A 72,089-nucleotide genomic window follows, 5' to 3' on the forward strand; every position below is an offset into this window, starting at 1 on the left:
GTCTTGTTAAAGTACATGCATGTCTTTTACAACAATCTCCCCTAATTTGTGAGAAAATTGCTTCACATAAATTCATTCATGTTAACAAGACTATCCCAAGTTTAAAATTGATGGAAGATAGAATTAAAACATAAAGCTTGATAGAATTACAGCTTGTACAACATAAGATTCACCAGGTTCCAAGATTACAAGAATCAGGTAACGACAGTTTTTACATCTGCTTCTTCTCTAAGTTTATCCTTCAAGTGATCAAGAATTTCAAGTTCTTCTATGATGAGTGTTCCACTTAGAGCTTCCACAAGTTTTTGCCTTGCTGCCTTAGGGTAACCCTGATCCAGATACTCTAAGTTGAATCTTGAGAATCCATCAACTTTCATGTTTAGAAGTCTACCATCTTTATAAATTCTGCTCATTCCTTTTGCTTTTAACTCTTCTGATCTTTTTATAAACATATCTATTTCTTCATCATGTTTCCTTCTTCTTTCTTCATCTTCAGCCTTATCTCTTTTCTTTGTTTCCTCCCTTTCAATCAACCATTCAGCCAAAGATGATCTCCAAGTCCTTGTAATAGTGTCCTTGCCTTTAAACAAACATAACACTCTCTCAATTTCTGCAGGAGTCAAAGAATCCATTAAGTTTTTGTTTAGAAGAGTGAATGTACCATCCTTAAAATAGACTCTAACTTCTCTCAGGGATACAACCCGGATTTTAACAATTTCCTCAGCTGGATGTTGGAAATGGTCTTCATATGAGGTGCACCAATTTGGAGGTAGAAAGTTAGATTCTTTAAAGCAATTACAGATCGACCTTTCAGTGACTTCCACTTCCTTTACAGACTTGACTTTCTTAGGCTTCCTCCTAACAAATTTGAGCTTGAATTTTAGTGAAGGTTTGGCTAAAGGTAGGGTTGTTATTTTTCTGAGATTTGTGAGGCTTGAGGTGATGGGAATTTTTAGAAAGGAGTTGGCAGTTTGTCTGTACAGAAATTTTGGCTTAGATGTTTGGTAAGGTTTGATGTTAGAGATAGTTGATGTTGTGGGTTGAGCTAAGGTTTGAGATGGTTGTATTTGGATTTTTAGGGCTGTTTGAGTTCCTGAATCATCATGAGGTTTTCTGCTCTTCCTCTCCCCTTTTCTCTTCTTCTCATCATCTTTCTTGTCATCCTCCTTCTTCTTTTCTCCACCCTTGCTACCAGATGGCTTACTAGACTGACTCGGATTTGAGCCAGAAGGATTCTGATCACTCTTCTTGTTCTCATCATCATCCAAGTCATCATTGTTAAACTGAGTTTTGGGCAAGTTGACTTCGGCATTGTCCAGATATCTCCTTAGTAGCTTTATCATTTCCAAATCATCATGGTTCTTGTTTTTCTTAGCTTTTAAGCTAGTTCCTAGGATCATGATAAGCTTCTCATTGGTCCTGACACATTGTTTGGGGATATTGAAAAATCTGAATTGTGTAGTGATTAGACAGATATATGCTATACCCTTGTTTGGCTGAAGATATGCTTCAGGAAAGGCAGCTATATGAGCATCTTTCAGTGCAGTTAGTAGCTTGGTATCTTCATGAGTTATAACTCTAACTTTGCTGATAAAGATATCTAACTCAGATGCCCTCCTTGAGACAAGGCAATTGAGGGACACCTGCATTTTTCTATCTGTCCCCGAGTCATTTGCATTAACCATTATCCTGTCTTCCAGAAAGTTGCCCTTGTTGAATTTAATCACTCTTATGAAATTGATTGTATTTTCTAGAGGCCTTTTTATATGTGAAGTGATTGTTGTTGAGAGAAGCTTTTAAGGCATTGAGTAGTTCTTCAAACTCTCTGCTCAAACTTGGTCCTTCAGCAGACCTAATAAGTCTCTCTTTGTCAAGATAAACTTCTTTAGTTTTCTTTCCAGCACCCTGAACTTGATGTTGAGATGATCTTGATTGTGCCAACCTAGCCTCTATCTCCCCCCTTAGTCTAGTTGACAGGGATGAGAAGGGGAGTTGGGATTTCAGGCCTTACTTGTTCAGGCAAAGAAGGGAGTGATATGTTGAGTCTACCCATGATGGCTCCTAAAGCTATAGAATTTTGTATTTGAAGATGCTTATGGGAATCCACCAGAGTTTGGATATCTGTTTGTTGGCTTTTGACAAGAGATGTCAAAGCCTCAACTTGTGCAGTGAGAGAGGAGTTGGAGTTTTGTAATGCTGTGACTTGACCCTGTAGAGACTGAATTTGCAGATTTGTTGAAGTGGATCCAGGATGATAAGAGCTGTTAGATGTGCCAAAGTGTTCTTCTATAGCCTCTTTTATCCCTTCCATTAGCAGAGCTAAGGGCTTAAATCTGCTCTAGTAAAGTTGATCCAGCTCAACCTTGGTCTCATTTGAGTGAGTAGTTTGGTTCTGGATCATTCCATGGAGATTAGTGAATGATTGTTTGAGATTTTTGACTTCCTTCTCAATGGAGGCAAGATCCATCCTAGTCATTCGCTCAGAAAAATGTTTGAATTTAGAAGAGACCTGCTCTTGAGATGGTATGATCTTGTCCATTTTCTCATTCACCAGTTTCCTGATGTCTTCATGGCCAGTAAGTTTGATTTCAAGAACCTTCCCAAACAGATGAAATGCTTTGAGCTGAGCTTTGTATACACCTATAATGGAATCATAGACAGCTTCTAGATTCAAGTCTCTTGCATTGCTGCTCAGAATAATAACATATTCTTCTCGAAATATGGCCTAACTTGATTCATCTCTAAGGCAAAGTCATCATACAACCATGCATCCACATTCCCATCTGGTTTATCATCATTGACAATTTTCTCTTTTTGCTCCTCAACCTCTTCATTATAAGCAAGCATGATATCTTGATAGTCTTGGTTGCTCATGTTTGAAGTTAGAAGATGCTGTGAGATGTTGGTCAGTCCAGAGATCTGCTCTACTAGTAGATCATCTACAGAGGTTGGTTAAGATGCAGATTCTTGTAGCCACTGAGAGAGTATATGAGGTTGTTGAGGTTGAGAAGTGGATGGTTCATCAAAAACTCCTGTGACTGAGATCACAGTTTAACTCACAGATTACTCTGTGGTTTTGACAGTGTGTTGTCCTCTACTTGTAGTGGGAACCTCCAATTGAATTGAAGGGAATTTGACTGGGTTACTTTCATGTGCACCAGCCTCAAACCCTTGTGTATCTTGCAACACACTGGCATTTGAATGTGCTATGCTTGCCTCCCCCATGACAGGATCATGGACAAGTGTACTCCTAGCTTCAACTGCAGAGGCAATTTCTGCTAGGGTTATAAGGGGAGTTGTTCCTTCATAAGGAACCTCCAATTGAATTGGAGAGGATTTGGATAGCTCCCCCTCAGGAGTACTACCCTCAAACCTTTCAGTCTGTGAAGACTATTTTGCAAATGAAGGTGCATTAGAGGTATCCATTGGGTCTTCAGTAAAGACTGATGAATCCCCCATGTTTGTGATGGTGTCATCAAGGTCTACCCCAGCATGTAGCCTCTCACCATCTAAATGAGGTGTCTGGGTGGTGAGTAGAGCTTCTTGAGCTAAGTCACTTGATTTTTGGTGCACTTGAGAAATTGATTCAAGTGAAATTGGAATAGAAGAAATATTAGACAGAAGAGATTGTTGCTCAGTTGTGAGTGTTGACAGCTCCCTCTGAATAAATGAGGGAGTTTCAACATATGTGCTCTCACAATGTGTGCCTTCCTTATTTCTCCAACCATACACTTGAATTGCTTCTTGTGCAGGCTGTGCAGACTCACTCCTGGTTGTTTTTACAACTGCATCCTGTTGAGAGGATGTAGAGGATGGTAGAGGGGTCAGCTCAGTTTGTTTGCTCCTTTTGGATCTTTTGACCAGAGGTGGTTCTTTTTCAGCTCTCTCCTCACCACTCTCAGTTATCACAGCTAGGCTTATCCCCTTTCTCTTCCTTTTACTGACCTCGCCTTTTTGGGAGGATGAGGTATTTGGTTTACTAGCTTCTAAAGGGTATGAAAAAATGGTTGCAATATGGGAAGATCCCTGTTGGTAATCCTGTGTTTGTACTTCCACAGGTTCAAGAATCATAGCTTTACTAGATTGTGCATTGGATCTCATGTCATGCATAGGATAAGGATAAGTCCTAAATCTCTACAACATGAATGGAGTGATTTTCAGACTTACATTCACCTTATTCTTTATAGTAAGTGAGCTAAATATTATTTTGGAAACTTGCTTACATTTGCCTATTTTAGTACTATCTATACCATTCAGTAGGTGTATGTCAGCTACTTTATTATTTAAAGTGGACATAATAAATCTAGGAAATAAGATTTCCTTACCTCTAGCTGTTAGAGGCATAACCAGCCTGGTTGCAAGTTCTTCCAGGATCAGCAGACCAACATTCAGGTGTCTGTTGTGGGCAATTGAATACACCATCTTTTGCATAACACTTGAGATATTGTCATATCCTGTTTTTCTGTAAGTAAAGGCCCTTACTACAGAGTCAAAGATGAATGACCACTCTTTCCTTAGATTGGTTTTGTTTAAGCTTGATAGATTGATTCTCCCACCATAATTGATGAAGTCCATGAACTCAGTCAGCTCATCAGGAGTTGGTACCTCCACCAGATTCTCAGTTGGCAGCCCCAAGGCTCTGTTCACATCTTGGTCATTGAATTCTATTTGTTGGCCTCCAATTATGCATGTCACCACCAAATAAAGAGAGTTTGTAACACCCCCAAATCCGGGGTCGGGGATCCGGGTTGTCACGAGTTCTATTTCCCTTAATAATACCCAATCTTAATAAATAATCAACTACTCTGTACTGTGACCCCACAATAAACACACACACCACAAGTTATAGTCTCAGAGATGAATATCCAAAAGTAACACGAGTCATTTTATTCCAAAATTATATGCCATTACACCTAAAAAGGGTTTCTGAATAGATTTACATTTCTTTGCCATTATTACAATTGATAAAGATACATAAGTCTGGTATATCAAAAGTTGAAAGCCTAGCCTATTGGTAGTTCCTACCTCAGCTACAGCGACATCAACACCTATAGGAAACTGCGGAACGTTTCCTATCCGCTCGCGAATTGGGAGCTTGGTCCTGTTCATCTTTTATATCTGTTGTTGTGTGATGAAAGAAGAAAGCAAGGGTGAGCAGCAAGCCCACCAAAATTATATGTATAATGATTAACAATATATGAGCATTCTCATAGTACTCATGAAAGTCTTGGTCAAGAAGAAATGAACCAAGCTGATATCTTAACGCGATGAAGTCGCAAAATATTCAGTATATATACATATATACTTTTCAAAATCTTGGAAGTCCTCTTCCATGCATAATATACATAGAGTTCCAGTTTATAACTGTATAAAACTATCGTTGCAAGGTGATCTCATATATCTAACCTTGTCTCAACATTTTTCTGAAAATCTTTGACATGCATATGATAATCATTTGCTAGATATAAGTTTAAAAGATGAAGTTACAAGATACTCCAATATACTTATATCTTTTCCAAATACTACTTGAACTACCACCGTTCAAGTTATAATTAGTTTCAAAAGTTCATCACATAGATGAGACTACAAGACAAGATTTGAATAGATTCAATCTTTGAACATCATTATAAATAATGAAGTTACAAGATACTTCATTAAGTCCCGATATATATATACACCTATATATATATACATTTCAGACACTCCTTGAAAACCTCTGTTATGAAAATTATAAACACAGTTGCAATATCCAATGAATTTGGAAAGGAGAAAACCTTGGCATTAACCTGATATCTTGCTGATCAGGCAAAGATACCAATAAGTAACCTTTTCTACTAGTAGATGGCTGAATCCCTCACCGCTCATCACCCTGGCCACATAAGGACCTTGTGCTGGACCGCCACCCGGCCTCTTACGCGTTGATGGACTACCACCCAGCCACTTACACTTTGATAGACCGTACCCCGGCCTGTCGCTTATGCCGACTCAATTAGAGGGACTTACTTCCCGAACGTTGGGCAAGTAATCAAATTGTTTTCTCAAAACAGCAACCACTTTGCGAATGTAAAATACACCACAGAGCCGGATCCCCCAGGTTTTGAGCGAGTATTTAAATCCCCTTCGAAAGGAGGATCTTAAATATAAAAGAATGAGTGTTGGGATCCGCCCTAACTTTTAGAAATCATTTTGAAGACTCGAAAACATTGTTAAGAATGTTTGGAGTACTGCTGATTTATTAAAATAAATCAGTCCCGATATATTAGAAATATCTGAATATTATTATTTAAATAATATTCTCATAAAGATAATCCTTATAAAAATATTCGAAGTAGAAGTTTTAAAACTCATACTTGAAATGGATATTAAATAACCAAAGATATACTTATATGAAAGTACTACCTTTATTTGAATAATCAAAAATAAGTTTGGTTATCGAAACATTATTCTTTAATAAAATAAAGAATATTATTAAATAATAAGCGGAGTCATAATACCTCGAATGAATATTATAAATAATATTCATTAAATAAAATAAACGGAGTCATACATCCTCAAATGAATATCCAATTAATACTCATTAAATAGAATAAACAGAGTCATAAGTCCTCGAATGAATATTCGTATAATATTCATTAAATAAAATAAAGTTATCGAATAAACCTTATTCGATCAATAGTTTTGAAAACTACATCCATATATATATAAATATATATATATATATATATATAATATACTCGGGAACATCGACTCCCGGTTTAGAAATATGTTCACCTTTTGATCCCCTATACTAAGGGTAAACTCAAATACCGCTTATCTCTAGCATAGGTATTATGCAACTGAATCAACAGATATATGTATCAAGATTACGAACCAAGCATGCATATATACCATATCACATGCTACAATATATCGCAAGAATTTGCTAATTAACCAACATGCATTTATCACAAGACAATGAATATACATATATACATCACAACAACAGTATAGCGGATAGAAAACTTGCCTGAGTGCTCCTGAATAGACTTAAGCTTAGAGTGGGTTCGATAACCTATGAACAACAACATAAGTCGTAATTAAACCCCGGTCGCTTAAGAAACTAGACTTTAACCATTTAGAGTCCTAACGTTCGCTTTCGCGCTTAACGATTCACTTAAGTCGCTCGAGTACCCTCGGCTCCACCATTTTTAATAAATTAACTATTAAGGGTTTTAAGGCGATTCTTTCGCGAGTACCTTACCAACTGCCTAATCCACTTTACATAAATGTTTCATACCCCGATTAGTCATTTAAGGTCCTTAACCAAGGTTTCAAAGTAAGGCGAGGGGTAATGGTTCGGTCGCAAAACGCCGTTACTTAAAACGGTCGTTTCTCCTAAACTGTACATCGGATTCAAACGAATCACATATCAAAACGAAGCTCGTAACATGAACTATCTAATCATGGCAATGGTCAAAACCTAATAGGGAGTTCTCGGGTCCTGATGTTAAGAGCAAAAACAGTCTAAAGTAAATCGGACATTACGACGGCTATGTTTACGCGATTTCCCAAATTTTTACCATTCCAAATCATATCAATCCAACTACCAATCAACAACAACTCAAGATACACATCAATTCTACTGATTTCAGTCATAATAAGCTCAAGGATCTCAATCCAATCATATATTATAACATCTACTTAACAATTAAGCTCGAATCATGCTTATCATTCAAATTACTACTCATCCATCCAAACCATCTCCAAACTTCAACATTCAAACTTATTACTAAAGGGTGTGAAGATTTATACATTTCTTGGAGGGTGGAAAGTTACTAGGAAGCCTTATGGATCCTCCTACAAGCTTGATCTTTCCAAAGAAATCAAGAACACAAAGTAAGGCTTTAAAGTTTCTAAAAGTCCGATTTAAAGAACTGTAAAAATGAGGGTCTTACCATGCTTATTTGGACGAGACTTTAGAACAAGATTTGTAGGCCATCTCAATACCTTTCCAACGGGCTATAGAACATAACATTTGAGTGAGTATTGAAGGAGATATGGCAGTTTGAAGTTGCTGTGTTTATTTTGGCCGAGAGCTTGATGAAGAAAAGGGAAGAGCTTTTGTGTTTTTTGTGATTTGTTTTGATTTGACTTGGTTGGTTGACTTTCGTTTTGTTTTAATCATTTTTAACCATGAAAAATTGTGTGGTTATAAATCAACCACACTTCTTTCCCTTATGTCATGCTTTGGTCATCATGTGATGTCACCCTCCACACTTGTCCTCTTCTTGTTGGTTTGATGACATCATCATCCCTAACCTCCTTGATTAACTCTTAATTGCTTGCCTAATGACCGCTGATCTGTTATACGGTTCGCTTAACTTTTCGTTTTCGTTTATCGTTTGAGGGATCATACCCGGGATCTTATTACTTAGGTTTCTTTAACATTTCTCAATACATTATATTCCATTTATGATTCTCTCTTTTAATCCTTGAATTTAAATCATTTTTATTCTGTTACCTTATACTCAATTCTTTCTGTATCTGGTAGATTTTCGGGAAAAATCAAAGTGTTCGAATTTGGATTCTGACGATCTTTACATACACTTATTTATCATATAGAGTATTAATAATATCCCAGAAGATCAATAAAAGAGCCCCTACATAGTGTGGCATGAAAAGTTTTCTTATTCAGCATAATCAGCAAAACACTATTCATAAGGGTTTCAAAAATTCCAAAAATTGGGGTTATTACAGTTTCCCCTCCTTAAAAGGATTCCGTCCCGGAATCAGATAGAAAATGAATAGGGATACTTTCTTAGCATTGCACTTTCTAATTCTCAAGTAAATTTTCCCACATTGTGGTTCTCCCATCAAACTCTAAATAGTTTGATAACCCTTCTCCTAAGCACTTGTTCCTTTTTCAATCTATAACCCTTCCTGGTTGCTCCATATAGGTTACGTCGTGTTGCATGTCTATGCGCTCATATGCCCTTATTTGTCTGGCATCCGAATTATACTTCCTTAATATTGATACGTGGAACAAGTTATGAACTTGCTACATGTTCGGGGGTAGGGCTAGCTCATATGCTAACTTCCCAGTACGTCTTAATACCTCAAAGGGTTCAATAATTCGTGGGCTTAGCTTTCTTTTCTTTCCGAACCTCATCCATCCTTTCCAAGGGAATACCTATAACAGCACTAGGTCCCCTACTTCCTATTCCTTGTCCTTTCATATCAAATCAACATACTTCGTGTCCCCATCTTGGGCTACTACCAGCCGTCCTCTAATTAAATCTATTATATCCTTGGTCCTTTGGACCACTGCTAGTCTAAGCATCTTGCGCTCTGCAACATTATCATATCATAAGGGAGATCGACATTGTCTTCCCTCAAGGATCTTATAAGGCGACATCTCGATAATGACATATGATCTATTTTCATAAGAAAACTCAATCCGCGTTAAGTGATCATTCTAAATTCATTCAAGTCTATTGCACAGACTCTCATCATAGCTTCTAGCACTATGGCTTTTGCTTCTCAATACCCATTCTTTTCCAGTTTGTAGTCATTACTATCTTCCGTACATAATACTATACTGGTTACACTTTTGCTCGTTAGCGTTCTATAACCTTTTAATAACCACGTCAACCTTAGTATCACGAACGCGTTAGAATCGGAATACCACCGTACTGATACTACTTCCTTTAGCTGCTTCCATCTTCGAAAGCTTGGTCCTTCATATAGAAGTAAAAGAATTTATTGAGAGATCACTATGATCATGAACACTTGTTATATCACATAGTTAGTACAGAAGGTGGCCAGCCTTTAGTACTTGACAAGCAATTAAACAATAGATGGTATCCTACTAGGCTTCTATCACACAGATAGATAGTCATTCGGCAATACCTCCCCTTCTGGAAGGGTTGTTCTTCTCAGCTTACATGAAATGAAAAGAAGAGAAAAGAACGAACTGAAGAGAATTGTATATTCGTAAAAAAAAATATTTATTGCCATAAAATATCTGGCTTGAAATCTACCTCTAAACTATAGAGGTTTATCATAGGAGAACAAAACATACATGTATTTATATCAACATTAAGTATTATAGCATCGTATTTCACATGCCTAAATATTTTTGCTATTCCGTCCATCATTCTATGGACCCATGCTCTTCCTCGAGCTTATACACAATCACCTTTGAAACTTCCTCGATATCGAAAATCGAATCTGGGATCTCATTCTAGACATCATTGTTACTAGAATTCTATGTTTGCACCGCAACCTTCCTCATATAGTAACACGACTCTCTTTTCATAAGAGGGAATAAATATTAAATAGGTAGATACTCCACTTAATTAGTCTATCAATGATAACTTATGCACTACCACGACCCGATTAGTGGTACTCAATCTCAACATCCATTCCAATACAACTATCACGGTTGTAATCAACTCATTACTCGCAGAATCATTGCTGCATTACTATGGTCCACCACTGACCTACTGTCGTCATTCACTTTCCATGAAATCTTAATATCTAACCATACGGAGTCCATACATGTCGTATAGAATACTTCTAAGGAGTTAACATAATCACCAATCATAATTCATGAAGAACACTCCAAACTCTGACGTACTTTCATGACATGAAGTAGATAAAATTGCAGAAGAGTTTCAATCAAAGCAACGATAGCAGGTTAATACCCTTCTTAATCATATGCCTTCAATAGAAGACTTAACTCAAAGGTTCGTTTAGTCCTTCTTGAAACATGGTCCTGGCTTATCTCAAGATAGTACCTTCTAAGATAGATAGCCCGCTCATGGCGATTACACGAATTAAACCTTTACCCAACTACTATTACGGTTGAGTATTGCACAGTCATCAGAAGGAATGTCAATCTTCCGAACCGTAATACAACCTTCCCGGTTTCAACCATCATCACTGTATTCCTCTGGTACGAGCGCCTATAATTATCCTCTTACATTTAAAGTGTCGGCCACCTCTTTGGCCTTTCCTGATAGTAAAATTTCCTTACAATCAATGTCATTTTAACCACCTCCAACTAAATTTTCTACCTCATTTCAATCACTGCTTATGTGAAAATGTTTTTCTTAAATCCTAGTGAGAGAAAAAAAAATTACCATTTTTCCATAAGTTATTGCCTTAGTCTTTAGAGGTTAATCACTGTCACGACTGACTCTCAATCATACTTAGAACATCTTTTATCTTAGGTCCTAATTGCCCTGAAAAATTTCGACCTTTACTGGTTCGATCCATACTTTCTCGTGGTTTAACACGTGCCCCACTTGGCATCATTATAATTACATCACATTTCCTTTATCAAAATTTCTATTCTTGAGAATTTTGAATATTACCTTTCTCCTTGTAAAACCTCTAAGGTTATCCTTGAATCGTTCCTCCTGTATTCCCTAGATACAGGGCATATCGAAATACCCTTTACTAATACTAGAACCATTGTCTATGTACTTCTGAAAAATTTCTTTACTGATCTTTAAAGGTTGTTGCTACCTTGATCCTTTCCAATTCATACTGTCAAAACTCATGTTGTCCCTATTAAGGGTGAAATGCCAACCTTTATGCATTCCCCTAGGATTCATTTTAAGTTACCGATGTTCTATCTTTAATGCCACCTTTAAAAAGGTACATGCATCCTTCCATGGATAAATCAAGTCATATATCCCTGATAAGGGTATCTTATTCAATCATTTCCACCTCGATAGTATATGCCTAATTTCACAATAACATCTGTATTCAAAATGAGGTCAATCAATATGGCCTCCAAAAGATAACTACGGTTATCTACTTTTCTTGCTTGATTTGGTAACGATAACAAGGATGTTCTGGAAGATATTGGTTGTGTTCAACGTGAACTTCTTCTTAATAATTCCGTATTTACTTTTGTTGTTTATCTCAACAGTCATCTCAATGTTGGGATATCTCTCATACCTGGCGTCTCCCTTCCTGGGTATCAAGCCACCGGTCTTACACTTCACATTCTTGAAGGTCACTTCCTTCATCCAATTTTTCTAATTTCTTACTTCCTTGTCTTCTCAGTCTATCCGCGTCTCAATATTTATCCTTTGAACTATCTCAAGGTTTCCTCAAATCCTCCCAACTTACAGGGGATAAAATATATGTATCTCTTATGCCTTCAACCATCAATTTTAACTCATGGTGAATCACCCTCATCCAGATGATTACATACTTTTCTATTTCTATTGGTACGAGTCTTTAGGGTTTCCTCATACCCAACTCCCTTATCATTCCTCAAACTCTACTGCCTTTATATTCCTTTCCACTTCAGTTTCTTTTTATTTTCCTTTCTCTTATCATTATTTCATGAACCAACACAACATAAGCATTGATTTCAAACATCCCGTCATTCTGGATTCGTGTCCTCAGAACGAATCTTGACAACTTTTACAACTTAGATTCATAATTCATCATACTCGTGTGCCTTTATTCTGGCTCTAAAGCTTTTACACTATCTCCATAACCTTGGGAAGTACTGTCCTGAAAACAATTGACTGAACTTAAATCAGTTTATTATAATCTCTTGCTCCGTGCCTTCCTTGGCCTTTCACCAGCGGGTGGCCTCTCTCTTAGGAGGGTAAGTGACAAAAATAGTCTTTTGTGATTCTTCAATCATTTAGAATCTCAAATGATTCATATATTTCCTTTAGCCAGGCTCTTGCCCCGACTGGGTCAACCTGTTCCTTGGAACTCTGAAAGCTTAGCGATTTAAAGGTCATGAAAGAATTTCCTACCGCATTGTTTCCTCAAGGTGGTGGTTGGGGATAATAGTCTAAGTTCTTTTTAGACAGGTCCATGAATTGTCGTATAGGAGTACCGTCTTGGGTCTCCTTTCCTTACTCGACTTTCTGTTTCCTTAGTATGAAATGTTTCATCCTTCTCCCATACTTGGGGTTATCTTATACGTTAAGATCCTCATTTTCCACTCCATTATGTTATGGGCTCCTTCTATCTTGATGGCGACCTCCCTGACTATCACGTTCAGGGTTTGCTCTAAATCTTATTCCTCAAACTAGCTTTCATCTAAGATTTCATCTTTAGGCTCTTGAGCATTTGGAACCCAAATTCTGTAGGAATACCTCATTATTCCCTTATCATTTTTCTCGGTATTAATCTTTTATCTAATTGTTGGCTCTCTGCCTTCATTCATCACTTTTTCTGGCACAATATGTTCTTTTCCGATAATTCGGACTGTATTGCAATCTCAACAGCTTTTCGGTACCGGCTCCAGTTACCTTCACTTCTATTTCCATTTTCTCAAAATCTCTTATAAACTCTCCCAAAGACATTATTATCTTGAGTCTCTCCGTTTTACTAAGGGCATCAGCCACCACATGGGCTTTCCCCGAATGATAAAGAATCTCCCAATCATAATTCTTGATTAGCTCTAACCGCCTCCTCTGGTGTATATTGAGCTCTTTCTGCTTGAAAATGCACTAGAGCACTTATGGCTTAGGTAAATCTCGCACTTCTCTCCATACAAGTAGTGCCTCCAATATTTAGGGCAAAACTATTACCACGAGCCGAAGCTCATGGGTGGGGATATCAAATTTTATATTCCCTTAGTTGTCTTGATGCGTACGTGATTACCTTATTGTGCTGTATAAGAAGCACCCTAATTCCTTATGCGAAGCGTCACTACACCTCACAAAATCCCCTTTTCCATCCGGCAACGCCATCATAGGGGCCGTCACCAACCTCTGCTTCAGTTATTGAAAGCCGTTCTCGTATTTCTCTGTCCATTCGAACTTCTGAGTCTTATGAGTAAGTCGCGTTAAAGGGGCTACTATCTTTACGAACTTGAACGAACCTCCGGTAGTGACCGACCAATCCTACCTCTGGCAGTTTCCCTAACCATGGTTATCAATTCCACGGTGGTCCTTTATTCATTCTTGTCAGGATCTTCCACATGATCCTCCTCAGCAACAATCCCATCTAGGACAACATCCTCAACCACTACATCCTCAATATCAACATCATCTGATCCCGCGTTAGGACGCTCTATCGGATCCATAATCTGATCTCCAATAAGTAATAAAACATCATCGCGTTGTTGCTCCTCAACCTCAGGGTTCGGAGTCCCGCTACCATATATGATAACGAACTACGCTTCTATCACGATATTTATAAGGGTTCCCATAAGGGTTTTAACTGTCAGTACTACGTTAGGTAGCCCGACTATGAACTTGGCAAGAGTTCTTATTATCTTAGTGAACTTATTATCTTAACGTCGCATCATCTCTGAGGTTTATAACGCTTAGCTCTGATACCATTTCTGTAACACCCCCAAATCCGGGGTCGGGGATCCGGGTTGTCACGAGTTCTATTTCCCTTAATAACACCCAATCTTAATAAACAATCAACTACTCTGTACTGTGACCCCACAATAAACACACACACCACAAGTTATAGTCTCAGAGATGAATATCCAAAAGTAACACGAGTCATTTTATTCCAAAATTATATACCATTACACCTAAAAAGGGTTTCTGAATAGATTTATATTTCTTTGCCATTATTACAATTGATAAAGATACATAAGTCTGGTACATCAAAAGTTGAAAGCCTAGCCTATTGGTAGTTCCTACCTCAGCTACAGCGACATCAACACCTATAGGAAACTGCGGAATGTTTCCTATCCGCTTGTGAATTGGGAGCTTGGTCCTGTTCATCTTTTATATCTGTTATTATGTGATAAAAGAAGAAAGCAAGGGTGAGCAGCAAGCCCACCAAAATAATATGTATAATGATTAACAATATATGAGCATTCTCATAGTACTCATGAAAGTCTTGGTCAAGAAGAAATGAACCAAGCTGATATCTTAACGCGATGAAGTCGCAAAATATTCAGTATATATACATATATACTTTTTAAAATCTTGGAAGTCCTCTTCCATGCATAATATACATAGAGTTCCAGTTTATAACTGTATAAAACTATCGTTGCAAGGTGATCTCATATATCTAACCTTGTCTCAACGTTTTTCTGAAAATCTTTGACATGCATAAGATAATCATTTGCTAGATATAAGTTTAAAAGATGAAGTTACAAGATACTCCAATATACTTATATCTTTTCCAAATACTACTTGAACTACCACCGTTCAAGTTATAATTAGTTTCAAAAGTTCATCACATAGATGAGACTACAAGACAAGATTTGAATAGATTCAATCTTTGAACATCATTATAAATAATAAAGTTACGAGATACTTCATTAAGTCCCGATATATATATACACCTATATATATATACATTTCATACACTCCTTGAAAACCTCTGTTATGAAAATTATAAACAGAGTTGCAATATCCAATGAATTTGGAAAGGAGAAAACCTTGGCATAAACCTGATATCTTGCTAATCAGGCAAAGATACCAATAAGTAACCTTTTCTACTAGTAGATGGATGAATCCCCCACCGGTCATCACCCTGGCCACATAAGGACCTTGTGCTGGACCGCCACCCGGCCTCTTACGCGTTGATGGACTGCCACCCAGCCACTTACACTTTGATAGACCGTACCCCGGCCTGTCGCTTATGCCGACTCAATTAGAGGGACTTACTTCCCGAATGTTGGGCAAGTAATCAAATTGTTTTCTCAAAACAGCAACCACGTTGCGAATGTAAAATACACCACAGAGCCGGATCCCCCAGGTTTTGAGCGAGTATTTAAATCCCCTTCGAAAGGAGGATCTTAAATATAAAAGAATGATTTTTGGGATCCGCCTAACTTTTAGAAATCATTTTGAAGACTCGAAAATATTGTTAAGAATGTTTGGAGTACTGCTGATTTATTAAAATAAATCAGTCCCGATATATTAGAAATATCTGAATATTATTATTTAAATAATATTCTCATAAAGATAATCCTTATAAAAATATTCGAAGTAGAAGTTTTAAAACTCATACTTGAAATGGATATTAAATAACCAAAGATATACTTATATGAAAGTACTATCTTTATTTGAATAATCGAAAATAAGTTTGGTTATCGAAACATTATTCTTTAATAAAATAAAGAATATTATTAAATAATAAGCGGAGTCATAATACCTCGAATGAATATTATAAATAATATTCATTAAATAAAATAAACGGAGTCATACATCCTCAAATGAATATCCATTTAATACTCATTAAATAGAATAAACAGAGTCATAAGTCCTCGAATGAATATTCAAATAATATTCATTAAATAAAATAAAGTTATCGAATAAACCTTATTCGATCAATAGTTTTGAAAACTACATCCATATATATATAAATATATATATATATATATATAATATACTCGGGAACATCGACTCCCGGTTTAGAAATATGTTCACCTTTTGATCCCCTATACTAAGGGTAAACTCAAATACCGCTTATCTCTAGCATAGGTATTATGCAACTGAATCAACAGATATATGTATCAAGATTATGAACCAAGCATGCATATATACCATATCACATGCTACAATATATCGCAAGAATTTGCTAATTAACCAACATGCATTTATTACAAGACAATGCATATACATATATACATCACAACAACAGTATAGCGGGTAAAAAACTTGCCTGAGTGCTCCCGAATAGACTTAAGCTTAGAGTGGGTCCGATAACCTATGAACAACAATATAAGTCGGAATTAAACCCCGGTCGCTTAAGAAACTAGACTTTAACCATTTAGAGTCCTAACGTTCGCTTTCGCGCTTAACGATTCACTTAAGTCGCTCGAGTACCCTCGGCTCCACCATTTTTAATAAATTAACAATTAAGGATTTTAAGGCGATTCTTTCGCGAGTACCTTACCAACTGCCTAATCCACTTTACATAAATGTTTCATACCCCAGTTAATCATTTAAGGTCCTTAACCAAGGTTTCAAAGTAAGGCGAGGGGTAATGGTTCGGTCATGAAATGCCGTTACTTAAAACGGTCGTTTCTCCTAAACCGTACATCGGATTCAAACGAACCACATATCAAAACGAAGCTCGTAACATGAACTATATAATCATGGCAATGGTCAAAATATAACAGGGAGTTCTCGGGTCCTGATGTTAAGAGCAAAAACAGTTTAAAGTATATCGGACATTACGACGGCTATGTTTACGCGATTTCCCAAAATTTTACCATTCCAAATCATATCAATCCAACTACCAATCAACAACAACTCAAGATACATATCAATGCTACTGATTTCAGTCATAATAAGCTCAAGGATCTCAATCCAATCATATATTATAACATCTACTTAACAATTAAGCTCGAATCATGCTTATCATTCAAATTACTACTCATCCATCCAAACCATCTCCAAACTTCAACATTCAAACTTATTACTAAAGGGTGTGAAGATTTATACCTTTCTTGGAGGGTGGAAAGTTACTAGGAAGCCTTATGGAGCCTCCTACAAGCTTGATCTTTCCAAAGAAATCAAGAACATAAAGTAAGGCTTTAAAGTTTCTAAAAGTCCGATTTAAAGAACTATAAAAATGAGGGTCTTACCATGCTTATTTGGACGATACTTGTGAACAAGATTTGTAGGCCATCTCAATACCTTTCCAACGATCCATAAAACACAACATTTGAGTGAGTATTGAAGGAGATATGGCAGTTTGAAGTTGCTGTGTTTATTTTGGCCGAGAGCTTGATGAAGAAAAGGGAAGAGCTTTTGTATTTTTTGTGATTTGTTTTGATTTGCCTTGGTTGGTTGACTTTTGTTTTGTTTTAATCATTTTTAACCATGAAAAATTGTGTGGTTATAAATCAACCACACTTCTTTCCCTTATGTCATGCTTTGGTCATCATGTGATGTCACCCTCCACACTTGTCCTCTTCTTGTTGGTTTGATGATATCATCATCCCTAGCCTCCTTGATTAACTCTTAATTGCTTGCCTAATGACCGCTGATCTGTTATACGGTTCGCTTAATTTTCATTTTCGTTTATCGTTTGAGGGATCATAACCGGGATCTTATTACTTAGGTTTCTTTAACCTTTCTCAATACATTATATTCCTTTTATGATCCTCTCTTTTAATCCTTGAATTTAAATCATTTTTATTCTGTTACCTTATACTCAATTCTTTCTGTATCTGGTAGATTTTCGGGAAAAATCAAAGTGTTCGAATTTGGATTCTGACGATCTTTACATACACTTATTTATCATATAGAGTATTAATAATATCCCAGAAGATCAATAAAAGAGCCCCTACATAGTGTGGCATGAAAAGTTTTCTTATTCAGCATAATCAGCAAAACACTATTCATAAGGGTTTCAAAAATTCCAAAAATTGGGGTTATTACAGAGTTATTGTTAAAATCAGTTCTTACTACCGTTGTGGTCCAAAATTCATGCAGCACGTCTAGATACAGTACTGGATTTGCAGTCAAAGCACCTGCAAGATAGGATTCAGACAGCAGTTTCACAAACCCCTTGAAACTATCAAGAGGTTGGTTTGCATCAGTAAAAGCAAGATAGTTGGTTCCTTTCTCTGGGATAAATGTCCTAGCAATATTTTGGGCCATTGTTGATTGATAGAATGAATGGGTAAGAGAAATTTCTGAGAAGGAATGAAAAACGAGAGAGAAAACAGTTTTGGATTGAAAGCTAGGTCACTTTAGATCTCGAAAACTGTGAGTAATAGTATGTATCGAGAAGTCTGGGTATTTATAGTAAAAGAAGATGACTTGCCGAGAACTCAAAAATAGACATTTGGAGTTTGTCTATCGAGAAGTCATTGAGAGAAGTGAAGTACATGTCGAGAAGTCATTTTAAATTACTCTTAGAGAGAACTCAAACTTGACTTATCGAAATGTCAAATAAATACCCAGTTTGTCCAAAGATTGGACTGAACTAATTCTAACTTTTACTTGAATAAATTCAAAATAAAATTAGAATAAATTTTCCAAAAGTATTTTACCAAAATAATTTATTAGTTTAAATTATCTCAGTTCTGAGTTTTTAATAAGTCAAGGATTGTACTTGTAGAGAACTATGTGAATGAACACTATTAGAGAAGTCTACAAGGACTTATCGATAAGTCATTTTAAACTTGTCGAGAAGTCACTCGAGAATTCAGTATGTTGACTTATCGAGGACTCACTCGAGAAGTCCTAAAATGACTTGTCGAGAAGTCAATTTATACTTATCGAGAACCCAGTTCTCTAAATACTTTTGGTTATAGTAATTTTGCCTTGAGTTGATTTTACATATTAAGGATGTAATTTAACAACTAAGTTATTTACTCAGAATTTGAAAAATTCAAAGTTAATTGAATTTGAAAAACAAATATGCAGAGATTTCTGAAATATTTATAATTCATATTTCAGTTAATTTCTAATTTAATCAAATTAATTTTGATTTACTGGAGATTAATCTGCTGCAAACCATTAGCTGAGTTCTTGCATTAGGATGAAGAATTGAGCATTCCAATTTTACTTACAAGTATAGTGAAAGTTGCTTCATCCAAAGGTTTAGTAAAAAATGTCAGCTAGTTGTTTTTCTGTTGGTATAAAAATGAGCTTAATGCAATATCAGGATACAAGTCTTTGAAAGACAAAGTTGACACCTTCCACTGGAACTCTTTTTGGCAACCTTTCATCCAGCAAAATCTGTATTTGTGAGTCCAACAACTCCATAACTAATTCCCTTGGGATACCATGATCCCATGTTGAGCTTCCTTCCAGTATCTGAAGATCCTCTTACTCCCCTTGAGGTTGTGCAATCAAACTCAGGTGTATGAGATGAGCTACTATTTCCATGATTCTCTTATTGAGTAGTTTCTTCATTTTCTTAGTCTGGCAGACCTCACAACCTTCAACTTGAGCAAGCTTCATCTTAGGCATGTCTCTTACCAACTCCTTTTTGACAATGTGTTAATTTTCTTGAAATTCAAGTGAGACAGATTTTTAAGTCAGAGCTTGTTTATTTCTCCTGATACCTTGGTGTATAAGCAACAAATACCATCCTTATTTGTTGAGTCAAAATCTTCAACAAACAAGCTTACTTTCTTTTCTCCCTTTAGAGCAACTTCACTGGTTTTTATGCTGATAACAGTGCATTCTTCTTGTTGAATATGACTTGAGACTATTGTCTACAATATGCTAATTCTGAAAAGATTCACTTCAAGATCAGCTACCAGTGCTACATCAATTTGAGACAACATTTTCAGAATAATCTTGCCATATCACATTTTGAATCCTTTGTTGTTGTCTCCAAAGGTCACCAATGGGCCAACCTTCTCCTCAAACTGTGATAGCAGGGCTCTACCACCAGTCATATGCCTGGAACATCCACTGTCTATGATCCAGGTGACTTTTTTCAATTACCCTGGACACAATGAGTCTTAAGTGTGTTTGGAAACCCAAGCAGTGTTGGGTAGCTTCTTCTTGGTAACTTGTTCAGTAGAGGTAGAATGAGTAATTCTAGACGAAACAGAATTCAGTGATTGTTGTGCACATTTTCCTTCTGATGTAGACTCATTTCATAATTCTTTAAGGTCTACACTCAGTTTGTGGCAACTCTTCATTACCTTCATGTTGCAAGGAATGCAGTCAAACTTGTCACAGAATGAATATGATCATTAGAATTTGCTTCATTGTATTTGCAAGTTCCTTCAGCTGGCTTGCTAACAACCTTTTTACAAAGGTGAGTTAGATGATTTGAAGAGCCACATTTTTCATATTTTTTTCTAGGAGCATTTGCAACATAAGCAAAATTATTGCTTTTGTTTATCCTTATTTTCCCATTTCTATTTTTCTTTCTCTTTCTTGCATCTTCAGTTTTGGTTTCTTGAACAGGAGTCTTGGGACTTTGCTTGTTCATGAGTTTCTCTTCAGTATTGGAACACTGAACTGATTCTTCAGTTTTCTTCTCTTTATCTTTATTAGCAATTTCTTGCTTGATACTCAATTCTTCTTCACTAAAGTTGACTACACATGCTTTGAATATAGGTGCATTAACCTCTTTCAAAAAGGTTGGAGCATTCTCAGTCTGCTTGGCTTTCCCTTTGTCACCTACAATTTTCTTTTTGCCATTCATGTCATCATAGTCAAGGCCAATAGCAATGTTTGCACATGGCTTATTCTTCTCATGATACTGTTCGACCAGTTCAGATGCATTAATGAAAGATTTCATCTTTTCTTCATTTTTTTCTAGTGTAACGCCCCCAAATCCGGGGTCTGGAATCTGGGTCGTCACGCCATCCTTCACTCATGTGTAACCTGGTATTGATTCAATAATCCAACAGACCCCAATCTCATACTCGCACACACAAGTTATAGCCTTAGAAACGACATACAAAATGTAATCTTCTTTTATTACACTCAAATGTACTTTACAGGATCTCAAACAATTATTTATAACCTCTACATGAAGTTATAATAATTATGACTGATATCTTATATCTATCTGATACTCTAGCACACCCGAGACAAAGCTGCCAGAGATCCTCCCCATGACTGCAAGCGACTAAGTCCCACACCGGCATACTGGTTATCTGTTGTGTTGTGTCATTTAAAAGAAAGCAAGAGTGAGCTATAATTTCCAGCATAATAATGTACGGTATGAAAATGACTGTATGATAAACTCGCATAAAATATCATATTTGATAGTTACCTTTTATTCAAAAATAGTTTCCCTTGGTGATACACACCTTTTACGAAAATAATCCTTTGGTGGATTTTATTAACTTGTGAATACCTTAATAGTAAACCCAGCACCTAAGCTTAGGTTACGGTATTGCATCACAATTCTAATTGGAAGAATTTGGACATTCATTGGAGCCACCGCATACGATGATCAATCATACTACGATAAAATTAACCTTTTCTACTAGTAGAGGGACGACACCTTCACATCTTGGTAATCACCCTTGCCGCATACGGGCTATGTGTCCTCATTTCGGGTATACACACACTTCGCAAGTCCATAGGTACATATTGTACCATCTCCTCCGGTACCAGTAGTCTATCCAATACACGAAGTACTTGGATCCTACCCCTCCCTTGTCCTTTAGGAAATCCTATCATATCTCGAGAACTCGAACCATATCGAAGTTCCTCCAAGCATTTTGCTTGTTGATAGGCATAGCTTTACTTTATATATATATGTACTTCCGAAAGTTTCGGAGGAAGTACTAAGGATGTGAGTTGACCGTTCTCAACAGATAATTAATTAAGGGGGAAAAGTTTCTCCTTGAAACTATATTCAAAATATTAAATAAGTCGGAGTAATATTCTTCGACGATCTGAAATTACTCGAATGATTTTCCGAAATCAGAAGTATGTTTTAAATCAGGATCTTATGATTTTTAAATCAAAAATAAACCCTTTAATAAATAATAAGTAATTAAATGAGAATCGATAAATAATTAACCTCGAATAAGTTTACTCTTGTAAAAGAATATTTAAAATAATATTCCCCAATTAGTTTATGTCTATGAAATTTATAATCTTTAATGATTAATCAGGTTTGAATAAATAAGCATTGGAGAATACTTCCCCTATAATAAATGATTAGTAGATAAATAATTCTTGTTCGAACGATAAAGAATAGTTGAGGGAATACGGTCTTTGGAAATCGTTTTAATAAAAGTTCGAGGTATTTTAATATTTCGTAAGTGAATGTTGAGTCCCTTTAAAACGTACTATTATGGACTTATACTATTATCCCTTTAAAAAGTTCGGGATGATTTCTGGGTTTATATTTTATAAAACAAAACTGACCGACTCTCGGTCTTACGAATTATACATCACGATCTACTATAGCGTTAATATTCTTAAATAAGCAACTCCGGAATACTTTCGGGTTTTCATCAATTTTTACTGACCGATCTTCGGTCTAAAATATATAAATGCCACGCTACTCGCTAGTGTTACGTTCTCAATTATAAACTCCTCCGGGATACCTCCAGCTTTATAAGATTACACCGACCGACTCTCGGTCTAAATATAATATTTTGAACTCGGTATGAACATATACTAGAAATTATCAACAATTGAGTAATGTAATACATCTCAAACTTCGTAAAATAGTTTAAAGCAATTTCATGCATATATCACAATTTTGTAAAATATTCACAACACAATAGTTCTTAAAAGGTAGGTTTTGAAAACTTTCCTGGGTATCTCGAGGTGGAGGATGCTCTAGGTTCCGCTCAAAAATCTATAACCATAAACACAATTCATTTCGTTAGGTCTCGTTCTAATTTACAGCGACTCGCACTCATGCGCTACTTATTAGGAACCCTCTCAACTTATACTACCCTTATTGTTCCTTTAAGTCCTTATTCAAATCATGGTCGCTTCATTTTTCTAAGTATCTTAGGTTCATTTTCATTTACGCTGTCGGCTCCGCTTATGGATTCTACGGTTTCTAATCGCGCGGTCTCGGCTCCGATATTTTTATAAAACTGAAAAGTCATTTTTTTTACTTGAGATTTTTATGTCAGTTAGGAAACTCTATATGTTACTCTCTGTAAAAATTTCATGATTTATGAATACTTTTAAGTCGATCCTTTATATTTTCAAAGTTCGTGATTTCTAGCAGTTTTTGTCGCGTAAATCACTTTTACTAAAATGACCATAACTTTTTATCCGTAAATCGGAATCAAGCGATTCAAGCACCTAAACGATCCTTATAACATTTCCTATCATAATCAAGGGTTGCTTTTCAAGAAAATATAGTTTAAAACTTCGGGACTTTCTGCAGAAACTTAAAGTTACGATTCGTTGGTTTTAACGGAGTTACGCTTACGATCGGGGTTTCGTTTACGCCCTAACTCTTAACACAACCATCAAGAATGATCATTTCATTATCAACACACAAAATCCTCTCAAGAACATCATATTATTGAGTCAATAACAATCAACCTTAAATCTACTTAACTTAAACTTCAAGATCTCAACAATACCACTTCTTAAACTAAGTTTACTACAATATATTAAATGGATCTTGAAAATGAATCTTAAATAAAGTTGGGCCAAAGATTTTTACCTTTCTTGAAAGCTTGAGATGTGTTCTTTAGGATGGTGGAGGCTTGGAAGTGCTTGGTATGAGTTTTAGAACTTAAAACCACCATTGCAATCAAGAAACCAAAGAGAGGTTACTATTCATACTATTCACTAGTGAGTGTCTTGATTTTATTTCACCCATCACACCTTGATAAAAAGAGATGAAATAATTTTCTTACCTTAGTTTAATTTCTAGGAGACTTGAGAATTAATGGGATGATTTTACCATGGCTAGAACTTGAGTTTTGAAATTGAATTTCTCTCTTTTTCTTCAAGGGGCCGAATGGAAGCTTGATGGGTGGGGGGTATTTATACTTGCTTCCCTTTGACACTATAGCTAGTATGTAGGTGCTTATTATAGAATAAGTTCACTGAACATGACTCACACAGCTGAACAACTGATGGAGTTCACTCACGCGTCAGCAGTTGTTCACATAGTGATAGTTGTACAAGTATCCTTAGACTTGAGGTCATCATAGTCATCTTGTGTACACTGAACTATGTTTTGGTTTAGTTCTTAGTATTCAGGGACAATTATAAGGCCTCTACTGGGTATATAAATTTGTACACCAAGATAGTGTATGATCAATAAAGGATCTACCCCTTCCAGTGAAGGAAGAGAATGTTCAATGCTGATCCACTTATGCTAGTTCAGGAATCTCTGGCCAGAGTGAATGAAATTAGAAAGGAGTTTCTAATTTACATTAAATAAAACTAAGCATAGTGAATGGGAAAGAAAATGATTAAATAAGATAGGTTTGACACAAGTTTCATGCCTTGTATTTAATCGTGACATTGCAGGGTAGAAGGAATTGATTGTACGGTAACTACTCACTGAATATGTTCTTGGTATTCTAAGCAGTGAATTCATATTATCTGGATAGTCGCGATATGTTGAGAAGTATCCCTCACGATGTAGAATAAATATGATTAATTTATTAATTAATCATATTTAATGAATTAGAGAATTTATATAAATAATGATAAAATAGTTTTATTATTATTTATTTCTACTACCGGCTTAATATTGAACCTACAGGGTCACACCATAAAAGAGAATGATTTAATGGTGGAGGAATTAATTAATAATGACTGGTAATTATTTATTTATGAAATAAATAATTAATTAACAAATTTAATAATTGATTAAATGAGATTTAATTAATTCTTAATATTATTAATTAAGAATTTAATTTTGGAAATTAAATTAAGTGAGAGAATTATTTTTCTAAAAAGTGTTTAGAAAAGGGATTAATGATTAAAAGGTATTTTAATTATTAGTTAATTGGTTAATAAGAATAATCAATTAAAGGGTTAATAATAATAATATTTTATGGAAAATTTTCAGCTGAAAATATTGCCTATAAATATACTATTATAAACCCTATTTGCCTCAACCCAAATAATTAACCATAATTCTAAAGTAGAACAAGAGGGAGACAACTAATTCTCTCAACCTCTTCCTCCTCCATCACATTGTACTCTTGGTGGATATCGGTGGAGTGCTTCACACTTGAGGAGCAGCTGCTAGGGATTTCTGTTCATCGTTCTTGGATCACTATTAAAGACCTCCATCTTTCCATTAACGTAAAGCTTCTTAAGGTAAACATACTGAACTACGAATTAAATATTATTTTTCGCATGGATCCTGCGGAGGGTTTCGTTGCGTTTATGTGCTAAAAACCCTTCAATGGCATCAGAGCTACTTGCGAAAAGTTTTTAATTCATTTATGTGTTTAACTGTTTTCGATATATGAGCATGTACGTGATTCGCCATGATTTGATGTTGATATAATATGCTTATATATGTATGGTTTTGAATATATGATATTCATGTGAGTTGTATAAGCATAAGATGATTATGTAATCTGTATATATACTGATATATATACGATTTATGTTTGTTCTAGTTATGAGAATCATATTAGATACGGATTCTAAATTGGTTGCTGCAGATTTGCTGAAATCTGGGTCTGGTGTCCGATTTACGCAAACTAATACCCTATTCCATAGGTAAACGAGCGTCTGAACAAAACTGATAGCAAAAGCTATCAACGACTTGTCTGTAAGGCGTTTGATGTCGTTTACTGCCCGTAAACAGTGATTCTTGTTTTTCTGATTTGATTCTGATTTTTCTGATTTTTGTCATTTTTTTTTATGATTAAGATCAAGGACAATATGATATGTTAAGATCAGATTATGTGTTTTAACATGCTTTTATGTGTTGTATGAGCATGGTGGATGGTTATGGCCTTTCGACCTTAGTGTAATGCTTTTGGTTTTGGTTTTAAATACGACTTGCATGTCGTCAATCTTTGTAATCATCAATCTCGAATGTAACTCGAGTTATTCTTATAAGTTCATTAGATTAGTTTTACTTTCAATCTATGTAATGTAATTGAAGACTCAAGAAGGCTATCCAATGGAGGTGATACAAAGAAGAAGACGAGGCATACAAGAAGTCTAAACAAAGAAGAAGACTTATGTAATAAGTAGTTGTATTTATTTCCATCACCATATTAGATTGACCTTGATCTTTATCATGAGCTTGATAAATATCACATAGGATGGGGCCATAACGAAACACATTTACTTTATTACACTTTACATTTACTTGTTTATTTAATTTTATATATGAGATATATGTCTATGTTTACCATGTGATGATAGATTTATGTGAACTTAAATCAATATAAGGCGTGCTCTAGAAAATCTAGAATAGGAATCATTTCTTGCCTTAACAATAATATTATGAATACAATCATGAGATTCTTGTGTTTATGAAACACGTAATTAAATATGAATTTTCAATATTGAGAGAAAGGATGATTCTGTCAAAAGCAGATTTCTATCTGTAAGAAAGGGGTATTAAGTGACGCCTCTTGATAATGCTCCCCCCGATCTGGGAATCATCTGATTATCGATTATTGATTTGAAATATTTAATTTAAAAGGAAGAATCTCTTTATAATATAATTATGAATGTAACATAATATAATCCCTCTAAAATTAAATAATATCAAGTAGTAATTGGCCAATGACACAACGGGCTTGTGTCGGTCATAGCCTTCCAACATGGTAGAAAGTGGTTCTTATTTTTAAATCATTGTCATTTCGTGCTACAGCCGAGGGCTTTGATTTCGAAATAAGAAATACTTGTCTATTACATAGAGATGTGTACATTGAATTAGAATCTAAAGGTCGTTACATGCTACATCCGTGGGCCGTTGGAGACTAATTCAATTGTACAAAATGTTGGGTTAGACTTGACTTAGATTATTGAGTTTGTCGTGCTACAGCCATGACTCATTAATTCAAGAGGCTAAAGTTTTATTAGGGAATAACATAAGATGTAATTGACAAGAGTTGTCTACCTATTGAACATCACATGACATTTCGTGCTACAGCCGAGGTTGTGTGATGGAATGTAGGATCCCTATTCCCGCTAGCATTATGAATGCTTAATTTTCACTTAGGGGTTGTATAAATTAGATAAACTAGTAGGAGCCACTTATGAATAAAGACCCGATTCATATAGTGTCTTAAAATGAAATTAAATATTTGCTAAGTGTTGTTATGTGTTCATCATTTACAGATTTACTATATTCGTTATGTCTTCTGCACTATCACTCTGGAGTATACTAGATGATCACAAGTTGACTAGTCCTAATTTTGCTGACTGGCTTCGAAACTTGAGAATTGTTCTCAGGGTTGAGAAGCTGGAATATGTGCTTGACTCACCTAAGCCTACTAAACCTGCTATCGATACACATAATGATGAACATGTTGTGTATCGTAAGTGGATAGATGATGCAAATGTTGCTCAATGCATCATGCTAGCTTCCATGAACATTGAGCTACAGAAGCAACATGAGCATATGGATGCTCACACTATCCTTATGCATCTACAAGAGTTGTATGATGTGGCAGGGAGGACAGCTCGATATGAGATATCGAAGGAACTGTTCGGTTGTAGGATGTCTGAGGGATCATCTGTGAATGACCATGTACTTAAGATGATCAATTTGATTGAACGTCTTGGACAACTTGGTTTTGCCATGGATGGGAAGCTGGGCCAAGACTTGGTCTTGCAATCACTTCTGAGTTCGTTCTCGCAGTTTATTGTAAACTTTCTCATGAATAAGCTGGATGTCAGCCTGCCTAAACTCCACAACATGTTGAAGACTGTGGAATCAAATTTTCCCCCTAAGAAGACTTCTGTTCTTCTAATTGGTGAAGGTTCCAATCCTAAGAAAAGGAAGAAGAACCCTTCCAAGAACAAGAAAGTAGGTGAGAAAAATCCGGTTCTACCAAAAGCTGAAGACCCCAAGAGCAAAGTTGTTTGCTTTCACTGTAACAAGGTGGGGCACTGGAAGAGGAACTGCAAGGTTTACCTTGCAGAATTGAAGAAGAAGAAGGGTAGTGAGACTACCGCTTCTGATTCAGGTATGTTCATGATCGAAGTTAATATGTCACTAAGTTAAATTTCTACTTGGGTATTAGATACCGCCTGTGGTTCTCATATTTGCAATTCGTTGCAGGGACTAAGGAGAAGTAGGACTCTTTAAGAAGAGGAGGTGATTCTACGGATGGGAAATGGAGCAAGAGTTGCTGCTGAAGCTGTAGGATCATTTCATTTACATATGCCTACGGGCAAGACTATTGTTCTAAATAATTGTTATTCTATTCCCTCGATAGTGAGGAATATTATTTCTATTCCATGTTAGACTTGGTTGGATTTTCATTTGTTATTCAGAATAATAAATGTTCAATTCTTAGAGATAACGTTCTTTAGGGAAGTGGTATTTTAAACAATGGTCTGTATGTATGTGACGTAGAGCATAATTTACTACAAATTGAACATACTAATAAAAGAAAAAGGGATGATGAAAATCTCATTTTCTTGTGGCACTGCGAACTTGGTCATATTAGTGAAAATAGACTGCGGACATTGCATAATGAAGGGTTACTTGACCCTTTGATTTTGAATCATATCATACATGTGAGTCTTGTCTATTGGATAAAATGATCAAATCTCCATTTAGTGGACATGGAGAGAGGGATGCAGATTTGCTAAGATTGGTACACACAGATGTATGTGGACCAATGTCTACGCAAGCCATGGGTGGATTTTTATACTTCATCGCTTTCATAGATGATCAATCTAAATTCAAATATGTGTATTTGATGAAACATAAGTCTAAAGCCTGTAAAAAGTTCAAAGAATATAAGTATGAAGTGGAGAAACAAACCAAACATAGTATTATAACTCTTCGATCAGATTGAGGTGGTGAATACTTGAATGGAGAGTTTCTAGCTTATCTCAAAGAAAATGGTATAGTCTCCCAACGGACTCCTCCATATACTCCACAGTTGAATGGGGTATCTAAAAGGAGAAATCGAACTTTGTTAGACATGGTTCGGTCCATGATGAGCTATGCTTATCTTCCAGTATTCCTGTGGGATTATGCATTGGAAACCTCAGCATATTTACTGAATAAGGTGCCTTCCAAATCTGTTCCTCAAACTCCATATGAGATATGGAAAGAAAGGAAACCGAGTCTTAAACACGTTAAGATTTGGGGATGTCCAGCTTATGTCAAGAAAGTTGACCCAGATAAGCTGAAATCTCGATATGTAAAATGTAATTTTGTGGGATATCCTAAAGAGACTTTAGGGTATTACTTTTACACCGATCATCGGGTGTTTGTCTCCAGACATGCTACCTTCTTGGAAAAGCAATTTATCCTTGAAGGAAACAGTGGGAGCAAAATAGAACTTGATGAAGTTCAAGAAGCACAAACTACTACGGATCAAGTGGAAACACTTGTTCAAACTGAACAACCTTCTCTGGAACAACCCATTCGTAGGTCAGGGAGAGTGTCTTGCCAACCTGAGAGGTATTATGGCCTTGTCATTGAGAATGACAATGAGTTGTCAATCATTGATGATGACGACCCTGTGACCTATATTAAGGCTATGAGTAGTGTTGACTTAGATAAATGGCATAGTGCCATGAAATCTGAAACGGAATCTATATATACCTACCAAGTACGGACTCTGGTTGAGGCGCCTGAAGGTGTTAAGCCTATTGGGTCAGGTGGGTATACAAAATAAAGATTGGAGTAGATGGGCAGGTGGAGACCTATAAGGCCAGGCTCGTGGCAAAAGGATTCAGACAAAGGCAAGGGATTGACTTTGATGAAACTTTTTTGCATGTAGTCCTGTTAAAATCAATTCGGATTTTGCTTGCGATTGCTGCTTACTACGACTATGAGATCTGGCAAATGGACGTGAAAACGGCCTTCCTCAATGGGAAACTTGAAGAGAAAGTGTATATGACACAGCCAAAGGGTTTTCTTTCCAAGGGAAATGAACACCTAGTGTGTAAGCTACTGCGAACCATAAATGGTTTAAAGCAAGCTTCTCCTAGATGGAACATCCGTTTTGATGAAACAATCAAAGAGTTTAGTTTTATCAAAAATATAGATGAACCATGTGTCTACAAAAAGGTTAGTGGGAGCGTGGTAACATTTCTTGTATTGTATTGAAAGAGGAGACGTCAAGAGAGTTGACATACATAACAACGTAGCAGACCCACTCACAAAGCCACTTTCTCAAAGTCACTTTGATCGTCATAAAGATAAGATGGGTATTAGATACTAGAGTGATTGGCTTTAGTACAAGTGGGAGATTGAAAGAGATGTGTCCTAAGTCCAATCATGTATGATTATTTAGGAATAACTCTTATGTAATATGTTCTGATTTCATTGATATTAATAAAATACTGGTTTTGGTTTTATTGCGGGCTTTATCTATTTAAGTGTTTAAATAAGATATACCATAGTTTAGAGTAAAGCTTTTTATGGATTATGATGAGATCATAATAATGAGACCAAAAAGATGATAACTCTAAACTTAAATATTTCCTGGTCGTAGGATTACTAACTGGTAATTAGTAATTCGCAAAGATCGGTACATAATATGCTTGCTTTATTATGAAGGATGTCTGTTCTCATAGACATTTGTGTGGTGATACTATAGCTAGTATGTAGGTGCTTATTATAGAATAAGTTCACTGAACATGACTCACACAGCTGAACAACTGATGGAGTTCACTCACGTGTCAGCAGTTGTTCACATAATGATAGTTGTACAAGTATCCTTAGACTTGAGGTCATCATAGTCATCTTGTGTATACTGAACTATGCTTTGGTTTAGTTCTTAGTCTCCAGGGACAATTATAAGGGCTCTACTGGGTATAGAAATTTGTACACGAAGATAGTGTATGATCAATAAAGGATCTACCCCTTCCAGTGAAGGAAGAAAATGTTCAATGCTGATCCACTTGTGCTAGTTCAGGAATCTCTGGCCAGAGTGAATGAAATTAGAAAGGAGTTTCTAATTTACATTAAATAGAACTAAGCATAGTGAATGGGAAAACAAATGATTAAATAAGATAGGCTTGACACAAGTTCCATGCCTTGTATTTAATCGTGACATTGCAGGGTAGAAGGAATTGATTGTACGGTAACTACTCACTGAAAATGTTCTTGGTATTCTAAGCAGTGAATTCGTATTATCTGGATAGTCGCGATATGTTGAGAAGTATCCCTCACGATGTAGAATAAATATGATTAATTTATTAATTAATCATATTTAATGAATTAGAGAATTTATATAAATAATGATAAAATAGTTTTATTATTATTTATTTCTACTACCGGCTTAATATTGAACCTACAAGGTCACACCATAAAAGAGAATGATTTAATGGTGGAGGAGTTAATTAATAATGGCTGGTAATTATTTATTTATGAAATAAATAATTAATTAGCAGATTTAATAATTGATTAAATGAGATTTAATTAATTCTTAATATTATTAGTTAAGAATTTAATTTTGGAAATTAAATTAAGTGAGAGAATTATTTTTCTAAAAAGTGTTTAGAAAAGGGATTAATGATTAAAAGGTGTTTTAATTATTAGTTAATTGGTTAATAAGAATAATCAATTAAAGGGTTAATAATAATAATATTTTATGGAAAATTTTTAGTTGAAAATTTTGCCTATAAATATACTATTATAAACCCTATTTGCCTCAACCCAAATAATTAACCATAATTCTAAAGTAGAACAAGAGGGAGACAACTAATTCTCTCAACCTCTTCCTCCTCCATCACATTGTACTCTTGGTGGATATCGGTGGAGTGCTTCACACTTGAGGAGCAGCTGCTAGGGATTTCCGTTCATCGTTCTTGGATCACTATTAAAGACCTCCATCTTTCCATTAACGTAAAGCTTCTTAAGGTAAACATACTGAACTACGAATTAAATATTATTTTTCGCATGGATCCTGCGGAGGGTTTCATTGCGTTTATGTGCTAAAAACCCTTCAATGGCATCAGAGCTACTTGCGAAAAGTTTTTAATTCATTTATGTGTTTAACTGTTTTCGATATATGAGCATGTACGTGATTCGCCATGATTTGATGTTGATATAATATGCTTATATATGTATGGTTTTGAATATATGATATTCATGTGAGTTGTATAATCATAAGATGATTATGTAATCTGTATATATACTGATATATATACGATTTATGTTTGTTCTAGTTATGAGAATCATATTAGATACGGATTCTAAATTGGCTGCTGCAGATTTGCTGAAATCTGGGTCTGGTGTCCGATTTACGCAAACTAATACCCTATTCCATAGGTAAACGAGCGTCTGAACAAAACTGATAGTGTAAGTCATATGTCATAGCCTATTTGTATAGTCGAGGATTCAACTCAACTCAAATAAGAATGTAATAAGTAAATAGTGGATCGACCGTCAGAGAGATCTCGCAAAGTAATATCTGTCAAAGGATTCAGAAACAAGGTTCATCTACAGACTTGAGGAGTTAATTCACTGGAAGAAGTTCAAGAAGTTGATCATGCCTCAGTGATATAAATCAAGATCGTGGATTTAATCAAGTGACAGAGATCTCGTCAAGGTATTATTTATTACAAGGATTCAATCAGAACAACAGAGTCAAGACATGAAGAAACGTCACAAAAGTTAGTCACTCATGAACCAGACAGTACATCGAGTGTCAGCATTGAAGTGACGGAATTGATTCATAAGTCTCAGTGACTTTCAGAAGATTGTCAGAAGAATGGTTGCTGCTCAGCGTTAGTATTAATTCTCCATTAATTAATTAAGTCATATAATTTAATTAAGAAAATAAATTATATCTGCAAGGATTAATTTATTAATTAATTGAATTAAATTGATTAATTAATTTAGAATTAATATTAAGGAATTACAGAATTTTAATTGGTTTAAAATCTATTTAAATTGAAACAAGGCAAACTGATTGTATTAGTATGACAATCGGTATGACAATCAATAGTCATACCGAAAGTCATGCTAATTCATTTAATTGTCTTGTTAGAATTTTTATTAGATTAAAAATCTGTTATTAATCTTTGCAAGACAATCTGAATTGTACTTGTGTAACAATCGGTATGACAATCAATTGTCATACCGAAAGTCATGCTGGTTCAAAGGATTGTCATTGCAGTTCATTTGCATTCGGCTGTTTAATTAAAAAGAAACAAAAGAAGCAGAAGACCTTCTTTCAATTATCCATCCAACAGACTGAAAAAATACAAGAACAAAGAAAAAAAGCAGCCGCCTTTAAACATTTTATTTTCTTCTCTGCTTACATCAAGATCAAAATTCTAGTTTGTTAATGTTAAATCCAATCCACTAGAAATCTTTATCTTGCTCTTGTGTATCAATCTAGCGGATCAAAATCCCTAGAACTTAATCTCAAATTACGTTTAGCATTTGAATCTTTTTTATTACAAAAATAGAAAAAGTTCATGTCGAATTTATTCTAGATTTGTGATAATTAATTTGAGATTAATTCCTTGTAATCGATACAGTTGTTGTAACACCTTTCAAGTTTAATAATATTTTTATTTAACTTGAATTTTGTTTCACATTTTTTATTTCGCATTTAATTCGATTATTCGGTACTGTTTGTATTCAACCCCCCTTCTACAAACACATTGGGACCTAACAATTGGTATCAGAGCCTTCTGATTAACGAACAAATCAAGATCCTAGACTTTTGTGATTTTTCAACTCCTTGAATTTTTATTTATTCAAAAATTCATAATGACTTCACATAAAGTTGGAACCGTTAAAATTCCACAATTTGATAAAGAGAATTATATCATGTGGAAGAAGAAGATGCTATTATTTTTACAAGTTGCAAATCCCAAATATTCAAACTTGTTAAAGAAGGGTATAAAAACTCCGATGGTTATTGAACCGGAGGTAATAATAGATGGTGTGGTGACTACTGAAGCTAGAACCTATCCAAAAGAGCCTGAAGATTTTACTCCTGCTGAGAAGGAAGAAGCCTCCTTGGATGCCAGCCTTCAATTAATATTAATTGATTCCCTTGATCCCTTGATGAACAGACATGTGATGAACTGTAAAAATTCCAAACACATGTGGGAAACTATTGAGGTGATTAATGAAGGCACAGAGGAAGTTAGGGAGAACAAGTTGGAAATCCTAACCTCTGAATATGAACATTTCAAATCAAATCCAGGAGAAGGAATTACTGAAGTGTTTGAGAGGTACAATGCGTTGATCAACAACCTGAACATCAATGGAAAGTATTATTCAATCAGGGAGGTCAACAAAAAGTTCCTTTTAACACTGCCAGCTCATCTTGAACATAGAATCACTGCCATTAGAGAAGCTAGAGATCTGAGTGAGATTTCTTTGGACAGGCTCTATGGAGTGTTAAAAACCTATGAGTTGGAGCAGATTCAACAGAAGGAAGTCTACGGGAAGGATAGAATGGTCAGCACATCTACTGCACTTGTAGCTGAAGGTCAACAACAACAACAATCTCAACAGTTAGAAAGAATGGTACAGTTTTCCAAGGGTGAGGAAAATGAGTTAGTAGCAGAATATGATCCTCCTACTACAAATCAATCAAGTGATGATTTTTATTCCTTGGAAGAGCTGGAGCAATTGGAAGATGAATCAATGGCCCAAATTGTCAAGAGATTCTCCCATGTCAGATTCAGGAGGAATCCCAAGCTTAAGTACAAGTCCAACTACAACAAATTCCAGAAAGGTGGATCTTCATCCTCTAACACCAGCAGTGGTGGGTACAAAACAGGGATGGTTGATCGAAGCACCATTAGATGCTATAACTGCAATGAGTTGGGACACTTTGCCACAGAATGTAGGAAGCCAAAGCAAGTAAGAAAGAACTCTGAAAGGGCTTATCTGGCAAAGGGAAGAAGCTGGGATGATACTGACAGTGAAGATGAAGATGAAGGAAATCTTGCTCTTATGGCTATTGATGGAAAAGCTTCATCGTCAAGAATAGAGGTAAAACTTTCTGATTCTGAAATGGTTTATCATCTAAGAGGTAACTTAGATTGTGCACGTCGTGATAATGAACTGTTAAGTTTACAGATCACAGACCTTGAGAAAGAGGTCAATGAATTAAGACTTGTGCACATTAATCAAGACAGATTAAAAGAACAGGTATCTTTTCTAGAGAATAGAGTTGACTGTTATAGAAAACTCGAAACTATTCTCAAAGATAAGATCACCGGTCTTGAGACTAAGGTTAGAGCCTACTTCAATTCTTGTTCGAAGGCTAAAGAGTTCTACAGTAAGCAAGCTGTTAATCAAACATCTGGAATAGGTTATGATTACAATGCTGCTATTGGAGAATTAGGCATAAACTCCCCTCCTCATGTATGTGCTAAAGGGAGGGAAGTACCACATGTGCTTAAGGGTGTTGATGAACCCCTCTATAAAGCATCAATTGCTGAACCATTTGATGCGACCTCTTCTGTTATTCAAGAAGAAATACGTGCTGAGGATCATGCTTATGAGAAGATTGTTTCCAAGTCAAGTGAGTCGAAAGTTCCAGTCAAAGTTGTGAAAGCAACTGAGACTAACTCAGACACACATGAGTTGGATAACAATAATACCATGTCTACCATGCATAAATTGCCTGCTGTTAATCACTCTCATAAAGCATGTGGTGTTGCTAATTGTATGTCTTGTGCTTTTAATATGATGTATGCTTATTTTAATGGTAAGCATGTGTCTAATGATAAGACTACTCCTCGTCAGCATGTGAATAACAAGAAGCATGATAGGTCTAAGACTGCTAGTCCTTCTAAGGCTAGAAAGGAGACATTTGTGCCTAAGCTTAAACAGAAATTTGTTAAGGCTGTTTACAAGGTCAAATGTTCAGTCATTGAGAATGTTGAGACCATTAAAATTAAAAATGTTGTTTTGTCTGACAAAGGACAGTTCTACAAGTATGCCGGGCCCAACCAAGTTTGGGTTCCGAAGAAGGTCTAATCCATTTGAAGTGCAGGGCAGTATACAGGTGTAACCGGTAGTGTGGATTCTTGACAGTGGATCATCAAGACATATGACCGGAGATAGAGCCCTGCTATCAAATGAGGATTGAGAAAGCTGGCCCCCTGATTACCTTTGGAGATAACAGCAAAGGTTTATCTGAGGGATATGGCTGTTTGCAAGCTGGGAATGTTATCATTATAATTTTGTATATTGTGCTAGGTTATTATCAGGAAGCATCATCTAACATATAGCACCAGTGACGAGACTTGAGAATATTACGACATATCAGACACCTGCTGCACATTACACTTGGAATTGTACTCTAGTAAGATGTGTACAAGTGTACTCCTGATTGGTAAGTCAAAAGAGGAAGTCAATGCACCACAGTTCATGGACTTTGCAGCTGCAGATCTATTGGACTATGCAATTTCTTCTTCACAATCTCACTTCAGGTTGGTATGAACTAGTATACTGCTCAAGCAATCGTCAAGGACATGGTATGGCACTCTAACTGCAGTTACAGTTTTATATGAATAAGTAGAGTCGTCATATTTATAACTCTCTTATCACTAAGCACAATCATATTGTTTTATATGTGCAGTGGTATATTGTTAATGCAACATAACAATTAGTATCTAAAGTACTTGACAAGTATCGGTCAATGATATGTTGTTAACATTATGTTGCAGATATTTGTAAGCTTTTGACATGAATGAGAATTACTTAGACTTTACCCTAAGTGATCAATGTTTTATCAAAAACTCATTCATAGTGAAAAACAAAATTAAACTTCTTTCTACATTAGTGATTTCTTATTTCATGTAAAATCTTTTGAAATCACTATTGTAAATCATTTTCTCTCTATTACCATATGTTCTATGATACATGTTCAGTCTCCATTGACTTTCTTTCATTGACAGTCATGAGGTTGAAAACCCACAACGTCTATCCCAGACTGTAAAGACAAACACAAAAAACAGAACCAACCAACACTCTCTTACCACTAAATATAGTATGAATGAGCGTGAGGGAGATAGTGCCTAGTGCACCACATAAGGAAGGTTCTGTAGTCAACCCAGTGGCTCTGTCTCATACATAGATGAGTAGTATTTAAACCGAGACAACTGCTAGCCCCCATACATCTTCTCAAAAAGATGTAATGGCTGAAAAGGCACAAAAACAGTTACTAGATTCATTCTCTCAACAGGGTGAGTCTATTGAATTTTGCCTGTCGGCCAAGGTATCCGATGTAGTGTCACCACTTCAAACATAATCAATTCTTGATGCACAAGGAGAGGTTACACACACAAAGGATGAGTTGACGGAAACAAGAGTTTCGACCATTTTAAGGTCAGATTCGATTGTTCAAGGTTCGTTAGTGGACCAATTGCCTTTACAGGTGTTAGGAGAGGATACTGATCCAAAAGCCATATGTCAGTGGTCAGTGTCTACCTCCCCAGGCTTAAATCCCCTGGATGCATCTACGGATAGTGGATCTGACATAGGCGCAGATCGGCAACTTGTTGACAATGATTCAGATATTACCTGATAAGTCACAAGGAAATGTCTTCATAGACATTAGAAGGGAACTTTGATCTTTATGCTAAATTCGTTGGATCATTGTTTACCTTCCCAGAATTCAAATCTGGAACCCTAAAAGGGAAACTAGCAACTTGTAAATTATGACTCAGATTCATCTGACGAGTTTAACAAGGATGGGGATTTGTGAACTCCCATTGCACCACCTGTGACCTCCTTTAAGGATGGCTAAGGTGATTTTCCTTGCAGGTACAGCTGGATTATGGAGCTATGAGAGAAGAGTGATACACTTGTGAGAATGAGTGTAAACACGAGTGGAGAGAAGAGTGAAACACATGTGAGGTACACTAAACAGAATCACACACTCACAGTGAGGAAGAAAGAGAAACTACTTGTTATTTCTTTTCCAACCAAGTGAAATATGAGAACTCCTTCAGACGACGGCATACATTCCTTCTTTAAGAGGGAGATAAAAGCTTAAGTAATAGTTTGGAGGATTCCTCAACTAAGGGGGAGAAATAGCAGGGAGGAAGAAAAAGATCATATGTACACTACACCACACCATTGTTGTTTGTAACTACGGATCCTATTGTACGGGAGAGGTGGTAAACACAAGGTGATTTCCTAGTAAAGGAAGAAGCTGTTAGGAGAGTACCATTGGTTTTTATATGCGGATCCTATTGTACGGGAGAGGTGGTAAAACGAAGGTGATCTTCTTTAATCAGTTGATTCTCATAGGGGGAGAAGCAAGAGATATGGGCTTCTCAACAGGGAAATGTGGTTGTACAAATGAAGATGAAACTACTTGAAGATATGTTCAGTCTAGAGGAACATCTACTTGGAATCTGGAAAATGTTAAATCTCATCCAGAAATTTTCTGCTATTTACTTTGCATGTATGTTTATATCTTTTTCTTATTTGTTAGTTGAGTTATCCTCTAGGTATTTGTGTGTTATTGTCTAACAAACAAATAGGGGGAGATTGTAAGTCATATGTCATAGCCTATTTGTATAGTCGAGGATTCAACTCAACTCAAATAAGAATGTAATAAGTAAATAGTGGATCGACCGTCAGAGAGATCTCGCAAAGTAATATCTGTCAAAGGATTCAGAAACAAGGTTCATCTACAGACTTGAGGAGTTAATTCACTGGAAGAAGTTCAAGAAGTTGATCATGCCTCAGTGATATAAATCAAGATCGTGGATTTAATCAAGTGACAGAGATCTCGTCAAGGTATCATTTATTACAAGGATTCAATCAGAACAACAGAGTCAAGACATGAAGAAACGTCACAAAAGTTAGTCACTCATGAACCAGACAGTACATCGAGTGTCAGCATTGAAGTGACGGAATTGATTCATAAGTCTCAGTGACTTTCAGAAGATTGTCAGAAGAATGGTTGCTGCTCAGCGTTAGTATTAATTCTCCATTAATTAATTAAGTCATATAATTTAATTAAGAAAATAAATTATATCTGCAAGGATTAATTTATTAATTAATTGAATTAAATTGATTAATTAATTTAGAATTAATATTAAGGAATTACAGAATTTTAATTGGTTTAAAATCTATTTAAATTGAAACAAGGCAAACTGATTGTATTAGTATGACAATCGGTATGACAATCAATAGTCATACCGAAAGTCATGCTAATTCATTTAATTGTCTTGTTAGAATTTTTATTAGATTAAAAATCTGTTATTAATCTTTGCAAGACAATCTGAATTGTACTTGTGTAACAATCGGTATGACAATCAATTGTCATACCGAAAGTCATGCTGGTTCAAAGGATTGTCATTGCAGTTCATTTGCATTCGGCTGTTTAATTAAAAAGAAACAAAAGAAGCAGAAGACCTTCTTTCAATTATCCATCCAACAGACTGAAAAAATACAAGAACAAAGAAAAAAAGCAGCCGCCTTTAAACATTTTATTTTCTTCTCTGCTTACATCAAGATCAAAATTCTAGTTTGTTAATGTTAAATCCAATCCACTAGAAATCTTTATCTTGCTCTTGTGTATCAATCTAGCGGATCAAAATCCCTAGAACTTAATCTCAAATTGCGTTTAGCATTTGAATCTTTTTTATTACAAAAATAGAAAAAGTTCATGTCGAATTTATTCTAGATTTGTGATAATTAATTTGAGATTAATTCCTTGTAATCGATACAGTTGTTGTAACACCTTTCAAGTTTAATAATATTTTTATTTAACTTGAATTTTGTTTCACATTTTTTATTTCGCATTTAATTCGATTATTCGGTACTGTTTGTATTCAACCCCCCCTTCTACAAACACATTGGGACCTAACAGATAGCAGAAGCTATCAACGACTTGTCTGTAAGGCGTTTGACGTCGTTTACTGCCCGTAAACAGTGATTCTTGTTTTTCTGATTTGATTCTGATTTTTCTGATTTTTGTCATATTTTTTTTATGATTAAGATCAAGGACAATATGATATGTTAAGATCAGATTATGTGTTTTAACATGCTTTTATGTGTTGTATGAGCATGGTGGATGGTTATGGCCTTTCGACCTTAGTGTAATGGTTTTGGTTTTGGTTTTAAATACGACTTGCATGTCGTCAATCTTTGTAATCATAAATCTCAAATGTAACTCGAGTTATTCTTATAAGTTCATTAGATTAGTTTTACTTTCAATCTATGTAATGTAATTGAAGACTCAAGAAGGCTATCCAATGGAGGTGATACAAAGAAGAAGACGAGGCATACAAGAAGTCTAAACAAAGAAGAAGACTTATGTAATAAGTAGTTGTATTTATTTCCATCACCATATTAGATTGACCTTGATCTTTATCATGAGCTTGATAAATATCACATAGGATGGGGCCATAACCAAACACATTTACTTTATTGCACTTTACATTTACTTGTTTATTTAATTTTATATATGAGATATATGCCTATGTTTACCATGTGATGATAGATTTATGTGAACTTAAATCAATATAAGGCGTGCTCTAGAAAATCTAGAATAGGAATCATTTCTTGCCTTAACAATAATATTATGAATATAATCATGAGATTCTTGTGTTTATGAAACACGTAATTAAATATGAATTTTCAATATTGAGAGAAAGGATGATTCTGTCAAAAGCAGATTTCTATCTGTAAGAAAGGGGTATTAATTGACGCCTCTTGACAATGCTCCCCCCGATCTGGGAATCATCTGATTATCGATTATTGATTTGAAATATTTAATTTAAAAGGAAGATTCTCTTTATAATATGATTATGATTGTAACATAATATAATCCCTCTAAAATTAAATAATATCAAGTAGTAATTGGCCAATGACACAACGGGCTTGTGTCGGTCATAGCCTTCCAACATGGTAGAAAGTGGTTCTTATTTTTAAATCATTGTCGTTTCGTGCTACAGCCGAGGGCTTTGATTTCGAAATAAGAAATACTTGTCTATTACATAGAGATGTGTACATTGAATTAGAATCTAAAGGTCGTTACGTGCTATAGCCGTGGGCCGTTGGAGACTAATTCAATTATACGAAATGTTGGGTTAGACTTAACTTAGAATATTGAGTTTGTCGTGCTACAGCCATGACTCAATTATTCAAGAGGCTAAAGTTTTATTAGGGAATAACGTAAGATGTAATTGACAAGAGTTGTCTACCTATTGAACATCACATGACGTTTCGTGCTACAGCCGAGGTTGTGTGATGAAATGTAGGATCCCTATTCCCACTAGCATTATGATTGCTTAATTTTCACTTAGGGGTTGTATAAATTAGATAAACTAGTAGGAGCCACTTATGAATAAAGACCCGATTCATATAGTGTCTTGAAATGAAATTAAATATTTGCTAAGTGTTGTTATGTGTTCATCATTTACAGATTTACTATATTCGTTATGTCTTCTGCACTATCACTCCGGAGTATACTAGATGCTCACAAGTTGACTGGTCCTAATTTTGCTGACTGGCTTCGAAACTTGAGAATTGTTCTCAGGGTTGAGAAGCTGGAATATGTGCTTGACTCACCTAAGCCTACTAAACCTGCTATCGATGCACATAATGATGAACATGTTGTGTATCGTAAGTGGATAGATGATGCAAATGTTGCTCAATGCATCATGCTAGCTTCCATGAACATTGAGCTACAGAAGCAACATGAGCATATGGATGCTCACACTATCCTTATGCATCTACAAGAGTTGTATGATATGGCAGGGAGGACAGCTCGATATAAGATATCGAAAGAACTGTTCGGTTGTAGGATGTCTGAGGGATCATCTGTGAATGACCATGTACTTAAGATGATCAATTTGATTGAACGTCTTGGACAACTTGGTTTTGCCATGGATGGGAAGCTGAGCCATGACTTGGTCTTGCAATCACTTCTGAGTTCGTTCTCGCAGTTTGTTGTAAACTTTCTCATGAATAAGCTGGATGTCAGCCTGCCTGAACTCCACAACATGTTGAAGACTGTGGAATCGAATTTTCCCCCTAAGAAGAGTTCTGTTCTTCTAATTGGTGAAGGTTCCAATCCTAAGAAAAGGAAGAAGAACCCTTCCAAGAACAAGAAAGTAGGTGAGAAAAATCTGGTTCTACCAAAAGCTGAAGACTTCAAGAGCAAAGTTGTTTGCTTTCACTGTAACAAGGTGGGGCACTGGAAGAGGAACTGCAAGGTTTACCTTGCAGAATTAAAGAAGAAGAAGGGTAGTGAGACTACCGCTTCTGATTCAGGTATGTTTATGATCGAAGTTAATATGTCACTAAGTCAAATTTCTACTTGGGCATTAGATACCGCCTGTGGTTCTCATATTTGCAATTCGTTGCAGGGACTAAGGAGAAGTAGGACTCTTTAAGAAGAGGAGGTGATTCTACGGATGGGAAATGGAGCAAGAGTTGCTGCTGAAGCTGTAGGATCATTTCATTTACATATGCCTACGGGCAAGACTATTGTTCTAAATAATTGTTATTCTGTTCCCTCGATAGTGAGGAATATTATTTCTATTCTATGTTAGACTTGGTTGGATTTTCATTTGTTATTCAGAATAATAAATGTTCAATTCCTAGAGATAACGTTCTTTAGGGAAGTGGTATTTTAAACAATGGTCTGTATGTATGTGACGTAGAGCATAATTTACTACAAATTGAACATACTAATAAAAGAAAAAGGGATGATGAAAATCTCATTTTCTTGTGGCACTGCGAACTTGGTCATATTAGTGAAAATAGACTGCGGACATTGCATAATGAAGGGTTACTTGACCCTTTGATTTTGAATCATATCATACATGTGAGTCTTGTCTATTGGATAAAATGACCAAATCTCCATTTAGTGGACATGGAGAGAGGGCTGCAGATTTGCTAGGATTGGTACACACAGATGTATGTGGACCAATGTCTACGCAAGCCATGGGTGGATTTTTATACTTCATTGCTTTCATAGATGATCGATCTAAATTCAAATATGTGTATTTGATGAAACATAAGTCTGAAGCCTTTGAAAAGTTCAAAGAATATAAGTATGAAGTGGAGAAACAAACCAAACATAGTATTATAACTCTTCGATTAGATTGAGGTGGTGAATACTAGAATGGAGAGTTTCTAGCTTATCTCAAAGAAAATGGTATATTCTCCCAATGGACTCCTCCATATACTCCACAGTTGAATGGGGTATCTGAAAGGAGAAATCGAACTTTGTTAGACATGGTTCGGTCCATGATGAGCTATGCTTATCTTCCAGTATTCCTGTGGGGTTATGCATTGGAAACCTCAGCATATTTACTGAATAAGGTGTCTTCCAAATCTGTTCCTCAAACTCCATATGAGATATGGAAAGAAAGGAAACCGAGTCTTAAACACGTTAAGATTTGGGGATGTCCAGCTTATGTTGACCCAGATAAGCTGAAATCTCGATCTGTAAAATGTAATTTTGTGGGATATGCTAAAGAGACTTTAGGGTATTACTTTTACACCGATCATCGGGTGTTTGTCTCCAGACATGCTACCTTCTTGGAAAAGCAATTTATCCTTGAAGGAAACAGTGGTAGCAAAATTGAACTTGATGAAGTTCAAGAAGCACAAACTACTACGGATCAAGTGGAAACACCTGTTCAAACTGAACAACCTTCTGTGGAACAGCCCATTCGTAGGTCAGGGAGAGTGTCTCGCCAACCTGAGAGGTATTATGGCCTTGTCATTGAGAATGACAATGAGTTGTCAACCATTGATGATGACGACCCTGTGACCTATATTGAGGCTATGAGTAGTGTTGACTCAGAGAAAAGGCATAGTGCCATGAAATCTGAAACGGAATCTATATATACCTACCAAGTATGGACTCTGGTTGAGGCGCCTGAAGGTGTTAAGCCTATTGGGTCAGGTGGGTATACAAAATAAAGATTGGAGTAGATGGGCAGGTGGAGACCTATAAGGCCAGGCTCGTGGCAAAATGATTCAGACAAAGGCAAGGGATTGACTTTGATGAAACTTTTTTGCATGTAGCCCTGTTAAAATCAATTCGGATTTTGCTTGTGATTGCTGCTTACTACGACTATGAGATCTGGCAAATGGACGTGAAAACGGCCTTCCTCAATGGGAAACTTGAAGAGGAAGTGTATATGACACAGCCAAAGGGTTTTCTTTCCAAGGGAAATGAACACCTAGTGTGTAAGCTACTGCGAACCATATATGGTTTAAAGCAAGCTTCTCGTAGATGGAACATCCGTTTTGATGAGACAATCAAAGAGTTTGGTTTTATCAAAAATATAGATGAACCATGTGTCTACAAAAAGGTTAGTGGGAGCGTGGTAACATTTCTTGTATTGTATTGAAAGAGGAGACGTCAAGAGAGTTGACATACATAACAACGTAGCAGACCCACTCACAAAGCCACTTTCTCAAAGTCACTTTGATCGTCATAAAGATAAGATGGGTATTAGATACTAGAGTGATTGGCTTTAGTACAAGTGGGAGATTGAAAGAGATGTGTCCTAAGTCCAATCATGTATGATTATTTAGGAATAACTCTTATGTAATATGTTTAGATTTCATTGATATTAATAAAATACTGGTTTTGGTTTTATTGCGGGCTTTATCTATTTAAGTGTTTAAATAAGATATACCATAGTTTAGAGTAAAGCTTTTTATGGATTATGATGAGATCATAATAATGAGTCCTAAAAGATGATAACTCTAAACTTAAATATTTCCTGGTCGTAGGATTACTAACTGGTAATTAGTAATCCGCAAAGATCGGTACATACTATGCTTGCTTCATTATGAAGGATGTCTGTTCTCATAGACATTTGTGTGGTGACACTATAGCTAGTATGTAGGTGCTTATTATAGAATAAGTTCACTGAACATGACACACACAGCTGAACAACTGATGGAGTTCACTCACGTGTCAGCAGTTGTTCACATAATGATAGTTGTACAAGTATCCTTAGACTTGAGGTCATCATAGTCATCTTGTGTACACTGAACTATGCTTTGGTTTAGTTCTTAGTCTCCAAGGACAATTATAAGGGCTCTACTGGGTATAGAAATTTGTACACGAAGATAGTGTATGATCAATAAAGGATCTACCCCTTCCAGTGAAGGAAGAGAATGTTCAATGCTGATCCACTTGTGCTAGTTCAGGAATCTCTGGCCAGAGTGAATGAAATTAGAAAGGAGTTTCTAATTTACATTAAATAGAACTAAGCATAGTGAATGGGAAAGCAAATGATTAAATAAGATAGGCTTAACACAAGTTCCATGCCTTGTATTTAATCGTGACATTGCAGGGTAGAAGGAATTGATTGTACGGTAACTACTCACTGAATAGGTTCTTGGTATTCTAAGCAGTAAATTCGTATTATCCGGATAGTCGCGATATGTTGAGAAGTATCCCTCACGATGTAGAATAAATATGATTAATTTATTAATTAATCATATTTAATGAATTAGAGAATTTATATAAATAATGATAAAATAGTTTTATTATTATTTATTTCTACTACGGCTTAATATTGAACCTACAGGGTCACACCATAAAAGAGAATGATTTAATAGTGGAGGAATTAATTAATAATGGCTGGTAATTATTTATTTGTGAAATAAATAAATAATTAGCAGATTTAATAATTGATTAAATAAGATTTAATTAATTCTTAATATTATTAATTAAGAATTTAATTTTGGAAATTTAATCAAGTGAGAGAATTATTTTTCTAAAGTGTTTAGAAAAGGGATTAATGATTAAAAGGTGTTTTTAATTATTAGTTAATTGGTTAATAGGAATAATTAATTAAAGGGTTAAGAATAATAATATTTTATGGAAAATTTTCAGCTAAAAATTTTGCCTATAAATATACTATTATAAACCCTATTTGCCTCAACCCAAATAATTAATGCTAATTCTAAAGTAGAACAAGAGGGAGGCAACTAATTCTCTCAACCTCTTCCTCCTCCATCATATTATACTCTTGGTGGATACCGGTGGAGTGCTTCACACTTGAGGAGCAGCTGCTAGGGATTTCCGTTCATCGTTCTTGGATCGCTATTAAAGACCTCCATCTTTCCATTAACGTAAAGCTTCTTAAGGTAAACATACTAAACTACGAATTAAATATTATTTTTTGCATGGATCCTGCGGAGGGTTTCGTTTTTTTTTTAGATTTAAATTTATGTTTTCGTTGCGTTTATGTGCTAAAAACCCTTCACATAGCACTGATCTTTCAGTCTCATATTACCACAATTGGTTCTCAACTATACCTCTCTTTGTTGGGAAGGCAATTAGTCTTGGAAAAATGATTTTCACGATATCGATGAAATTGTGACAGTCTTAACAAGGTTTCAAAATCTAACATCTGAACAAATAATGAGCTCCGAATAAAAGAGTCGCAACACTCAGAAGATTTATAACTTGAAAGGAAGAATATAACAAGGATTATCCTTCCATGTCCTTCGAATTTTATATTGTGATATTATAGGGAATATCCATTGAAAGCAACAGTTGCTGAATAATAACATCATATGAATGATACTTGTAAGATTTTCCCATTGAAAGAGTACTTTTCTTTTCGAATAACTAAGGAAATTTGAAATAACATTCTCAACCAAAGGTTAATCATTGAGGTTTCAAAATGATGTTATTTTGAAGAAAGGAATTTTACTCAATGATTAACAAATAAGGAAGTATATTGTTCTTCAATCACTTTATAATTTTAATTGGTTATTCTTTATATAGATAAAAGAATAGAATATTTCATAAAACTGAATATGAATTCTTATTTGAGTGGGCGACCTAGTTAGGTCTCAATTAAATCATTCTTCGAAAATTTCATCAATAATTAGATTTTTGCATATGTAATGCACTATGGAATAACAAAAATTTGATTGGAAGTGGAACTTAGCAAAATAATAACTAGTCCATATCAAACAATATTATCAACAGGCTAAGAAAATGGCCAGCACAATTGGTTTGGCCCATAGCACTAGCTAGGCTTTCGTTGTATTAATTAAAATTTTGACTAGTTAGGACAATTAACTGGTCATTCATGAGAACATATGCAACTAGGCATATTTCAGTTTGTTTGAAAAAAATCTCAACATCGTAACCACTAAAGAAATTGTAGCTACCTGGATGACGATTTTGAAATAAAGAGTTTTTAAATTTGGGCCGAGAAAGACAATTATAACTCTGAATCGAGTGGTCTTGGCATCGGAACAATCGATAACCTCTTATCAAATATTTCTTTCCAAATAAAGGGTACACTTATAGGTGCCCTAGTTCACATACTTTATCAGATCTTTAAATAGAATTGAATCGGAATACCAATATCAAATTGATACCCTTACTATGATTTCAAAGTTCAATATATTATTTCATCCCGATTAGAGGAAAAGGATTCCCGATGAATATATGGATATTAGATCATCCATATTTTTAACAATTTGTTAGATATTTACAATCTCGACTGAGAAGAGTAGATATGAAAGAAGAATCAAATGAAGATACTCGTTATGAATATTCATCGATGAATTGAGGGAAAATTTATATATAAAAATCTCTTGAATAATTGAAATGAAGTATAAATATCTCTGAGTTGAACAAGAAGATCATAATCTATGAATGAAAGTTCATGGATTAACTAAAAAAATTGAACAAGTCCTGATGCGGAGAAAGACTATTCAAGATGGTCACATCAGAAGTTCAAAGTAGGGAATGAAAAGGATTTCCTGATATGACTTATCAAGGCATTACGAATGATCAACAATTTGGAGGGAGTAACGTGACAGTGAGTAGGTGCCCAAAATAATTCACAAATTATCCTAACTCTCGTCATTATCCATCTGAGGATGATCCCACCTCTTCTTCTTCGTAATTCCATGGTTCAAATAGTTTCTCTTTCAACATCATTTTAAAATCGCTTACTAACTTGACTTTCGCACATATATCTGTCATTCCGGTGTTTTACCTCGAAGACCTTACTCAGAAATATTCCAAAAGCATCTGTTAAGCCGATAGTTTCCTGCTACACGCATCCGTTACTAACTATAAGTGGCCAGTTCCCCCTGGGAACAGATCAAAGAGATCTCTTAGGGATCTCAATGCAGTCCATAAGTTCAGTGGCATGTGTGTGTAATTGAACATACGTTACCGAATATATTAGAGGTCTACGTGTATATATATACATAGCCTCTGACATCATTTCTACCGAATAATCCCGCTCTAGACTCACTGTTCTATTCTTTTAAAAAGGTTCTAAGATCAAACCATCGCTCGTTGTAATCTTATGCCATTTAATTATAGGCATGCTATCAATTCTCAATGCTCTCGATTTTTGAGCTAAACCATCATAACCTTACATTTTAAGCGCACTAATAATATCACATAGTGTACTCATCCTATGATAACATTCTTATATTACATTCAAATATTCCGTAATAGATTTAGAATCCTCAAGGATATATTGGACACTATCTCTGGTGAGTTTGTGATTAATACGGCATTCTCATCCTCATTGGTAAAATGACACTGTCAACTAGTTTGGGCCAATAACCTCAACTGTATACTAATAATTATACTTCATGACCCTCACATGTGATGCCCCTTCATGGCAACCTATAAAGAACTACGAGTAACAAGGCTCGTGTTATCAAAATTTACATATGGTGTTGGTAATATCATCTTTACCCCAAAATGCTCTGGAGACTCAGCTCCAAGTTCTACATCCATATCCTTGCCAAATCAAATATGATTCTAATTTTTCTCCTCATCATTCTGATAATCTCCAATGGTCCTATTATTCATGCTTTAATACCTCAAATATACATTTATCCTAACCTACCCATTGGGGATACATCCAGTAGTCCGATGATGAACTCTATATGAGCTCTTACGCAATCTTGCATCTAGACAGATTCCTAACACTCTCGTCTCTAATTACTACAACTTATTGCTCTGATACCATTTCTGTAACGCCTCCAAATCCGGGGTCAGGAATCTGGGTTGTCACGCCATCCTTCACTCATGTGTAACCAGGTATTGATTCAATAATCTAACAGACCCCAATCTCATACTCGCACATACAAGTTATAGCCTTAGAAACGACGTACAAAATGTAATCTTCTTTTATTACACTCAAATGTACTTTACAGGATCTCAATCAATTATTTATAACCTCTACATGAAGTTACAATAATTACCACTGATATCTTATATCTATCTGATACTCTAGCACACCTGAGACAAAGCTGCCAGGGATCCTCCTCATGACTGCAAGCGACTAAGTCCCACACCGGCATACTGGTTATCTGTTATATTGTGTCATTTAAAAGAAAGCAAGAGTGAGCTATAATGCCCAACATAATAATGTACAGTATAAAAATGACTGTATGATAAACTCGCGTAAAACATCATATTTGATAGTTACGTATTATTCGAAAATAGTTTCCCTTGCTGATACACACCTTTTACGAAAATAATCCTTTGGTGGATTTTATTAACCTGCGAATACCTTAATAGTAAACCCAGCACCTAGGTTGGGTTACAGTATTGCATCACAATTCCAATTGGAAGAATTTGGACATTCGTTGGAGCCATCGCATACGATGATCAGTCGTACTACGATAAAAGTAACATTTTCCACTAGTAGAGGGATGACACCTTCACATCTTGGTTATCACCCTTGCCGCATACGGGCTATGTGTCCTCATTTCGGGTATACACACACTTCGCAGGTCCATAGGTACATATTGTACCATCTCCTACGGTACTAGTAGTCTATCCAATACACGAAGTACTTGGATCCTACCCCTCCCTTGTCCTTTAGGAAATCCTATCATATCTCGAGAACTCGAACCACATCGATGTTCTTCCAAGCTTTTTGCTTGTTGATAGTCATAGCTTTACTTCATTTATATATATATATGTACTTCTGAAAGTTTCGAAGGAAGTACTAAGGATGTGAGTTGACCGTTGTCAACAGATAATTAAATAAGTGGGAAAAGTTTCTCCTTGAAACTATATTCAAAATATTAAATAAGTCGGAGTAATATTCTTCGACGATCTGAAATTACTCGAATGATTTTCCGAAATCAGAAGTATGTTTTAAATCAGGATCTTATGATTTTTAAATCAAAAATTAAACCCTTTAATAAATAATAAATAATTATATGAGAATCGATAAATAATTAACCTCGAATAAGTTTACTCTTGTAAAAGAATATTTAAAATAATATTCCTCAATTAGTTTATGTCTATGAAATTTATAATCTTCAATGATTAATCAGGTTTGAATAAATAAGCGTTGGAGAATACTTCTCCTATAATAAATGATTAGTAGATAAATAATTCTTGTCTGAACGATAAAGTATAGTTGAGGGAATACGGTCTTTGGAAATCGTTTTAATAAACGTTTGAGGTATTTTAATGTTTCGTAAGTGGACGTTAAGTCCCTTTAAAACGTACTATTATGGACTTATAATCGTCCTATAATATCACCGGGATGATTTCCGGGTTTATATTTTATAAAACAAAACTGACCGACTCTCGGTCTTACGACTTATACATCACGCTCTACTATAGCGTTAATATTCTTAAATAAGCACCTCCGGAATACTTCCGGGTTTTCATCAATTTTTACTGACCGATCCTCGGTCTAAAATATATACATGCCACGCTACTCGCTAGCATTATGTTCTCAATTATAAACTCCTCCGGGATACCTACGGGTTATTATAAGCTTACACCGACCGACTTTCGGTCTAAATATAACATTTTGAACTCGGTATGAACATATAGTAGAAATTATAAACAATTGAGTAATGTAATACATCTCAAACTTCGTAAAACAGTTTAAAGCAATTTCATGCATATATCACAGTTTTGTAAAATATTCACAACACAACAGTTCTTAAAAGGTAGGGTTTGAAAACTTTCCTGGGTATCTCGAGGTGAAGGATGCTCTAGGTTCCGCTCAGAAATCTATAACCATAAACACAATTCATTTCGTTAGGTCCCGTTCTAATTTACAGTGACTCGCACTCATGCGCTACTTATTAGGCACCCTCTCAACTTATACTACCCTTATTTTTCCTTTAAGTCCTTATTCACATCATGGTTGCTTCATTTTTCTAAGTATCTTAGGTTCATTTTCATTTTCGCCGTCGGCTCCGCTTATGGATTCTACAGTTTCTAATCGCGCGGTCTCCTCTCCGATATTTTTATAAAACCGAAAAATCATTATTTTCACTTGAAATTTTTATGGAAGTTAGGAAACTAAATATGTTACTCTCTGTAAAAATTTCATGATTTATGAATACATTTTAGTCGATCCTTTATATTTTTAAAGTTCGTGATTTGTAGCAGTTTTTGTCGCGTAAATAACTTTTTTACTAAAATGACCATAACTTTTGATCCGTAAATCGGAATCAAGCGATTCAAGTGTCTAAACGATCCTTATAACATTTCATATTATAATAAAGGGTTATTTTTCAAGAAACTACAGTTTACAACTTCGAGACTTTCTGCAGAAATTTAAAGTTACGATTCGTTGGTTTTAACGGAGTTACGCTTACGATCGGGGTTTCGTTTACGCCCTAACTCTTAACACAACCATCAACAATCATCATTTCATCATCAACACACAAACTCCAAGAACATCATGTTCTTGAGGCAACAACAATCAACCTTAAATCTAATTAACTTAAACTTCAAGATCTCAACAATACCACTTCTTAAACTAAGTTTACTACCATATACTAAATGGATCTTAAAAATGAATCTTAAATAAAGTTGGGCCAAAAATTTTTACCTTTCTTGAAATTTTGAGATGTGTTCTTGAGGATGGTGGAGGCTTGGAAGTGCTTGGTATGATTTTTAGAACATAAAACCACCATTGAAATCAAGAAACCAAGGAGAGGTTACTATTCATACTATTCACTAGTGAGTTTCTTGATTTTATTTCACCCATAAAACCTTGATAAAAAGAGATGAAAGAATTTTCTTACCTTAGTTTAATTGCTAGGAGGCTTGAGAATTAATGGGATGATTTTACCATGGCTAGAACTTGAGTTTTGAAATTGAATTTCTCTCTTTTTCTTCAAGGGGCCGAATGGAAGCTTGATGGGGTGGGGGGGGGGTATTTATACTTGCTTCCCTTGGTTACTTAGCTTGGTTGCTTTGCTAGGTTGTTTATAGTAAATGGGGTGGGATATCATCCACTTGATTTGATAATCTTCCTAGCATAGCATTCTAGGTTTATTCTTTGTTGCAAATCTTGGGGACAAAATCCAAGTAGCTTGCTAGATTACCAAGCTAAGCTACATGTGTTAGCTTCCTTAGCACACTTATTTTGGCTAGCTTGCCTGATCATCCTATGGTTAGCTTACTATTTGATAAAGTAACCACGGTTACTTTCTTACCATGGTTTAGTTAGTACGTTACATTTATTTAATCGTTTACGTGTTCGCTCGGTTGCTTAAACATTTTTGTAATACTTAATCGTAAATGGTTCGCGACGTAATTCCTTTTGTATTTATTCCTTATATTTGAATTATCATACTTGAATATAAATCCGTAGGGTTTTAATCTGGTAATTATATTATGATTCCCGTAATCCTCGATAAGTCGTAAATACGGTCATTTTTCAAAGTTCATTTTCTTCAAATATTAATAGCATTTACATACACTCATTTGGTACGTATAATCAAAGTATCAACTCTGAAACTCATTTTCTCATGCACTACATAGTGTGGGATAAAAAGTTTTCCCCGTCCGTCAGGATTACTATTCATTAAACGTTTTATAAGGTCTCAAAAATTCAAGTTGTTATATTATTATTCATAAAGGTCTTTTTCCGATGTCAAAAATTTGGGTTCTTACATCTAGCTTCTCCCTAAACACTACTTCAATTTCATTTCCACACTTGAGCTTGTTCTTGAGATAGGCATTTTCTTGTTTTAAAGCTTCAAGCTCAACTAGCAACAATTCAGTTTCTTGCTTCTCACTCTCGAGCTTCTTATTTATCTTTGTTAATCTGCTAACTTCTTCATTAGCAGCAATCATGCTTGTGTGAATGTGAAACATTTATGTGCTCATCTTTTTAACAGTTTCCTTGTATTGATTCATGTTTAAATCATTAGTGGTAAGAGTTGGTGTCTGTGCTTTTGATGAGGATGATTCACCTTGCTCTAAAGCCATTAGAGCATAGTTTCAAACTTCCTCATCTTCATCATTATCTGAATCATCCCATCTCTTTCCCTCCGCAATGTAAGCTTTGCTCTGCTGCTTTTTCAGAAGAGCTTCATACTTTGCTTTCAGTTCAAGATAAGCTTTGTCTTTCTTCAACTTCTTAGATTTCCTGCATTCTGTAGCAAAGAGGCCTAGTTCATCACAATTGAAGCACCTTATATTAGATCTGTCAACAGATCCAGTTTTGTAACCACTCTTGCTGTCAGAATTGTACTTCACTTTCTCTTTCCAGCTGTTATCTTTGTTGAAGTATTGTCCTTTATTTCTGAAGTACATTGGCTTCTTTACTCTAATGTTAGAGAATTTTCTAGCTAGAGAGGCCATTGACTGATCTAACTCATCCAGTTCTTCAAGAGTGTAGAACTCATCCTTTTCCAACTCTAGTATGACTTGCTCCTGTGATCATTAGTCCTCTGCTTACTTGTTGAGGCAACTGAAGTTTGGGATCTTAGTTCATTATTGAAGGAGTGGCTTTCATTTACAATTAAAGCACTTGAGCCATCCATAACATGTCATTGATGAGACCTCAACGATTGCCTTTGAATCATCTCTAGTTCATATATTTTGAGAATTTCATATAGAACTTCCAGAGTTATTTTGCTCAAGTCTCTCCCTTCCCTGATTGCTGAGATTTTCTGTTCCAAATGGTCAGGGAGAGTAAGCAAGAACTTTAGATTCACCTCTTCAGCTTTATAGTATTTGTCATGAAGGTGCAAGTCATTTATCATCTTATTGAATCTTTCAAACACATCAGTGATACTTTCCTTAGGCTTAGCCATGAAACCCTCATACTGTGAAATCAGTATCCTTCTTTGATTAGATCTAACCTCCTCAGTTCCTTCACATAGTATCTCAATCTTTTCCCATGTCTGCTTGGCAGTGTCACAGTTGACAATATTGTTGTACATCACATTATCAAGTGACTCAATCAATATCATTTGCAAGCTTCTATCCAGGGAAACTTTCTCATTTTCAGGATCAGTATACTCAGCAGGATCTTTTGGAGCATAATGAGATGGTATGACCATGTCTCCATCTGTAGATTCCTCAACTCTTATCATAGGAATGAAGGGTCCATTCTTGAGAATCTGAATATAGAATAGATTGGCCATCCTGATAAACAACATCATTTTTTTCCAAAGAGTGTAGTTAGCTTTGTCAAAGGTAGGAATTTTGATGCTACTGATTTTTAGTGTATTCATCCTTCCAAGATCTTGAATCTGTTTACTTTCAGATTTTGCTCTGATATCACTTGTTAGATAATGAATCACACACAGAGGGGGGTGAATGTGTTTTTCTGATTTTAGGCTTTTCTTGAAAGTTATTGGTTGAACAATGTAAATTAAATCTGGTATAGAAAAGTGTTCATGCAGAATTTAAACTTGCATAAAATAAAGAACACAAATCTTCAAAACTCACTTAATTTTTATATTAAAAATTAAGACTGTTTTGCTACAAAATTTCTAAGCCCTTTGATGTTAAAGAGCTCAGCTTCTTCTTGAGAGTGATACAAGAGATTTGATCTAAATTGTTACATCTAACTAGAGGACCAGTGTTAACTTTATAACTCAGTTAACTGCTGGTTTACACAGTGGATAATAAACATGCTATTAGCTTTTCTAAACTGTCACTTGTCATTTCTATTTATAGAAAAGCAGATCTTCCATTTCTGGCTTAGCATATCTTTAGCATCCTGTGTTTACTTTAATCTTCCTCTATCGGTTAATCTTTGCCATTGATCTTGCACACTCTTCAAGCCGCTTTTTATAGACTTGTCAATCCAGATGTTGGATTGTTTGTTGATTGTTTATCTTGGATATTAAATTGATCTGCACTTCTGTACTTTGAGACTGTACTTCGAGATCTCCAGTTTGAATTAATAGAACACTTGACATCTCGATAAGTACATAGTCTTATCGAGATCTCTAGCATTCCATATTGAGTTTGACTTGTAGAGGTCTTCAGCTTGTCGAGACCTCTAGTCTTCACATCTTCACTATGACTTATCGATAACTCGGAGTTCTCTAGTGATGGAATGACTTGTCGATAACTCCAATCTTCAGTTCTTTAAAATTGGTTGTCGATATCTTCTTGAGTTCTCGAGTAGCTTTCCTGACTTCTCTACTCCCGGTGGATATTGTTCATCCGTTCAATAGATATATAGCTCATCTATCAAGTAGATATTGCTCATCTGTCGAATAGATATTGCTCATCCGTCGAGTAGATATTGGTCATCCGTCGAGTAGATATTCTTCATCCATCGAGTAGATATTGCTTATCCGTCGGTACTCTTTGGAGTTCTCGAATGACATCTCTATAACATTATATCTGTGATTTAGAGAGATATTGACTTAGGATATTTTTCTCCAAACAGATTTATTCAACTCCAAGCTTCTTCAAAATTTTTCTGAGGCTTGATCTTCTTAATCTTCTTCCAGATAGAATCCTTAGGCTTGATCTGTTTTAGGAAAAAGACTCTAGTCTGCTCCTTTGCATTTTTACAGACTTTAAGTGTTACAAGTACAAAATACAAATTTAGATAACAATACAACTTAATTAGGGTTGACAAATTGTCTTAGTCTTGTTAAAGTACATGCATGTCTTTTACAACAAGTTGACAATGATTCATTATACATGGATGATTTTCACACACATATCCTTGAGGATCAAGTTAGTATAAGAGGAAATGAGTTTATTTTCCACAATATCATAACCACCCTTTAGAGCCAATAAAAGAATCTCAAAATCTTTTGACCAAATCCCTGGAGTATAAGGATCCACTGAGTGAAGAGGGAGAAATTGCACTAGATCCAGCACATAAAGAAGGTAAAGTGATAAAACCCACAATTATGTCTCCTCAGAAGAAAAGTAGTACCCAAACTGTGACAAGTATACTCCCACTTGTATCTTCTCAAAAGGATATAATGGCTGAAAAAGAAATGAAATAGATCCTAGATCAATCTTCTCAACAAGACATGTCTAATGAAATTTGCTCATCGGCCAGGGTATTCTGTATAGAGTCAAATATTCTTTCACATACCCAAGCACTTGAAGTTCTAAATGCATCAATCAGACGGGAGGCATTTGGTGAGGAAGAATTGACGAAAATAGGAAATTCAATCATTTTACGGTTAGAATATCCTGTTCAAGGTCCTTCAATGGATAAACAGCCTTCACATGTGTTAGGAAAGAGTGATGTAGGAGATGCCACATCTAGCACAATATATACCTCCCCAAGACTAAGTAACCTGGGTACATCAACGGATAAGGGATCTGACATAGATGCGGATCGGCAACCTATTGGCCATGAACCAGATTCACCTAGTGAGCCTAAACGGAAAGCGTCTTCGCAAATACTTGAGAACACTGAGGATCAGATGCCAAATATGACGGCTTCAGTGATTCTTCCGTAGATTCAAACTCTGGAACAATCATTTACGAATGACATGTAACTTATCTTGTACAAGGAACGGGATTTGCGAACTCCTATTGTACCACTGCTGACCTTTTCAAGGATGGCTCCAGTGATTTCTGCAGGTACATCTGGATCTCGGAGCTTTGAGCGGAGTGTATTTGTGAGGACTAATTACACACTAAACCCTAGACCGAGTGACAGGGTGCTGAGTGAAACACCGCGAGAGCCAAGTGAGACACCAACCATACAAACTACACCTATAACATATCACAGTATGTTACAAAAGCATCTCTTAAAGAGCATTTGTCATTAAAAGATAAACACAACAAGGAACAACTGTTTCTGAAAGATCAATTACTTAAGGCTGAACTGTCTGTCAGGGATCACCAGATTTCCGAATAACTAGAGGTATAACAAGCATCTTTTACAAGCTTACGGGAATTCGTGGAGTAATCACTATCTCACTCTGGAAAGGTAAAGGCAATGCCAATATTGAGCCAAAGCTCTCAGTTAGCAAGCAAGCACCAATTCCTACAACCACTAGACTAGTTCTTACCAGTACTGAGCCAAATATATGATGCCCTCCAAACCCGGGTCAGAAGTTTGGGGTTCACAACATACACACGCACACCATATTTTAACCTGTTTACGAATATAATAATATATGCAATAACCCTACTTACCATGATCAAGGATCACAACAGTTTAAAGTATATCCACAAGCCACAATCTTATTTATTACAAATGTACCACATCCAAAATTTATTTATCTTACATTTGAAGTCAAACTTTATTACAAACTTTTTAGCACATACCAAGTCATACAACTTCCGCTAGCTTATCCCATTTCAACTTGAAAACCTAGATGGCACACTCGACTGGGGATCCTCGCCATTACCAGTTTCCTTCTTAACTGGAAAAGAACATAAACAGATTCACAAGAGTGAGCTAACTAGCTCAGCGAGTCATAATAACGACACTGAGATTAAATAATGATCAATTGAAATGATGTAGGGAATCAAGTTTCCTGATAAGCAATGATCAGAATTGGATATTCATTTTTTATTTTAAAAACCAAGGTTAGGTTGCTGATCAGTCACGCACTAACCCCGAGCAAGGCTCCCAGCTTTGCTCTATATACTGGATCTAAGGCATACATTGGCCTATTCTGACCACGAATCTGGTCTGACCACGAATCTGGTCCATATTTAAAAATAATCCAATTATATAATATTACCATGATAAAAAATGTAATTCAATGAACTGAATCATAAATAACATTTATCTTGAAGCATATGGTGATTCACAATACCATGAAGGTATAACAAGGTAAACAAGAAGATTGACTTTTAATTCAGGGAAAGAATCAGAGTGTAGAAGACCAAGGGTGCAAAGGTTACAAGGAATGGTCTTCTGTTATACAAGGAATAAAGTTTTGTCAGATACGGAATCTCATATCAAGGATCAGTATGGGGTAGATATGTATTTGTGGAGTGGTATCGGATATGTGTGGTTCGTATCCCAGGATTCAATAATCAATGGTTTACAAGAAATCAGGCTTGCGGCTCAAGATCAATAAGAATCAGGGTTTAGGGTTAAGTACTTCAAAGTACTTGCAATATAGAAGAGAAATTACTGGGAATAATTGCAACATAATGAAAAGAGTTCAAAAGTATTCGCAAGTATACTACAAGAAAGTCCAGGAACACTTGCCTTATCAATTCGCTTTCACTTCACTAACACTTGTCAATTGGTTCCCACTCACTGACCACTTGTTTTCCTTTTCTACGTCTCGCTTCCTCTGTTAGACATCACATATACTCATCAACACTACTTCTCATCTCATTCTATTCGATACAAGCTTCTACCTACCCTTCGTTTCACCCAAATCTGATGTACGGATTGAAAGTTACAGCAAAACAGTCAAGTAATGCACAAACAATCATTTTATACAGCAATCAGGTCACGTATAACACATAGCACGTAAGATATTCAATCCAAATAATTTTTCAAAGAAGATTCGGGGTCAAAATGATTTTCCAGGTATTTAATACGAATTTTTAAACATTTTTCAGAATTAAAATTGAACTCCGGATCATTTTATAATTAAATAATAAGGTTCGAACACCCAAACCTGACTTTAAAATAATTTTATGATAATTATCGAGTCTTGAAAATAATTTAAAATAATATTTTAAAGCTCGAAACTATTTTTCAGGATTTTTTTTAAAATTAAAAATAAATAACTAAATCCAATTAAATAATCAATTAAAATTAATTAATAACTAATTAAATTAATTAATCAATTAATATTTAAATTAATTGACTAATTAAATAATTAATTATCAACTAAAATTAATTAATTAAATAATTGAGATTTATTTTTAAATTAAGAATAATTTTCAAAAATTAAATAATGAATTTTCGGGATTTTTAAATAATTAAAATAATTTTGTATAAATAAAATATAAACAGAAATAAAGTTTTTATAATTTTTTAAAACAGTAATATAATTTTTATAAGATTTTAAAACTAAAATCTGAAAAAGCCGCCAGCCAAACTGCAATTTTACAGCCGCCCTGCTTCGCCGGAAAAAGCCGCCGGCCACAACCAACACGCCCAGAATTCAACCAAAATTTGCAGAACTCAAGAACAACATGTCAGGAACACATTTAAGCAATCGTTTTAACCCGAATCGCCGGGAAAAGCTGCCGGAACCGAACGAACTCGAGTTTTCCGGCGAGGCTTTTCCGGGATCCTTTGGCCTTGAAACTAGTATCATTCTACTCCTCTTTTCACGATCTGTTTAATTATGTAAGTCATACATTCCCAGGTTTAACAGGTCAAAAATCCGGCCAAAAATATGAATTCTCCGGTGAAATTATTCAAGAACAAGAAGACCATTCAAACTCAAAGATCAAATCAACTTTTCTACATGTTATTGAACTCAGTTTTTGACATATAATATACCAAAATGACCAGGAAGAAAAGATCTACATGATTATGTCATCAAATCAAATCAAAAACATCAAGAACAAAAATTCATAATTAATTCATAATTAATTCGAATTAAAATAATTAAATCAGATAAATACCTTGAGTTCTGGGCAAGAAAAGATGATTGATTCAGAAAGAGGTTTTCGAGAGCTTCGTTTTGATATATTGCACGCCCGAATCGGAGTTCGATAACGCCTTCGTTTGTGCGATAACGCCTTCGTTTGAGCTCTTTCAAGAATACGGTGTTTTTATAAATTTTCTCGGTTTTCAGGGGTTTGTACTGTCTGATTATGATTTTACGCGTGAAAATGAAATAAGAAAGAGCTATTTATATTTACGAAATATTAGTACGTTCTGGATTGTGTTGGATCGATAAATATGTTTCTTAGCCGCTAAATAACTATAAATACGATAGTTTTGGATACACATTATCCTCGTTTGGATAAGCACTATCATGTTTTGGATAAGCATTATCCTGTTTTGGATAATTATCAAAACTGGGCTTTTATAAAACGATTTGTACGAAGATAATGTTATCAAAAAGTGTTACGGTATCGAAAATATTGCGTCGGGCCGCGCTAAGGTCAAACCGTAATCCAGATCGAAAAAGTCAAAACATGGAAAATGTTCGGAATTACTAGATTAGGTTAGGAAGGAGTTTTCGGAAGAGTTTCGGGTTATAAAAAATAAAAACGGTTGAGGTTGGACAATTCCCGGCTTTATAAAATAATTTTGTAATTATTCAAAAAATAATTAATAAATTCATAAATCAATATAAAATCATATAATACTCCAAAAATTACCAGAAAAATACCTTAATTATCTATATTTTATTCTTAACATAATAAAATTAACATACCTAGACTTTACCACATATAAACATCCACATAACCACACCAATCATCAAATAATTCACCAAAAATCACATAAAAAATTATTTATTGATAAAAATATTTACACATCATGTCCCAAATATTACATCCTTCCCCCTTAAAAGGATTCTGTCCTCAGAATCTCCTAAATAAACAATTGAAGGTACTGTTCTCGCATATCACTTTCTAACACCCAGGTTGATTCTTCAACCTTTGGGTTTCTCCACAATACTCTTACTAAATTCACAACTTTATTTCTCAATACATTTTCTCTCTTTTCTAGAATCTCTATTGGATTCTCTACATACGATAAATATGCCTGAAGTTCTATCGGCTCATACTCAATTACATGCCTAGAGTCTGGATTATACTTCTTAAGCATCGATACGTGAAAAACATTATGAATATGCTCCATGTGCGGGGGTAAGGCCAATTTGTAAGCTACCTTGCAGACATGTTTCAAAACTTCAAAAGGTCCAACATATCTAGGATTCAGCTTCCCTTTCTTTCAATCTCGATAATCCTTTCCACGGTGACACCTTCAATAACACTAGATTTCCTTCTTCGAATTCCATATCCTTTCTGGATTGGTCTGCATATTTCCTTTAGCGATCTTGTGCTGCAATTAGCCTTCTCTGAATAACCTTAACAACTTCCTTGGTCTGTTGTATCAACTCAGGTCCAAATATCTTACCTTCTCCGACTTCGTCCCAATATACTGGTGATCGACATTTGCGTCCATAAAGAGCTTCATAGGGAGGCATTCCGATACTGGCATGATAACTGTTAATGTAAGCAAACTCCACTAAGGGCAAATGCTCATCCCAATTGCCTTTGAAATCAATGGCACACACACGTAACATATCTTCAATTATTTGGATTATTCTCTCGCTTTGGCCGTCCGTCTGTGGATGATAAGCCGTGCTCATATTTAACTTAGTTCCCAAACATTCTTGAAAACTTTTCCAAAATCTTGAATTGAATCGTGGATCTCGATTAGACACGATAGACACAGGGACTCCATGACGCATTACTATTTCCTTCAAATACATGTGAACCAACTTATCTAGTGAAAATCTTTCATTGATAGGCAAGAAATGCACTGATTTGGTAAGTCGGTCCACTATAACCCAAATAGAATCATGATTCACTTTCGTCCTTGGTAAGACAACTATAAAATCCATAGCAATGTGCTCCCACTTCCACTCTGGAATCTCTAGTGGTTGTAATAATCCACTTGGTCTCTGGTGCTCCGCCTTAACTCTCTGACACATGTAACATTTGTTAACCCACTCCGCAATTTCTCTCTTCATGTCTGGCACCCATTAATTCTCTTTTAATTCTTTGTACATATTGGTACTTCCCGGATGAATGGAATACCTTGAGTTGTGAGCTTCTTGTAGAATTTCATTCTTCCATTCTGCCACTAGTGGTATCCAAATTCTGGATAAAAATCTGAGAATACCTTGATCGTCCTTCTGAGTGCATAACTCTTCTCCAATCAACCGATTGATATCCTGATCCATTATTTCCTCTTGGCACTTTCTTATCTTCTCTAACAATTCTGGTTGAAAAGTCATACTGTACATCTTTGCTTCATCAGGTTTGCAAATTCTGACTTCCAAGTCCAATTTCTGAAATTCTTTATATAATTCTTCGGGTATTGTCAACATGTTCAGTCTTTCTTTTCTGCTTAATGCATCTGCCACCACATTCGCTTTTCCTGGATGATAATTAATCGTACAATCATAGTCTTTGATCAACTCCAACCATCTCCTCTGTCTCATGTTAAGCTCCTTTTGCATGAATATGTACTTCAAACTCTTATGATCCGTATAAATCTCACATCTTTCTCCATATAAGTAGTGTCTCCAAATCTTTAAGGCGAATACTATCGCTGCTAGTTCCAAGTCATGAGTAGGATACTTCTGCTCATGAGGTTTCAGTTGTCTAGAGGCATACGCAATGACTTTATCATGCTGCATCAAAACACAACCTAATCCCTTATGAGAAGCATCACTATAGATTATAAAATTCCCTTGATCATTGTAATAACCCCAAAATATTTGAATTTTTAGTAACCCTTATGAATAGTGTTTTGCTGATTATGCTGAATAAGAAAACTTTCCATGCCACACTATGTAGGGGTTCTTCTATTGTTATTCTGAGATCTTATTAGTACTCTATATGGTATATAAGTGTATGTAAAGATCGTCAGAATCCAAATCCGAACACTTTGATTTTTCCCGAAAATCCACCAGATACCGAAAGAATTGAGTATAAGGTAACATGATTAAAAGGATTTAAATTCAAGGATTATAAGAGAGGATCATAAAAGGAATATAAATTATTAAGAAGGGTTTAGGGGAACCCAAATAATAAGATCCCGGGTATGATCTCTCAAACGATAAACGAGAACGAAAGTTAAGCGAACCGTAAAACAAATAAGCGACCAAGAGACAAGCTTGTACAAGAAGCCAAGGATTGTGACATCATCAAACCACAAGGAAGAGACATGTGGCAAATGGATGACATAGGCATGTTGACATAAGCATGACAAATGGAGGGATTGGTTGGTTGATTTTAAGCCATTCATTTTTTAACATGGTAAAAGGATAATTAACAAAACAAAACAAAGCAACCAAGCCAAAACAAATCAAAAATACAAAATACAAGTTGACTTTCATTTCCTTCAAAAAGCTCTCGGCCAAAACCAGAGCAGCAACTTCAAACTACCATATCTCCTTCAATACTCACTCTAATAGTATGTTCTATAGCTCTTTGGAAAGGTATTGAGATGGCCTACAACTCTTGTTCACAAGTCTCGTCCAAATAAGCATGGTAAGACCCTCGTTTTGACAGTTCTTTAAATCTGACTTTTAGAAACTTCAAAACCTAACTTTGTGTTCTTGATTTCTTTGGAAAGATCAAGCTTGTAGGAGGCTCCTTAAGACTTCCTAGCTACTCTAATCACTCCAAGGAAGGTATAACACCTCAAAATCCTAACTTTACTTTGAGTATTATGATGGTTTTGATGGTTATAGTAAATGAGAAGCATGATGCTTGTGTGTTTAGAGTTTGGATTGGATTTGTAGTGATTTGGATGTTGAAATCTTGTTTATAGTTAATGAAACTTAAGTATAGCTAGTAGTTCATGTGTGGGGTCGTATAAATTGGAAAATCTTGAGGTTTGGGCACTGATATAGTAAGGTATGGATGGAGTTTGGTTGTATGGTTTAATTGTGATTGATTTGTTGTTGATTTGGAGTAGGATAAAATTTGGTAATCGCGTAAACATAACCGTCGTAATGCCCGATTTACTTTAGACTGTTTTTGTTCTTAACATCAGGACCTATGAACTCACTGTTAGGTTTTGACCATTTCTATGATTAGATAGTTCATGTTACGAGCTTCGTTTTGATATGTGGTTCGCTTGAATCCGATGTACGGTTTAGGAGAAACGACCGTTTTAAGTAACAGCGTTTCGCGAACGAACCATTACCCCTCGCCTTAGTTTAAAACCTTGGTTAAGGCCCTTAAATGACTAATTGGAGTATGAAACAATTATGTAAAGTGGGTTAGGCAGTTGGTAGGGGACTCGCGAAAGAATTGTCTTAAAACCCTTAATGGTTAATTTATTAAAAATGGTGGAGCCGAGGGTATTCGAGCGACTTAAGTGAATCGTTAAGCGCAAAAGCGAACGTTAGGGTCTAATTGGTTAAAGTATAGATTCATAAGCGAATTTGGTTTAATTCCAACTTATATGTTGTTTATAGGTTACCAGACTCGTCCCAAGCCTTTTATCACCCCCAGTCGCTTAGGCAAGTTTTCTACCCGTTATACTGTTGTTGTGATGTAAATATATGTATATGCATTATCTTGTGATAAGTGCATGATTGTTATTAGAAAATCTTGCGATATATTGGAGCATGTGATATGGTATATATGCATGTATGTTTCATAATCTTGATATCTAATTGTTGATTCAAATGCTTATAAGTTGCATAATACCTATGCTAGAGATAAGCAGTAGTTGCGTATACCCTTAGTATAGGGGACCTAAAGGTGCACATTTTTCTAAAACCGGGAGTCGATGTTCCCGAGTATATTATATATATTTATATATATATATATAGATATAGTTTTCAAAACTATGAATTGAATAAGGTTTATTCGATAACTTTATTTTTATTAATGAATATTATTTGAATATTTATTCGAGGACTTATGACTCCGTTTATTTTATTAATGAATATTATTTGAATATTCATTCGAGGACTTATGACTCCGTTTATTTTATTAATGAATATTATTTTGAATATTCATTCGAGGACTTATGACTCCGATTATTTACTAATTATTATTCTTTATTTTATTAAAAAATAATGTGTCCATAATCAAACTCACTTTTGATTATTCAAATAAAGATAGTACTTTCGTATAAGTATATCTTTGGTTATTTAATATTCATTTCAAGTATAAGTTTTAAAACTTCTACTTCAATTATTTTTATAAAGATTATTCTTTATGGGAATATTATTTAAATAATAATATTCAGATATTTTCTAATATATTGGGACTGATTTATTTTGTAAAATCAGCATCACTCCAAACATTCTTAAAAATGTTTTCGAGTCTTCAAAATGATTTTAAAGGTTAGGGCGGATCCCAAAACTCATTTTTATATTTAAGATCCTCCTTTCGAAGGGGATTTAAATACTCGCTCAAAACCTGAGGGATCCGGCTCTGTGGTGTATTTTATATTCGCAACAAGGTTGCTATTTTGATAAAAGAGTTTTTGATTACTTACCCAACACTCAGGAAGTAAAATTCTTGGAACAAGTTAATCCATTAACAGGCATCGCCTGGGAAATATCGGTGAGTTCTCCTTTCCAACTAGATACGACTTCTTGGTGGAGCCGTATCAATAAGTTTCTACTTGGGGAAAGAGGGGACGAGCTTTACGTTTCAGAGTCATGGATTTCATCTGAACTAGGAGTGGCGTAAGTGGTCGAGTGGCGCCGGCCCAGCCTTATTATATTGGCCCAAATGGCCTGGAAGTTCCGCTAAGACGGTCCATTCCTTAGGAGTCCAGTGTTCGGTTGACAAGTAAATCCGACAGGTTCTCCTCTACATATAGAAAATGGTGGGGTTGCACTACTACGACTGATCATCGTACGTGGTCTTTCTGGCGCGGCAAACTCCCGTAATGAGTTCATCATCCAATTGGATATTTCTGCAACACTACCCAGAGCACTTCGATAGAAAGGGTACGGTTGGGCGATTGTTGAGTGTTGGCAGGGTCGAGTTTTGAAAATGATGTTTGCATCAAATGAAGTATCTCGTAACTTTATTTTATTTTGATGATATTTTAAAGATTGATTCTATACAAGTTTTGTCTTGTAGCTTAATCTATGGGATGAACTATTTATACATTGAACGGTGGTAGTTCAAGTAGTATTCGGAAAAGATATAAGTATATTGGAGTATCGTGTAACTTCATCTTTTAAACTTATATCTAGTAAATGATTATCTTGTGCATGTCAAAGATTTTCAGAAAAATGTTGAGACAAGGTTAGATATATGAGATCACCTTGCAATGATATTTTTATACAGTTATAAACTGGAACTCTGTGTATATTATACATGTCAGAGGATTTCAAAGATTGTGAAAAGTATATATGTATATATATATATATACTAAATATTTTGCGACTTGGTCGCGTTAAGATATCAGCTTGGTTCATTTCTTCTTGACCAAGACTTTCATGAGTACGATGAGAATGCTCATATATTGTTAGTTATTATATATATTATTTCGGTGGGCTTGTTGCTCACCTTCGCTTTCTTCTTTCATCACACAACAATAGATAGAAAAGATGAACAGGTCCAAGCTTCCAATTCGCAAGCGGTTATGAAACGTTCCGCAGCTTTTTGGAAGCGTTGATGCCGCTGTAGCTGAGGTAGAAATTACCAATAGGCTAGGTTTTCAACTATTGATGTACCAGACTTATGTATATTATGAATTGTAATAATGGCAAAGAATATGTAAATGTATTCAGAAACCCTTTTGAGGTGTAATGACTTATAATTGTGGAATAAAATGACTCGTGTTATTTTTTGGATATTCATCTCTGAGACTATAACTTGTGGTGTGTGTGTTTATTGTGGGGTCACAGTACGGAGTAGTTGATTGTTTATTAAGATTGGGTGTTATTAAGGGAAATGGAACTCGTGACAACCCGGATCCCCGACCCCGGATTTGGGGGTGTTACAGAAATGGTATCAGAGCTAAGTGTTATAAATCTCAGAGATGAAGTGACGTTAAAATAATAAGTTGACTAAGATAAATAAGGACTATTGCCAAGTTCATAGTCGGACTACCTAACGTAGTACTGACAGTTAAAACCCTTATGGGAACCCTTATAAATATCGTGATAGGAGCGTAGTTCGTTATCGTATATAGTAGCGGGCCTCCGAACCCTGAGGTTGAGGAGCAACAGGCGATGATGTTTTATTAATAATTGGAGATCGGATTGTGGATCCGATAGAGCGTCCTAACGCAGGACCGGATGATGTTCATATTGAGGATGTAGCGGTTGAGGATGTTGTCCTAGAAGGGATTGTTGCTGAAGAGGATCCCGTGGAGGATCCTGACAAGAATGAATGAAGGACCACTGAGGAATTGATGACCATGGTTAGGGGACTACCAGAGGTAGGATTGGCCGATCACTACCGGAGGTTCATTCAAGTTTGTAAAGATAATATCCCCTTTAACGCGGCTTACTCATAAGACTGAGAAGGTTGAATGGACAGAAAAATGCGAGAACAGCTTTCAAGAACTGAAGCAAAGGTTGGTGACGGCTCCTATGTTGGCGTTGCCGGATGGAAAAGGAGATTTTGTGATTTAAATTGACGCTTCGCATAAGGAATTAGGGTGCTTCTTATACAGCACAACAAGGTAATCGCGTATGCATCAAGACATCTAAGGGAATATAAAATTCGATATCCCCACCCATGAGCTTGGGCTCGTGGCAATAGTTTTGCCCTAAAGATTAGAGGCACTACTTGTATGGATAGGAGTGCGAGATTTACACAAACCATAAGAGCTCAAGTATATTTCCACGCAGAAAGAGCTCAACATGCGCCAAAGGAGGTGGTTAGAGCTAATCAAGGATTACGATAATGAGATTCTTTATCATCCTGGGAAAGCCAAAATGGTGGCTAATGCCCTTAGTATAAAGAAGAGACTCAAGATGAAAATGTCTTTGGGAGAGTTGATAAGAGATTTTGAGAAAATGGAAATAGAAGTGAAGGTAACCGGAGCCGGTACCGAAACGCTGTTTGAGATTGCAATACAGCCCGAATTATCGAAAAAGATCATATTGTGCCAAGAAAAGGTGATGAATGAAGGCAGAGAGTCAATGACTGGAGAAGAGATTAATACTGAGAAAGATGATAAGGCAATAATGAGGTATTCCTACAGAATTTTGGGTGCCAAATGTTCAAGAGCTTAAAGATGAGATCTTAGATGAAAGCTAGTTTGAGGAATAAGATTTAGAGCAAACCCTGAACGTGATAGTCAGGGAGGTCTCCATGAAGATAGAAGGAACCCATAACATAATAAAGTGGAAAATGAGGATTTAAAATGTATAAGATAACCCCAATTATGGGAGAAGGATGAAACATTTCATACTGAGAAAATAGAAGTCAAGTAAGGAAAGGTTACCCGAAATGGTACTCTTATACGACAATTCATGGACCTGTCTAAACAGAACTTAGACTATTATCCCCAACCACCACCCTGAGGAAACAATGCGGTGAGAAATTCTTTCAGGACCTTTAAGTCGCTAAGCTCTCAGAGTTCCAAGGAACAAGCTGACCCAGTCGAGGCAAGAGCCTGGCTAAAGGAAATACAAGAATAATTTGAGATTCTAAATGATTGATGAGTCACAAAAGACTGTTTTTGTCACTTACCCTCCTAAGAGAGAGGCCACCCGTTGGTGAAAGGCTTAGAAAGGCACGGAGCCAGAGGTTATAATAAACTGATTAAAGTTCAGTCAATTGTTTTCAGGAAAGTACTTCCCAAGATTATGGAGATATTGTAAAAGCTTTAGAGCCAGAACAAAGGCAGACGAGTTTGATGAATTAGGAATCTAAGTTGTAAAAGTTGTCAAGATTCGTTCTGAGGACACGAATCCAGAATGACGGGATGTTTGAAATCAATGTTTATGTTGTGTTGGTTCATGAAATAAGGATAAGAGAAAGGAAAATAAAAAGAAACTGAAGTGGAAAGGAATATAAAGGCAATAGAGTTTGAGGAATGATAAGGGAGTTGGGTATGAGGAAACCCTAAAGACTCGTAGCAATAGAAATAGAAAAGTATGTAATCGTCAGGATGAGGGTGATTCACCATGAGTTAAAATTGATGGTTGAAGGCATAAGAGATACATATATTTTATCCCCTGTAAGTTGGGAGGATTCGAGGAAACCTTGAGATAGTTCGAAGGATAACTAATGAGACGCGGATAGACTGATGAGACAAGAAAGTAAGAAATTAGGAAAATTGGATGAAGGAAGTGACCTTCAAGAATGTGAAGTGTAAGACCGGTGGCTTGATACCCAGAAAGGGAGACGCCATGTATGAAAGATATCCTAACATTGAGATGACTGTTGAGATAAACAACAAAAGTAAATGAAAAATTATTAAGAAGAAGTTCACGTTGAACACGACCAACCAATATCTTCTGAAACATCCCTGTTGTCATTACTGAATCAGGCAAGAAAAGCGGATAACCGTTCTTATCTTTTGGAGGCCATATTGATTGACCTCATTTTTGAATACAGATGTTATTGTGAAATTAGGCATATACTATCGAGGTGGGAATGATTGAATAAGATACCCTTATCAAGGATATATGACTTGATTTATCCATGGAAGGATGCATGTACCTTTTTAAAGGGGGAATTAAGGATAGAACATCGGTAACTTCAAATAAATCCTAGGGGAATGCATAAAGGTTGGCATTTTTCCCTTAATAGGGATAACATGAGTTTTGGCAGTATGAATTAAAAAGGATTAAGGTAACAACAACCTCTAAAGATCAGTGGAGAAAGTTTTCAGAACTATATAGACAATGGTTCTAGTATTAGTAAATGGTATCTTGATATGCCCTGTACCTAGGGAGTACCGGATGAAGAATTTAAGGATAACCTTAGAGGTTTTACAAGGAGAAAGGTAATATTCAAAGTTCTCAAGAATAGAAATTTTGATGAAGAAAATATGACGTAATTATAATAATGCCAGGTGGGGCACGTGTTGAACCATAAGAAAGTATAGATCAATCCAATGAGGGTCGAGATTGGTGAAAACAAGAAGGACCCAAGATAAAAGACGTCCTAAGTATGATCGAGAGTCAGTGGTGACAATGTTCACATCTAAAGACTAAGGCAATGACTTATGGAAAAAAAATGGTGATTTTTTTTTCTCACCAGGACTTAAGAGAAGCATTTTCACATAAGCAGTGATTGAAATGAGGTAGAAAATTTAGTGGGAGGTGGTTAAAAAGACATTGATTGTAAGGAAATTTTACTATCAGGAAAGGCCAAAGAGGTGGCCGACACTTTAAATGTAAGAGGATAATTATAGGCGCTCGTACCAGAGGAATACAGTGATGATGGTTGAAGCCGTGAAGGTTGTATTATGGTTTGGAAGATTGACATTCCTTCTGATGATTGTGCAATACTCAATTGTAATAGTAGTTTGGTAAAGATTAATTCATGTAATTGCTGTGAGCGGACTATCTATCTTAGAAGGTCCTATCTTGAGAATAAGCCAGGACCATGTTTTAAAAAGGACGAAATGAACCTTTGAGCTTCATGTCTCCTAATATAGACATATGATTAAGAATGGTATTAACCTGCTATCGTTGCTTTTATTGAAACTCTTCTGCAATTTTATCAGCTTTATGGCATATGTATGCCAAGTTCAGGGGTGTTCTTCATGAATCATGGAATGGTGATTATGTTTCCTCTCTAGATGATTTCGGTACGGCAGGAACGGACTCCGTATGGTTAGCTATTAAGACTTCATGGAAAACGAATGACTACCGTAGGTCAACGGTGGACCATAGTAATGCAGGAATGATTCTACGAGTAATGAGCTGATTACTTACAACCGTGAGAGTTGTATTGGGATGGATGTTGAGATTGAGTACCACTAATCGGGTCGTGGTGGTGTATAAGTTATCACTGATAGACTAATTAAGTAGATTATCTACCTATTGAATACTTATTCCTTCTTATCAATAGAGAGTCGTATTACTATACGAGAAAGGTTGCGGTGCAAGCATAGGATTCTAGTAACGATGATGTCTAGAATGAGACCCCATATTCGATTTTCGATGATGAGGGAGTTTCAAAGGTGATTGGGTATAAGCTCGAGGAAGAATATGGGTCCATAGAATGATGGACAGAATAGCAAAATATATATATATATATATATATATATGTTAGGTCACACACACTGTAGAGGGGGTGAATACAGTGTATAATACAATCAAATCGAACTTTAATATATTAAGTAACAGAAAACAAACTTTATTGAAACAATAAACTCTGTTACAGTATGGAACTGTTACCTCTCAGTGATGAACAAATATCACGAGAGCTGCTAGGGTTACAATGAATAAACTTCTCGAATATATGATAACAGTTATAGTGTAAACCATATGTCTGTGTTTATATACTACACAGTTACAAGATAATCGCTAATTGATATGGAATTTAATTCTACTTCCTAAAATATATCAATCAAATATCTTTTCTTCCAAGTATTCCATTCTTCACAGAATTCCTTCTTCATTCATATCTTTTCTTATGTTTATCTCGATCTTCTTTCCTTTTATCAGCTACTGTCCTTCTCTGATCATCCTTCAGCACTTAAGTTCTGATATCTAACTTCTTATGATTATCTCCTGATAATATAAGTACTGATATCCTTAAGTCCTGACTTCCAGTATAAGTATTGATCAACAGTTAATACTGATTTATCCTGTTAAGTAAGATCTGAAATCTAAACATAAATTATATTAGC

The sequence above is a fragment of the Apium graveolens genome, chromosome 9, assembly GCF_009905375.1.
Source record: "Apium graveolens cultivar Ventura chromosome 9, ASM990537v1, whole genome shotgun sequence".
In the NCBI taxonomy this organism is placed as follows: Eukaryota; Viridiplantae; Streptophyta; class Magnoliopsida; order Apiales; family Apiaceae; genus Apium; species Apium graveolens.